Raw genomic sequence first — 72,089 nt, forward strand, 5'->3', positions numbered from 1 at the left:
ATTAACTCGAATTTATTTGGTTTGTAAAAGGTGTTTCTTTTTCCATTGGATCAGTCTGCGCATTTCTAACACAACTGGCTTAATATCTTTACACTTAAAAAGACCAATTTTGCAATAATAGAACAACCGATTAAAACTAAGCACCTAAACAATAAAGCAAATGATAGTGAAATCTAAAAGTTTACTGATAATGATATATCAGCGAAGACACAAAATATATCATATTTTAAAGCGTCCGAGTCTCGATTTTCGTAAGCAAAACCTTCCTTCGAAAATATTCATAGGATTCTTCTCACAATTTCGCAGATTTCCAAAATTACCAGCATCTAAATGTAATGGTTAAATTGTTCATAATTTGCAATTTTTGTAGAGCGTGTGGTTATATTTGAGTACTATTTAACATTGACTATCTATCTTAATTCGCTAATGGTAATACTCATTGGCCCACTCCGGGCAAACTTTATTTGGAAATCGAAAGCACAACACATTGCCTGGTTTACTTTTCTGAAAACAGCTTTGTTAACTGTTCCTGGCAAAAGGAAATAGGATCTGCGATGTCTGTTGGGAACTTCCTTTGGGCTCTGAATGAACACATTTATGCCGTGCACGTCGTTCACCATATCGTTAAAACCGTAATGGACTTCAACCTGATACATGAACTCTGAAAGAGGTTTTTCTATTATGGAATGCGTTAGGGAAAATCTTCGGGAAATTTCCTAATAAATCTTAAGAATCGTTTTGCGAAAAATGTGCCAAGTTTCCCAAAGATTTCCAATAAAAATTAATTTCTAAGATTTCCTTAGGGATTTTCCCAGTATTTTTTTTTTACTTTTTTAAGAACATTTTTATAGGGGATTTTCAAATTGAAATACACACCGCCATAGCTTCCATTGTAGTGGATTCTGTGGGCCCAGTCAACATTTATAGCTGAGCATGGTTCGTAGCCATTGAACACCCATGAACTGAAAGAAAATAAAAATTATGTTGTGGAGAACCTTGAAGTGTATAACCGTTTTTAATATCATGTATAAACTTTAAGAGCGAGTCCATTTATGAGAGCTATATATATACTTTTAATCTTTTCAAGAATTGGCAAAGTCTAGTAGATTTGAAAAAATTCGAATATCAACGACCTTTTTTTATGTGCCAGGCTGATTCGAAAATTTTAAACTCTGATAATCTCTCTAACACCCACTACTAGGGTTTTGAAGTCTGAAATCTTCCAGCAGCATATTTTCTTGCTCTTAGAAAAATAAAGGCTGATGCATTATTTCTTGAAAATAATCAAAACATTTAAGTACACACAATCCCCCCGATGTATTAACTATATTTCAAATATTAAATTTATATTTGAACAAATTTCCAATCATTTTGTACTTTAACTTTTAAACCCAAGATGAATTTTATCGAAAACGAATTTTTCGAGTTACCTGGTTTTGGAAATAAGGTAGCGAAACGTGAACACATTAATTTTAATAAATTTTTAGGCAAAATGAATTTTTCGAGATACTTGGTTTTGGAAATAAGGTAGTGAAACGTGCATCTTTGAGTCGTTATCAAATAATAAATACCGAGATTTCTGAATGATGTGGGACACATTTCCGGAAGCAAAACAAACTTACGCTTAGCTTGAACGACTTCTGTTGGTAACATGAGACGGAGTAGCAATTCAAGACTCATCCAGGCTATTATATCATAGAGATGACACTGTAGTACGGGGCTTTATTATCAGAAAATTTAATCTGAAATGCTTGAACTGCAGCCAGAATGGGCATTTGGCGAAGAATTTCACGAAACCTAAGATGTCAATGGGAAGCAACGGAACCAGTGGAAGCAGAAGCAGTACCAACACCAACACCACCGATGGTGGAGGTCTATTCGCTACAAACGGTCTGGTTGCTCGTTCATCGAGGTTAACAGTAATAGTTAGTGTAAGGAGCTGTAAGCTCGCGTGGCATGAAGGGCTTTCCACCACCCTCCCCTTACCAAAATGGGAGTCTTACTTTAGTCGCCAATTAGTCTCAATGTAGGATCAAGGATTTTTAAGTATTATGTAAGCATAAAAAACTGAGACCAGAATTGTGGGTCCTAAATAAAATCTATTTTAGTCTCAATAAAAGAGTTTTATTATAATATATTTAAATGAAACTCATTTTAGTTTCAGTTAGGAAGACTCATTTCTGGAGACTTGAAAGAAGGTTATTTGAAAGTTGATTATGGGTTACAATATTTGGTAAAAATAAGAGTCATTTAAGACTTCACTTTAGTCTCATATTAGAAGACTCATATTTGGGGACTTGAAAGAGACTCAATTGAGAGTTTACTATGGGTTAGAATTTTAGATAAAAATAAGAGTCATTTAAGACTTCACTTAAGTCTCATATGGGGAGATTCATTTCTGTGGACTTGAAAGATGCATAATTGAGAGTTGCTTAGAGGTAACAATTTGAAGTTAAACTAAAAGTAATCTTAAATTTCATGTTAAACTTTCGACTGGATACTCTTATCTAACTATTTTGGTAGTGTTATCTAAAATGAGTTTCGCTCACGTGCCGCGCAATTGATATAAATATATGTACATTAGTCCAAACAATACACCAAATATTTCATATGATCTACTGTATTATACTTTTAAAATTATATTGAAATAAAGTCCAAACAACGGCACTCATCATGAGTTCAACTATAATGACCCCTTAAGATGAATATTAAATAGGTAATGGATTTGCAACTTGAATCTTGAAGCTTGGTTACAAAATGGTCGTACGGGATTGGCTGGCTATATTTGGTTAAGCTAAACTTACTTGAAACCCTCACATACTTCAAATTAAAATTTTTATTATAAAATTACAGTTTAAAAATTTTAATCCTATTTACTTAATAATATACTTGAAATTCTTCAAATAGGATATTTCATTTCAAGTAAAATTAATTCTAAGTATGATTGTGTAAAAATACTGAACTGGGTCAAAAATATACTAGCATGTAGCACCATCCTTGAAGTCTGGAGATTTTAAAACTTGCAATCCAGCATGGCAGCTGAACAAAGTAGTCATTTTTAATTCAGTATTTGAGTAGCCAGATAGAGGGTCATTATAAAATTAGATATTTAGAATATAATTGTTTTTTAAAGGACGCCCGAGCGTAAAAACTGCCTGCTATATAGCGATCACCATGCAATAATTGGTGAAGAATTTCGCTATAGATTGCAGTGGACTGTTCACATACAGGGCACCCTGGATGTATATTAGTTTTACTGATATCGGCAGATTTCCAATTATAGCTAGAGTTCCCTTACTAAAATCGTGACTGTCTCTTTTAAACTTAAAAGGTTTTATTTAAAGCTGCTACAGTTCCAAATACAGCCTCAAATCAGATTTAACTCGTACTTATTCTGAGAAAATGAAACTTAATAACGGTGCAAAAATCTTGAAAAATCAAGTTTTAAATAAGTATGCAAGAATAAACACATTTAAGACTTGATTTAGATTCAAAACAAGTATGAAATAAGTAAAAAATAAGGATGCATTTGGAACTGTGGTAGCTTAAATTAAGTCTTAAATGTGTTTATTCTTGAATTTAATTAATCCGCAACCCTGAGTTTCATCGTCCGACGATGTATATCAGCATCAGTTCTTTATCCGAGAACTGGTCCAAGACGTTGTCTACGTGCCGAGCGAAGATCAGATGGTGGACCAATTTACGAAAGCTTTTCCAGATGTAACCTTCAAGCGCCATCGTCAGAAGCTGAGTCTCTACAACTCCAGCAATATTTTCATCAAGGTCGAGTGTTGAAGAAAAAAAGCGATGAAGATATTTCATATACACGTATTTATTATTTAAATAGATATTTCTTATCTCTTCGTTCGTTTATTTGTATTATAAAAAACCTGAAAATCGTCTTATTTATAGTAGCGTCGGTGAAGCTTTAGACTTATTAACTATGTGTTCTTTAAAATATGTAAATCTGATTCATATATTAATATTAAATTAAACCATGGGTTTGATCATCTTTTCCGGCAGCACCCTGCTAAGTGTGTTTTAAACTTCAACAGATTTCCATGAATAAAGTAAAATTAGAGGTCCTATTACCATTGTTCGGATGATTTCCATAATTTATAGGTTTCATTTTCAACTACTTACAATAATGTATTTATTAAGATTTAAAGAGAATGATATGTTGAGACAATTCTCATCATTGTCTTAATTATTCCCGCCAAGAGTCACTGGCGTCGTGAGAAACATGGTTGATTTGCTTCTTTTAGAAACAATTAGCTTACTCTACGAGCATTAGAGGGATTAGAAGTCAATCTCAATCGTCTCAGCATACTCCGTACATAAATACATTCCTGTGATTATAAATTATTTTAATGTTGTGTTCGATGACATCGGGGAATAGCCGAAACTAACATGCAATTTAGTAATTATAAACCATTTCATAACCTTATGTGTACATTAATAAATACCACGTAATAGGAGAGAGTCAAGATATGACCTTGATATTTGTGTCAATACGTCCTAAAGTATTTGAAAACCTACCTTTATCAGTTACTAACCTCTCGCAGAAGTTCTTGGGAACATGACATTTCGAGTTGTTGTAATGGATGAAACCGCATTTATTGATAATTTTGATGTGATATTCGGGAAAACTCATAATGTACGCGGCATCGGCACTCTTAGGAAAGTCCTGAACAAGCATTATGAATCAAAAACAAATTAAAATAAATTTAATGAGAGTTTTATATTTTGGTTGAGCGAGCAATAAGTGCCTTAACACTCGAAATCCTTATTGATTGTATTGTCCTGATGCCAAAGCTATCTTTATATTTACACATCAAAGAAGCAATTTATATACGTAGCTGCTAGTTTTTGGGGTAATTGCGTAACATACTTTATGGAAATCGCTATTTGTAGATTGGCACTTAGCTTACATTTATTTATTCATTTGGCTATGATCAAAGAGTTGTTTCAATTCGCTTCAGCTGCTCAACACCAATAGATTTCACTTTATTCTACTTATAATAATCGAAGGGTAAATTGATTCAATAGCAGCATCATCAGCCATCTGCATTATAGTCCCTCAAGGAGCATGCTAGTAAACATTTATCATATCTTACGTCCATTCTACAGAGATCCGGAAATTGGTCACACATATAGCGTTTAAGTAGCCTGGAAGAAAAATCAATCATACAAGCATGAATAAATTTAGCAATGAATATTCAACTGTATAAGATGGCTCTAGTACGATGTCGCTTTGAAACGGGCGGTAGCTTATGAGCCAAGTGACGCGATTTACACGTTTCTACGCTCCAATCAGGAGAGACTAGGAAATGACGTTTTTTAAGTCCTCGATAGGTCATAGCAGACGGTATTATTTGTTCGGGAATTAGCTTCGACGGGCTAAAATAATGTTTCGGCATTTATGAAGTTTAACAAAAATGTCGTATTGAAACATGTCAGAAGTCGCGGTAAGTGATATACAATTGTTAAAAGCAATTTCAACAACCACATGTGACGTTTTCGATAATCTAGAAGTAAAAACAGTAAGTCCGGTAACCTTAAGCATTGTCACTATACTTCTTCAAACTCTGAAAATCATGAGCTTCTATCGTTTGATATTTCCGGACACGTGACAAATGCCGTCACAAGATAAGCTTCAACCCTAATTCTAGGTACTACCAGCGAACCCTATTCTCGATGTATATTCATTGTTAAATATATTCATGATACAAGGTCTTAACGAAATCTTTGGAAAATAATTTTCGTTGACATACCTGTCGTCGTAGCAGATGACCATTCCCGGAAGAATGGGATCCGGGTCATAGATGACCTCAGCGTCCACCGAAGTGTTGTATTGGAAATACAAAGTGGCGAATTGGGCCAGCTGATAGGCGCACACGAGCAAGCACACGAAGCTAAGCAGGAAACGACCTTTTCTCTTAAGACTGGTGAAACATCGGTTTTCAAATCTTCCGCTCTTGGCGAGGCGTTTCCGTCGTTTCTTTCGATACAAAGTGTTTTCGGACAATCCGCAAACAAAACTTCTCATGGTAGGTGACACGTTACGCTTTCAAATAAGGAAAATATTTTCTAAAGTTATTGGACATATATTTATGCAATGTTATAGCAGGTATGGTCAATAAATTCCACACCCTTTGAAATTCAATAGATCTACACGAAAAATCTATTGAAAATTTTGTTATTTTTCTGTAGTTCATGAAAATATTTTATTTAATTAATTAGAAGTACTTTCAGTACAAATATGAATGTACATCGCACAATTTATATATTTCAATTAATTTTATAGAATTTTGTAAGGGTTTTGAAATAGTCAATTTCAGTTGTTAATCCGAACAACACAGGGTCCCAGTGACGCATTCCACGTCACATAAATTTGTTGTTATAAGTTTAGGTACTCCTTGATTTATACAATATTACTAGTGTTGTTAATTTTTCGAATTGCGGAAAATCAGAAAAATAAAAAATTTAAAGAAATTACTTTTAAATTGTTTTTACCTTTTTATCGATAAAATATATCTTATATCAGTAAACATACTACCAAACATTAATAGTGTTACATTGTTAATCTAGTTTAAACAAGTCTAGATGTTTAGTTTCATTTTTAGACTCGAAACAATTAGGCGAAAATGCCGCTGAATTTAAATTTGCAAATAATATAATAGACTACTCATGGAATGAAAACGTTTTTTATTTTTTTAGGAAAAATACGGTACATATTCCGTAAAAAGGGTCTCGGTCATTTTCCTGAAAAATTTCAGAGCGGAAAATTGGCCGATGTTTAACACTAAATATTACGTTTAAATTTTCGACAACAAATTTTTACGTATCGATAATACAATAAATTTTATTCTTTGGACAAAAATTATTAACAGAAAACCGTTAAAATTGCCCAACCAACTTCTGCGAGTAAAATAGCGATCTCGCTCTGAATCATCGTGCCATTTTCTCTTTCACCATTTTTCCTTAAAAGAAAACTTCAATTTTGATATTTAAGTTGAATTACGTAGTTTCACATTTGTGCCACAAGAAATAAATGATACTTTGGTTAATTGGCGCTTATTACCTACGAAAACAATTGCAGGCGTTTTAAACCGACCATTTTTCAAATTTAAATAAACTGCCTTTAAGTAAACGCAATAGCCACTATTTACAAAAGACGTTGGTTTCGTATTAAAATATAACATGATACGGAAAACTGCCGTAAGCCGCAAAAGCGCATTTGGTTCGATAATTTCCTTTTGTCGTGCGCGCAATGGTCTTCACGGTTCGCGTTGTTACTCTTCGTTTTGAATAAAAAATAATAAATGGAGTTCATAGGGTTAATTTTTAAAGATTCAAACTAACACGGACAAAGTTCGATCAAAAACCAGAGGAATATTTTCGAAGACGTGACGGTTTCTGTGCACGCAAAATGTTAAATATTTAAATAATTTTGTAAGAAACGAATGATCAAGTGAAGACACAAATGGGAAATGTTTCGGGTCAGCATATGGGTCACGATTATTAAATAGAAAAGGAGAGGAAAATCTAATAAAGAATCTTCACCTCTTAACCTCACAAACAATTCGAAATATTGACCCGAATTTGGTTGCACTGTCCAAATTATTAATTGTCAGAACTTGAAATGCGTTTTCAAATTCGTGAAAACTATTTACTTTTTGAACGAACATTAAATATGGGCAATCTTTGTTGAATAGGCCAATTTATCTACCTTCGCCTAAAATAAGATTTCCATTTACCTTTCCTTCCAAGGAGCTACACCTCCTGCAACCCCTGCCTTAAGAGCTTGGACCATTATTCTTATAAGCCACCTGCCTATAGGTACGATTGGCTTGGACATGATGGTAAGAGGGCCGACTGTGGTATACATTAGTCCAGCCTACGACGAATTTTCACCTGCAGACCATTTTTTTGCTACTGGGGTAGTGACAACGTATCTAATGATATTTCTTTACTGGAACCTTAAATAACCAAATCTTCCGTAAAATAAGTAAGCACAAAATTGTGCATGCGAAAATGATAAGACATTAAATGCAGACATATGAAACCGATTTAATTTTGGAGTTCTGATAAATGCATTTCGAAATAATGTTAACAAAACGTTACAAAAATCCTAATCAAACTCATCTTTAATAAACGCGCAACGATATGTATTGCCCTTAATTCTTAAATGCGAAGTTTGCAAGGTAAAGCTTCGGTTTTAAATAATTTTATTATGTTAATTTATTTTTGTTTCATTTATTTTAAATATAATTTCCTTTAGCGCACTAAGGTACATTTTAATTCATTTAAATATATAAATAAATATATATATATATATATAAATAAATATATATATATATATAAATAAATATATATATATATTATATAGTATTATATTATTATATTTTATAGTATATATAAAAAGGAACGGTTTTTCTTGCAACTCACGCGCTCAGAGTGTTGGAATCTTTAAAGACAGTTTCGTAATATCTACATTAAAACAAAAAAGATCTTTACTTGATAGATTAATCTATTGAAATACTTCAAAGGTTCAGGAGTAGATTACCATTTACAAGTTGAAAAAATTATGCAATTAACTATTAAAAAAGAAAACCTTGAGCTAAAACCTCTTAGCATGTCGCACGTTCTGACTTTAATAACCTATTGACTGTTTTCATTTCCATGTGATTGATTTATCTTATCGAATTTTTGTTAATTTATTAAAAAATAGACTGTTCTTTTGGTTTACTTTAGCTATGGATGAATTAATTTTATAACTGTCCTTTTGATGTACTTGTATTTATGCTGCGTAATGTGTATACTAATGCATACTTATAAGACATTTTGAGTCAGATCGATGCTAGGAAACGAAACATATGGTTGAAATTCTCGCTTTGTATCTGGGTCACATTATACATTATGGGAAAAAAATAGAGTTTAAAAAGTTAATACCACCAGAAGTTCATAAGAAGTGAGAAGTAGCCAATTAGGAGATATAAATGAAACATGAAAGTTTGACACTATGTCAATACAGGTTCTAATTGGTGTTAATTACATGTCAAATTGACCTGTAACCAGGAAATTTAGGCTGCTGGCTCGATTGTTTCCAAATCTTATTTCTCACACATTTGCTGAATTGGTTGTATTTCTAATAAAATTAAAAACCTGAAGTTTACTGTTGACTTTCAATTGTTCTACTACGAGCAATTTTTTTTATATATTCTTAATTATAGGCAACTATGGAAATTAGGTTCGGAAATAGAAAATATCAACAACATTTTCAGAATATTTGAGTTAGTTGTCAACGAAGATTTTTTTTATAAGTTACTTAAGGTTGCTATTATTTTCAAACAAAACCGTTTTTTAATTCATTTGTTTGATTTATTTTTGTCATAGCAATGTTGTCATCTGGCTTATTCACAATATATTTACTCGCTCAGAAACACTTGACATGTTTTTGTTAAATAAAAAAATATATTTCCAGAGTACGATGTTAAAAAATCAGGTGGTTGTTTAGTTAAATGAGATTATATTATATAATTGCACTTCGTTGAGGACAGAAGAATGAATAAAAGTCAGTTCAATTATTTTATCTTCAAAGAATCAGAACTATCTAATTGAAATAAACATTGTTACCAATCTTATTTAATATTTAAACCTAGCGTCAGTGAATTTCAAAGGCAGTACCATTATTTATCTTCATGATGTTTTAAGCATAAAGTAGTAAGTATTTAAATATTATTATATTCATTGACAAAAACCCGAATATGGTGTAAATTAAACATTTTTAAATTTCCAAACATTTTTGCCTTAGTTTTCTGTAATTGAGAATAGGTTAGTAATATAAATGGAAGTAGTAAAGTTATAGGTCCAAAGTAAGCTTCTGGTTGTTGATATATTGGTAAGGGACTTTCTTGTTTGCTATTAGCTAATGCCATCTTGGAAAAGGGAGAGAAAAAAGTATGCAACGATATCTTAATGAAAAATGAAGTTATTGGAACGAGTGTAATGTTTGGTTTGGAACATTAGATTGGGTGGTTAGATCTTTTTAAGGCAAGAATTGAAAGAAATCTCAACGATCTATCAAATTGATGGTCAATTTTAATACATTTGAAACATATTTCCGTTAAACAGTTGCGCATTAACGGTACCCTTATAATTATAAAAATGTCCTACTTTATTGCACGTTTAAACAGCTGATATTGAAAGGAACCTCTTTTGTTATAATCTTAGAATTATTGACAATTGTTAAATCCAATATAACAATGTTTTAAGCAGTATCCAAACATAATTGTTGTTTCGGGTTATTTTCTACAAATTGTGGGAAAAGTATACTATAATGGAATGATTTTTATTATTCCTTCAAAATGTTCCAAAAACTGACGTTCATCTTTAGGAATAAATATAAAGTCAGCATGCACCAAAATTACCTTCTTGAACACTGAAATAATCGTAGATAGAGTTTAAAGTAAATGAAAATAGCCATTCTCCATGCAGGGATTACCTTCACCTTAGCCTAATTTTGAAAAATAAAACGTTTAAACACGTGAAAATATAGTGTATATTTTAATTTAGTATCTTTTAAGAGAACACATACAACTGAAAAGATTTAAAAATTTTAAGCATTTGACCTTTCGACAATGATAGTGTAGGTTGACCGCTTCCGTGAAAAATTAGATTCTTCAAGTTGAATTTGGTGGTATAGGTTTCCTTTGAAGGTCGTAAAAAAACTTGTACATTGTGTTCATGGTTACATCGAAGAAGAGGGGTACTGACATGCCCAGCCAAATTCCAAAATATCCACCCACGTTACTGAACACTTCACCAAACTGTAAGTAACAAACCAAGAGAAAAAAAGCTGTTATAATGCTCTCCCAAATTAATTATAAACATTAGCATTTTCGCCAATCAGCAAAAGGAACCAGGTTTGATCCCAGCTTGTCGCACAGAGAGAAAACTCACGCTTCTTCCGCGTTGAGTTTGTTAGTGCTCTCTGCACTGATTAAAGAGAATTTCCAAGAGTTCTTTAGTTTTTCTTTCCCTTAAAAAGTTCTTAAGGTAAACGGTAAAATACATTTTTGGGCGCTAATTCCTCGAACAGCATGAAGTGCTTACCACCACCCTCCTAAGCATATAAATTAGTCCATCAGAATGAAAGGCATTTAAAAAAGGCTAGATGACTTAAGTATTAGGTAGTACCTTGGGTATAAGCTTAGCTGATTATTACTATTGAATAATAGCAACAACATTTAACCGTATTCCTTTGCTGTTCCGATCAGATTCTATTGAGTGCTTAAACACTAAGAACCACCAAATATTTTGGCCATATATTAAGCATTAGTTTAACTCTTCAACAAACTTCACCAAACATTATTTATCCAATCATGTCGATCAATTTGATGTACATAGCCGTAAAGACCAGTTACTAGTCGGCTGATAAATCAAAATTGCCACTTGCCACGTTCAATCACTGCTAGATGATAAAGAATGGCAGACATAGTGAGTTTAAATGGCGGAAATGGTGGCGTCGATGTTAAGCCGTGAAATCGGAAATAGGGTAGTTCTTTTTAGCAGATGCAACTGATGCATTATGCGGTTTGGAAATATTTACAATTGAACGATTCTTTAAAGCCATTTAGTTGGTAGCGATAGTTAAAAATATCTCCAAAAAAGAAAAGAAGTTCTACTGAATCTTAAAGTAATTAAAGGTTCAACGTTAACGTTAAATTATACCTTAAATTGTGGCCTGTGGCGATATTCCACAACCGTGTTTCCTCTCAGCTCATGAAATACCTCAATGGACCTTGAGCTCATGCGTCTAAATGCAAAACGTTCATACGGTAGAAATGACATAATAGTTAATATTATTTGCATTTCGAAAAGTCAAAAACGAATGACTTACACCTCAAATGCGAGTTTGTTAATATTATAATCGTAGAAATCTTCCCTAAAATAAAATAAATAATTAAATTTCTTATTCCTTTATTAAATGTTAGTAAGAATATTATCTCTTTGAATATCTCAAAATTAAGTGTCATGAGATTTAATTGGTAGACATTGCATTATCGAAATAGGGAGATACATGTTCATTGAATTACCAGTGTTCGTTTGTTGTATTTATTGTGGGGTAAATAAAGGTAAATAACGTTAAGGAATAAAATGCAATAAGTGGCAGTTGTGGTAAATAATGGTCACTTATAAATTAACATTAACTTTGTACAACAATGATCTTAACTTTTATTTAAATTGTTCTGCAGTGAAATCTAAATATTATAAAGATTTCCCACTGTTTTATAATGATTTAATAAAATTGTATAAAATTGTTAACATTATTTACCATTATTTAACAGTGTTATGCGCATCGTCTTATAAAAATTGAATATTTTGAACATTGAATTATCAAACTTGATTTAAAGGCTAATGTTAATATTAATTATTAAATTATTTAGCAATACATCGATAATGGTTGAAAACACTGACAACCACGGCCTTGCAAATCTTAATTCTTTCCACCTAGTATCTGCCATCTGCCACGTTGGTTAGCTCTCTGACGCCCACACATTATGCGCAGTAAAAATTTGGTTAAGCAATTATAGTCATAAGCTATCGAAATTTGTTCCACGAATTGCAACATTGCCAAATTTAGTTTGATAATGCGTCCTGAAGGGTTTTGTATAGGGTTGTAAGTCGGAATTTTTTTATTTTGATTGTTATAAAATGTCTAATAACAGTTAACATACTACAAAACGTTAATCGTGTTACATTGTTAATCAGTTTAAAGCTAGTCTAGTTGTTTAGTTTTACTTTTAGATTCGAAAAAATGATACGAAGATGCCACTTTATTTAAATTTGCAAATTATTTTAGACTAATCATGGAATGAAAACTTTTTTTTGGAAAAGAGCTCGTTCATTTTCCGGAACCTTTTTTGTATTTTTCCGAAAAAAATTAAAAAAGTTTTCATTCCATGATTCCGGGAAACTAACAACACTAGTTTTGTGAATTTAAATGAAATGCTTGACTTACCGGCATCCTTTGGGGCACTGTTTGGCACAGTAGTCCCATGATTCATTAATTTTATCTTTCACCTGATCTGTAAAATAATTTTGCTTCATGTTTGTTTCCTTAATTGAGAGTAGCCAAAAAGTGTTTTAGACCACCAAAATGTTCAAAATTGACAATATCATTTTCCTAAACAAACTAAAAACGTTTTATTTGGTGAATTGTTTGATAAATGAAACATTTTGATTCATTGGATTTCGCCGATTATTAATCAGAATATTCCATTTATAAATATAAAAAATATCTTAATACATTATTAAAGTTATGTAAAATGCCTATTTATTGAATAATATCCATTTTGTTATATCATCTATGAGACTGCCGCTTTACCTCTCATCGTTTTGTTGCAAGCCACTAGTCCCGGCACAAATGGCCTCGGAGTTGGAATACAGCCAACGAGATACAAAAATACTTCCCAAGTGCAATTGTAAAAGCAAAGCTTTAATCGAACAATTCGGTTAACTGAAGAATATAATAACAACATTAGAAATGCATGGTATCCTCAAAAAAATTTAAATCTTCGTGTAAATTTGATTTGACGTAGTTTTTATTCGTAATGACCATAATACGCAAAACACCACACCAATGAAAAATGATATCAATATTCTAAAATTTATTATTTGCAAAATTTTTATCTATTTTCTTTGAGAATAACGTGCGTTTGAAACTTTTTTGGAATTCTTGCGACTTACATGCTGGCTCATATCAGGAATATTTTTCGATTTATTGTACAAAGCGTCGTAGTTACGACACATGGTTTTATATGGAAATGGAAGTCGATGCACTTTAGTCTAAGGGAACAAAAATAAGACTTCTTTAGAAATAGATTTAAGATGTTTTACGCCTAATAGATCTAACTGTTATCTACAAGAAGGCCAGAACCTTTCAAAGATAATGATTAAGATTTCAACAAACTGCTTTCTGATGCTGGCATTTACATTACTTTCTAGCTAAAATTGAGGTTTTTACCTCTCTGAGGGGACTATGTCCCCTAGGAGCGGTTATAGAACCACCGTGTCTGTCTGTGGGCCTGTGGGTCTGTCTGTCAGGCCTGCGAACGCGTTCGCATTTTCGGTGCAAAGTGTAATCACTGCGTACGCAGTTTCTCGAGATCTCTGCGTTCGCAGTTCCTCGAAGGGTTGGCAAAACCACCGTGTGACGGTGAGCGTTAACGGATTGATTTGCGGTTGGGTTTGGTTTGGTTGGTCTTTTTTCGTCAACGCTCACCGGATATTTCGTTATTGTTATGTTGTAGGTCGTGAATGTTGAGTACGTGTTGTGAATGTTGTTGGTGTTGAGTTCGTGTTATGACGGTTGTATGTGTTGAGTTTGTTGTGCTTGTATGGGCGTTTTCTCTCCAACTTCTTCTTAATGACTTTGGGACGGACCCAGTGCTGAGTGTAATGCTTCCTCTCAACGTCCAATGGCAGGGTTTCCACCAGTTGTACACGGTATTCGTCTTAGTATCAATTTGCGATCGCATCGGGCGGGATTTTAACCCGAGACCTCCTGCTTGACAGGCGGACGTTCTACCACAGAACCACCGACACTTGTTACGCTTCATTGAAAATTAGACCTTCAGCTTTATCGGAAGCGTATTTAATAGAGTACGAAATTTTGGTTTAATTGAAATAGAATTGAAATTGAAATTATTGCATCGAAGAAATTCTAATTTAGCGTTTCTCTATTGATTAAAAACAAATGCGCCACCCAGGTTTCGATCCCAGGCCATTCGGATAGGCATTCGAGCGCTCTAAAACAGAACCACCGATAGCTGCTTAGGTTCACTGAAATTAAGACACTCATCGTAAGCATAATAGGTAATAAAGTCTTTTTTTATGAATGAATTTATGAAGGCCTAATCTGTTTTTTTTTACGAATGAAATTTTAAAGGTTAAATCTTGTTTTAGCGCAGTTAAGAGGGTTGAAGGGTAGACCCGGTGGGTGGTCCACTTTGTTAGTTTTTTGTTATTTATTTACGGGTATTATTAACGACCTATATATAGTTGTGTTAATTCAAAGGCGATAATTTAACGTTTATTGCTTTAAGAGCTGGCGGTTAGTCAAGTGGCTCTATGTGCTTTGCTGATGGTAAGGTTTTTGCTTCTTGTAAATATATTTGGAGTGGATATTTGGATATCTACGATTTCTAACGCAGTCAATGATTTCCTGGGTGTGCGAGTCATTATATGATATTGGAAATTGGACGGCATTGGTCTTTTTCATGCGGTATGTGTCACAACGTCAACTGGAAGTCTACGAGTGTTGAAATAAAATGAGCGGGAAAGATGCGGCAAGTATTTCGTAAGCGAGAAAAATACAAATACCATCTGTAGATGTTTATTTCATTAAAATTTGCTTAGTATTATATTCAACTGATAAACATGTACTGTAAAAAGGGTTAAATTCAATTGTGCATTGTTTTAGTAAGTCTAACTTGCTGTTGTAACTACTTAATTTATAATATTCTGAATAAATTAAACTCGATTGTTTCGTCTCAATTATTAAAATTAAAATTAAAGTTTTATACCGGGCAGGGTTTGAACCGAGAATACGTTTTTCGTAAATAACTCTGAATTGCGGAGATATCTTTGGGGGTCGTGTCTAGAAATTAATACCACTAGGGACCATTCTTCCGAGGAGAGGTATATTTTGGCTTGCCAACTTGTTATTAAACACATGGTCTTCTTCAAAACACCGTCTAGATGTGCATCTTGTCAAAGGTGACTTCTATAGAAATCAAACCAAGTAACTAAAGTGATATGGCAGTTAAAATACCGAAAGTGACTAAATTCGATGAATCGCTACATTCTATTCACAACCGAAACCATTCTAAATGGCAGAGGGGCTCCACTTTCTTCTAAGGTAACGCCTATCTGGTAAATTCTCAAACTACAGAAAACTGCCTAAATCGGGGGTTTACAACTGCTCTGTGTTACAATCGAAGGAAAAAAATAGTAAACTTATACAGGGTGTTTCAATTGTTTAAGCAAAAATTTTAAGGCGTTGTAGGGGGTGAGTTGGGAAGTGCGCCTGTTTTTTCTCATCTTCCTTCGATGAGTTAAATGACTGCCAGAGAGCATCCAAGTGTGGAATACTAGCCCCTGGAAGTAGGCTGCAACAAGCACGAAACCCAGAAGCAGGGAAAAACGAACATTAAAGTTTGGGTTCATGTGATAGGTAAATAAGGACTTGGTAAAGAAATTGAGGTAACCAGCGTAAAAAAGTAAACTCAAACAGTATTTAAAGACCCTGCTGCTTGGGTTTGAGCTTGTTGCAGCCTACTTCCAGGGGCTAGTATTCCACACTTAGCAGATGATTTTTCAATTTAGTTCATATTGAATTTAATATATATTATAGTATTTTATGTTTTTATGCGTCAATAACGAGTCGTTGTATATAAAATTTCCCTTGATAATCTTATTTATTTTCAACCAACCTTCTTTATCCCTTATTGCTAAACGAATCTCGCCCAAACCCGTGATTCCCGATAGGAAATATATACGATGATTTCCCGGAATTTTAAAGAAAACGGAAGTAGACTGTTTCTTGTGGAAGGAACGACCAGGGATCCAAAGTGAAAGTTCTGACTTAAAACAATTTATATCTCAACAGTTGAATACATATTAACATTTTCAGACAGCATATGAGGCTGCCTTACGAAAATGCAACCATAATATTAGCCGTTGAAATAAATTGATTGTGATAGTAAATATACAGCATGTTTGAAATTGATCGATACTAGCGATTTTGTAGGAAAAAATTATATTTTTCACCGGTAGGTGGCAGACCAAAAGAGTCAATGAGAAAGTGCAAGAACAGACTCTAAAAGGTTAGAATGAACTTGGTTTGGTTAAAATATGCCTATTTTTCACTGAAATATCAGCTCACGAAAAATAGCAAGTTGGTCGTAAGAGGAAAAAGCTTGTATTCTTTTTATTTTTATCGAAAATTGCCAAAAATGTTTATGTTGGAATTAACCCCTTGGAATTTCCAAAAAGAAAATTAGTTTAAAATGTGTTTCAACTATAACACGGTCAGCTGCTTTACACATCTGGGCACGGTAAAAAAGACTTCAAAAATAGTCTTGGATAATTTCCGGCAAGCACGTAGATATAGAAAGTCTAAAGCCCCATTTTCATGCTCGCTGGTAGCGGATAAAAATATTCAAAATTCGCTTCCGCCTCTCGCAAGCGTGAAAATAAAGCTAAAATATCTGTTTGAAACCGATCGACGCGGAAAGTGAAAAAGTGTGTAGCTGAAGCGGATTTTGATGATTGTTACCCGCTACCAGCGAGCATGAAAATGAAGCTTTAGGGGGAGGACCGGTTATAACACCACCAGATTAAATCGCGAGCGTAGCGAGCGCGAAATTTTTCGTTAGCAATAACGCATATTTAAAGTACTGGCTAGACTCGGGACTCGGGACAATGACATTTCCGCACGTGTATCAATCGAAGTTTTTAAATACATTTGCGAGAAAATGATAATATTAATGATCATATTAATATATTTAATATATTAATATATTTTACTGTGCTGCGTTGCGGATATTTCAATTCATTTTTACGTCTTACTGTTTATTTCTTAATGTTGCGCTCCTTTCGTAAGAAAGGAATCGAGTCCTAAGGGGGGGGGGGTTTGAACCCCCTAAACCCCCCCTTATATACGTCCTTGATTTCCGGAATGACAAGATGACATGCTTCTACAATTCTCTCGCGTAACTATTGAACAGTGGCCACAGGCGTACGGTATACGTGGTCTTTTAGGAAGCGATACAAAAAATCAAGACGGGTTAAGCCAACAAAAGGGTTCATTCCTACGATCCATCGATTTGGGAATTCGATGTTGAGGTACTCCGCGATATCACGGTGCTGGTGAGCTGGAGCTCCGTTATGCTGAATCCAAAGATGCCTGAAATTGTGCAAGGGAAAATCACCCAATGCGTCCACTACCTCGTTTTGAAGAAAGGCCAAGTAATTCAGTCCATTTATACGAGCCGGTAGAAAAAATGGACCAATAACTCTATCTCCTACCAGACCAGCCCACTCATTGTCGTGAAACTGCTGCTGATGGTGATGAGGGTATCCCCAGTAAGGATTCTCGTTTGCACCACATTTGATTGTTCTGGTGGTTGAATGCACCATCCCTTGAGAAAGTGCACTCATCGAACATTAGCAAAAGACGCTGAAAATCCCGGTTTTTGTCAGCCATGATGTTAAGCCAGTTATAGAATTCGTATCGGCGCTGCATGTCTCCATTGTGTAGTGCTTGATGGAGTAGCGCTAGGTATGGATGATAATGGTGACTGATTAGAACGCTCCAGTCGCAGCTATTTGCAACGAACTGGTCATTGCTCGCAACTATGACGCTCGATTGAGGATATGCAACGAAGTACGCAAGGACAACGCCTTCCAAGTCAAAGTGGTTTCAGCCTTGTCCACGAAACCTCGAATTGATGTTGCCGAAATTGTTTAAGTAACTTACGACTGTGAGAGCAGTTGTGTGACTAGGGCTACAGTTGGGAAAACGTTTTCTTAATAACTGGCTTACTCTACGGGCGTTCCGATTACCTACACTGAGAAATAAGCTGAAGCTTATGCATGGGAGCGCTGCTTCAAATTATATCGAGGCATACTTTACTTGAATTGATAATTTCAAGTAATGATTAAATTATGTAGTGGTATAGCCTTTTTATTATTAATGGCAAGTTTTTTTAAGTATAAACCTAAGCAAAAAAACCGAAGACTTTTAGTCTACGCTTATTCTTAAATTCATTTAAAAATGTCAAATGTTATTTTGTTTTGGAATTTTTAAGTGGTTTATTACATTATAAAAACAGTTTTGTAAAATTTTTATTAAAATAAATGGAATAAAAAGCTATTACCTTCTTCAACCACCTTGTTTTTTTATATAATGTTTTAGTTAAAAATAGCCGGATTTTAACCAAACCAAGTTCATGCTAACCTTTCAGAGCCTGCTCTTGCACTTTCTCTTTGTATCTTTTGGTCTGCAGCCTACCGATGAAATTTTTATTTTTCTAAAACCATGACAAATGCCCCGATTTCGTTAAAATTAAATTTTAAAACCATTTTTAGTCAGCGATAACCCACTGAAAATTTCTTTCTTCTACAATACATAGTTTTTGAGAAAAACGCTTGTAACGATCAATTTCTCAAACACCCTGTATAGTTCCAACAGTTACAATAACTATATTTACTCAATTCCTTCGAACAACTTGGCAAACGGTTTCAATTAAAAAAAACTGTGTATGGAATTGCGAAATTGTTACTTTTCTGAAGACTGCTTTGTTGGTGGTTCCTGGCAGAAGAAAGAACGTTTTGCGATGACGATTCGGGATTTCCCTCGCCCACTGCAGATTCACATTCACTCCAATCACTGGTTTCCCATCTTGCTCCGATAAACTGTACTTTGTATCAACTTTATACATGAACTCTAAAAACAAATTAACAATCCATAATTTCGTGGGAAAAGGACCTTAATGACTATTATCGGAATGGACAGATATACCGGCGTAACTTCCGTTGTAGTACAGTCGTTGGGCCCATTCCACATTTATAATTGAACAGGGCTCATATCCATTGAACACCCAAGAGCTAAAGACAAACACAGGTTTTAAACACTAGCTTTAAACTTTTTATAGGAGTTTAAAATGAAATAATAGAAGTAGATTTAAAATCTTTGTTTTTAAGTTCGTAAAGTTTAAATATAATGGCCTGTTGACATAAGCCGTGAAAAACGATTACATTTTAGGGTTCTTTCGACCATGAAAAGCCGAGGGGCTGATCACTCCCAGTATTAAAGTGATTACGTAACTGATAACAGAATTAACATAACCAAAGGCTGTTATCAGTTTCAAAGCCCTGTAATCAATCTACAGAATTTAAGTAGGTAGTTAAAGGAAAAGTCCAGGTTGGGTATAACTTGGGTCTATTTGAAAGATCATGTTTAAATATACTCAAAAATATCAGTCGTAAAATTGTATCTTTTTTTAATGACGAGAAATTAATTCTTAAAGGAGCCAAATTTACCCGCCAAGCGATCTGTCATTTTGTTTCGCGGTGACGTTTTAGGACTTTAATCACGCGCTGTTCGCGCTATAAGAGCGCTCTGTTCTCCGCGCGCGCTTGCTCCACGTGCGGTCTGCGGAGGGAAGGCCAAAGAAAATGGCAGCTCGCTTGGCGTGTAAATTTGGCTCGTATAAAAATTAATTTCTCGTCATTAAAAAAAGATACAATTTTACGACTGATATTTTTCAGTATATTTAAACATGATCTTTCAAATAGACCCAAGTTATACCCAACCTGGACTTTTCCTTTAAATTATCGTGGAAACCTTATAGCCGATATTCAGAAAGAGCCATTTACCTCTTGTATAAGTACAGTATAAGTGCTTTTAAGAACTTTGACTTTCAACATCAGCTTCTCCCCAAATGTATTTCTTACAGGAACTAACACGCGTCTCATATAATTTTGTAGAACAAGAAGGTAAATTAACATAATCTTGCCAAAAATTACTATGTGGCTGGTTCTATCTTTTAGTAATTACGAATGAATATCGATCAAACATAATAGACTTTAATACTTAATCAATCCACTACGCACCGGGATTATCAACATTTCTAGTTCACTCTCTAGACTGGATATTTTCCGCCAGGATATTTCCTTGACCATTAATATACCAAACACTGAGATGGTAACGCCATCTGTCCAAGTCTACAACATGACTTATATCCCAACTGAAAGAATATTTTCAAATTGGACAAAAAACTCGGTACTGGTTTAAAAAGAAACTAAACATTTCATCCTCAAGATAATTTGCATTTTTCATGGGCCAGGGTTGGTAAAAACCCGGCAAAAACAGGTTTTTCCCGGGATATGTGGGAAAAACTTTTAAAAACCGGAAAAAAGTGGAAAAACTCTTTTCATGCTAAATTAATCATTGATATATCTATTAAGTGACTAATTTGGTCATTGGATATAGGTAAAATTTCTTGAAATCACCTATACTGTAACTTAACCACGGCTTCTTCGTTGTTTTTTAAGTTTTTCAACTCTCAACTTAAAAAGGACTATCGACAGATTCTTCTCGTTATCTAGAATATGTTGTAAAATCGTTTAAGAGATATGGGGTAGCTGAAATAAGGATCCAGGTTAAATTTCGGTAAAATATATTTACCGTATACCCCAACGGATCTATGGATTTTACCAAAAATAAAAAAGATTTTTGAGGTCGAAAGCACTACAAAACGAAGTTTTGTCAAATTCTTCTTGATACAAATATTGAATGATATTGAAACATATAGTTGTCTTTCATTTAATATTATGTTTGTCGATATTAATTGATGGGATAAAGGTTGTTTACGAAATAGGGTGGATACAAATTCGCAGTTGAGTGCCTGTTTCTTCAGTACAAATTCAAAAACTGATAACCTATTGCTGAAAACCATTTGGCTGTCGTAGAGTATCTGTAGCCTACTAGCAGTCGAAGCAAATGCAAAGTAGACCACCATTAAAAGTGTATTTTTCGGATGGAATTTATCTTCACTAACCTTTCGCATTTCCCGACTGGAACAATCGTCTTGGTATTGTCATAGTTCACAAAAGTGCAATTTTTAATGATTTTGAAATGATATTCTTCTCTTGAACAAATTGCAACTGCGTCGTCACTCCAGGGAGCACCCTAAATTACCATTTTATCATTTCCAAAGGGTCAATTTCTTTAAATAATATTACCAGAAATACATGAACCGAAATTATCAGCGTCCTATTCCTCTAACACGGGAGGCAAGTTCCCCCCCCCCCCCTTAGTGGCCGGATGTCATCTTCCCCTTCTCGAAAAGAGAACCTCCTCACTCCCGCGGCGAAGGTTTGAATACGCTACCTGGAGACGGCCGAGCGAAACTTTCTCGAAAAACAAATAAATAAAATATGATGCTGGGGAAAACTTAGAAGTGCATCATGTGGCAGTGAAAGAAAAGCTGTGACTATTAGAAGAAACGTTCAAGGAGATAATAACTCAAACAAATATCATCGTGATCAGTTGCTATTAATTAATGAAGCCCAGTTAACGACTTATAAAAGCTAGACTAACTCGACTTTGTTAATAATTGTACAGAATAAATATTTGTATTATTTTGTTAAAATAATTGTACTTGATTTATTTAAAATATAACACTAAATAGCAACGTAAAGGTAGCCTTACTCGTTAACGAAATCATCATTTTTATTTCTTATTTCTACTAGTTATTTTTCCTGGTTTATTTCAGTTTCTTATTCTTCCGTAGCCTTCTGTTTCATTGGTCTTCCCATATTCTTTGCTACTGCAGGCCTAAATATTATTATCTGGGTTTCATATGTCTTAAGTAGCTCCATTAAGTAATTTATATATTTTCCTATTCTAATAAAACTAAGTATGTCTCTGTTCTGTCATACACAAATGGTATGGTAAGATTAGCTAAAAAGGTTTTTAATTCATCTACTTTTTCCATTTTTGACAGCTGCTCCAGCTACCGCCTTCCACAGTTCCACAACTTCCACTGTCTATCAAAAACAAAACACGGCTAAGCCTAGGTTTGCAGACCACGTTTCTCACGATTTTCTTCGATGACATAATTTCGCTTAGCCTCACTAGATGGCGGTCTAGTTTTCCTGTAGTCGCGGGAGGCGGAAAATTAACAAGGCCTCACTATTTAACCCTCCCCTGTCGCACGGGGAAATTGCCCCCCAATAAAAAGGAGGTCGTTGATAATTTCGGTTCATGTATTTCTGATATTACACTGTGTGTACTTTCACGATATCGCGAAGCGTTAGACGTTTTATTCCTTGAAAATTTAACGAAAGATATTTAGAAGTTAGTTAACGTATCCATTTTAGCATACAGGGTGACACAGTGCCTTAGGTAAAGATGTTATTATGTAGGTGGTACTAACTAAATGCAAATGGTACTGTCCCCTTGGTTTGCCCAAACGCAGCCACACTGCATTACTTAATAATTGTAAATTTTCCTTTAACTGATGTTGTTTTTCTATACATTTTTGTAGCTTTACATTAATGGGCATAGATATCCAGTATAAAAAGTTAAATTAATTTATTATTTGTATCACTTATAAAATTACCTCTTTAATTTATTACTTAATTACCTCTTAGGAAACCATGCCCCATTGTACATTTAAAAACTATTTCTAACTAATGTATTAGTGATATTGCTGTTCAAACAAATTTCGGCCACGGCAACGTAACGGTATTAACTAAACCGTTTTGACATATATCAATGTTTAATATTATTTTGGGGTGTTGTATGTGCAAGGAGTCGCACATCACAAAAAATGTGTACGGGATTTTGAAATCCGGGATTTCACGTTGGATTTCAAGATTTCTCGTGGAATTTCAGTATTAATCGTTGGATTTCTTGTCCGATTACTTTGATTGTCTGACCCCTCAGGTATGCGAGGCACAAGATGGCTTAATATGGTATTGAAATCTTTCATTAAGCGCACATGACGCATTAGCTGCCTAGTTTTGAAATGGCTCAAAAATAAATGACTTCAAATTTAGATTTTTGTAAAAAATTACGGTAACGGTAATCTAGGAACGGAATGGTCGACCCATCACGATATCGCTCATTGAAATCGCATTTAATGACTCATATAACTCTTGACCTCACCTTGGTTTTACAGAATTCTTCTGATCTGTTACACATTACTAGTTTTAAAAGACTGTAAAAAAAATATAAAACAACAATTTTAGTTTTTTGACAGAACAATGCTCAATTATTTTGCGCTAATATAAATAAAATGGTGAATATATAGAGTAATGGAAATATTTAAGGATATAAGGAAAATGAAAATTATTCTAATGCTTATGATATAATTGATAATTCTGTTTCACACAATAGCATTAGTTTCAAATCTTTGTTGTGAAATTTTAAAGGAGAGTCATTTCTAAAATGATCAACCATTTTGGTGACATTCAGATTAAATATGTAAAATTCGAACTTTGAGTCATTGACATAGTGAGTACGTGTAGGTAGGCGTTTCTATTTTTTAATATGATGTCAAATCTCCTTCACTCCCCATGTAGCGATCAGTAAAAACATACTTATGGATATTAATTATATCTATAATTAATTATAATTATAATTAATTAGGTTTCTCAGAGTCCTCAAGTAAAATTATCTTAATTTTAAATATGGAAATTAACAGACGCTATCTGAGCGCATCAGACTTGACTGTTACTTAAGTTAAGCCACTATATAAAGAACGCACTTGTCGTTGTAGCAAATGACCATGGCTGGCAGATCCGGATTGGGGTCGTTGAACACGTCAGCGTCCACCGATGTCTCAAATTTCAAGTACATTGAGATGAATTTAATCAATTGATATCCGCAGATAATGAAACAGAACAAACTCATCATGAGCCGAGCTTTACGTTTCACACCGTAACGTTTCAGTTTGGGAAGAATTACTTTGGACTTCACGGTCAAATGTCGCCTTCTGTTCGACACCGCGCTCGATTTCATTTTAAACGTCGAATTCTTCGACCTATATAACCGCCAAAATAAGACACTCTTGTTAAAGTGACAATATTAGTAAGCTGCGGTAGAACTTATCTTGTAAAAAAAACTACTTTTTTTTATCATCTGTATGAATTATCGACTTTCGTATTTCTTCATCTCATGAATATTTGATGTTAAGGAGAAAATTCAGAGAACACGAAGGGCCTTCGAGATATCACTTGAATGCAAAATAACTTTGAAAGATTTATTGTTTGTTTCGGTGAAATATTTCGTGAGGGCGCCTCGCATTAATAAGTCACCAAACGGATACAAGCCACTTCGAATAAAAAAAAATGAGAAATTGTCTTAATTTTTTTTATAGAATTTTATATATGTTTCTAAGCCTTAGTCCAAGGGAATTTCAAAAACAAAGCAATCAATTTAAAAAGTAAAGCCAAACCAGTAGCGTCCATTCAGCTGCCGTTTTGAGGGAGCATAGGTGCGCGAACAAATACAAGATTACGAGAAGCAGAAGTTCATTAAACTAGGATTATTTTAATTTCAACGGTATTAAGCGCGATACTTTATCGATAAATATAAGAATATGATAATTTTAAATTTTAATTATATAACTTATGAACAATATTTTTTCTGAAAAAAGGTTTTCTCAAGAGTGTTTTTATTTCTAATAATAAAAAGATTATGTTGTGACGATTTTGAGTGTTGCTTCCAATGTCTCATTATTGAAAAGTTATCCCTTATTATAATTATACAAAAACCAGTTCTTTGAACTGAAAAAACGGCGTGTATTCTTTAAAATATAAGAAGGGACAGATATTAACAATTTATATTATATTAATATTAATATAATACGATTTTTTCAATTCTTTTTATGAGTATTTATGTGAAAATTTATTTATCAGGCTAGTTGATAAGTAAATATTTTATATAAATACCGTTTTTCATTTTTATAATTTTTTATATTAATGTCGAGTAATGTCGACTATTTGTTTAAGTAATAAAATAATCATAATTCAATTTGTTTTTTATTAATCTAAAATTTTGATTAATATGTAATAATTCTACCAAACTTAACATTCCAAAATTGATTTTGGAAAATAAATCTCATAATAAATACCTTGAACGTTTCACTACCAATTTGAAAACTAAAGAATCACTTCTTCGTTTATTTGGCCTGCCTACCTTTTCATACTATATCATTTCTAAATACCTGAAACGTTTCACAACCAGATTTCAAACTGAAATAATCCTTTCTTTGTATATGTTTTAGGCAGTTGGTTTTAATCCGTTTTGCTGTGTTAGGAAGTTTGGTATCTTACCTTTAATTACACACATTTCATTGGATTTGGGATAATGGTATGTACAATATAGGTTTTTATCAATTTATAATTTTATAAAATATATATTATAAAAATAAAATTTAATATAATATTAATAATAATACACCTAATGTCAACAATAGCTGAATATTACATACCATTCTTTCATAAAAAATATTTTACTGATATGCCCTTTTTTCACATTTTTTGGGATATAAGAATAACTCAGATACATATAATAATTAGCATTACACAAAAAAAAGTATAATATATCTTTTAATTTTATTGTTTATAACTTATTATATTTCTTTTTCATTTTATTATTCAAAACTTATTATATTTCTTTTTAATTTTGTTGTTTATAACTTATTATATTTCTTTTTAATTTTGTTGTTCATAACTTATTATATTTCTTTTTAATTTTATTGTTTATAACTTATTATATTTCTTTTTAATTTTATTGTTTATTACTTATTATATTTCTTTTTAATTCTATTGTTTATAACTTAATTACATTTCTTTTTAATTTTATTGTTTATAACTTATTATATTTCTTTTTAGTTTTATTGTTTATAACTTTTATAAATTAATTAAATTTATTAATCTTAATAATTTATTATTTAATAAACAGTTCTTAATATTTAAAATAAGTTACCAATTTGGATTAATAATAACAATTATTATTATTCAAAAAATATTATTAATTTTAAAAATTTTAAATTTAAAACTGCAAAACGACTATTGAGATTAGCGGATAGCGCAGTGGTTCTAGTCTCATTTATATTTCTATGGTATATCTGAGTTTGTTGGTTGTCAGTTGCTCCGATACGTTTTAGGGTGAAACTAAAATGGTAACGGTTGTAAAAATGCCAATTTATTGTTTTTTAAAAGGATATAAGTAAAACCTCTCGTTTTAGGGGAATAAGACATTATCTTGTTTACTTTCCTTACCTAGGCATAAAATAATTCTTGATAACAATTGCACATAGCTAGGTTTAGTAATCTATTCACAAAAATGCATAGAATTAGTTTTATCAATAAGTCCAATAAATATTTTCAAAATTTTAGAAGCCCAATACGGATAAAATTAACTTATTTTTTAGGGTTTTACTTTAATTGCCTAGAAAACGCGAAGTATAGTTACGTGTTTGTAGCTTCGGTTCTAAACACTGGCCTTCTCCGGGGAACTGAAACGTGGACCTTAGCTTGTCCAAAGAGTTTTCCAGCAAACCTTTGACGACTCAAAATTATACGTAGAGATATTTTCTTATTTTAAACCTATGAAATATTTTTCCCTGCACTGTTTTTGTTTAAAATCGTATTTTATTAAGATTACAGTCCGAGACGAAATATGTTCATGTTTCAAAAGGGGGAGATGGATAGTATCTGTACCTCTGATGTAGCATAAAGAACTTGGCCCGACTTTTACCGTTTTCGGTCGGGAAACTAGTATGAAACCAGGTCGGGGAGCTATTAGTTTCTAGCCAGCTGAAATACCTCTTTTTTGTTAGGAAAATGCGAGGGGTCCGTCACTTCGAGGAGTCTCGTACGGGTCTTGATTCCGTTATTCCGAATCTCAAGAATCTAATCAGGGATCTTGAGAATGTCGAGAATCTAACAAAATATACGAATCTTCGAAATCTTGGAAGTGACGGACCCCTCGGGAAAATGTCCAATCTCTTATAACAGTCGGAGAATAACCGTGGTATTATAATTATAGGTATTTTATGTAGCCTACACCAAAAACATGGGGTGGCTTCCCAGCAAGAGGAGACGGGTTCGATTGCATCTTGTGGCACTGGGTTAAAATTTGGAACAAATCTTTTTGCGTTGAGTTTGTATGTTCTCTTCTCACTAGATAAAGGGTCTTTTCCGAAGATCACCTGTTTCCCGTTTGTATAATTACTTGCTGTTGTTAACCGTAATAAATTGTGTAGGGAACTGTTGGCTCGCGTGGCTTGAAGGGCTTGCCAACATTATCCTACGCAATTTGACCCGGCTATACCAGTCATTGACTTCAGAAAACCTAATTGACTAAGGCCTGTATGGTTCCTTGGGTATTAGCTTAGCTAGTTAGCAATAGTAATTTAAACCAGGCTTTGGGTACTATGACAATGAGTATATAAACAGAATCAAAAATATAAATTAATAAATAAATATAAATAATAAAAAATTAAAAGTAATGCGACTTCTATGGGTACTCGTAGGGAGTGGTATACAGTTGGGAAAAGGAAAATTATTTGACTTTAATAGGTAATCGCAATAAAACGGTCGTAGAGAATGGGCGAATGCAAGTTAATTTAATAATTACTATGGAAATGCCCGCCAATATAATAAGTATCTTAATTGCAATATGTTCAAAATACATACTGCTCTGCGTAAGAAAATTGAACTAAGCATATGGGAAATATTAAGATCGGGCAAGATTCGACTGTAGTCGGGAAACCCAACCTGACCCGTACCGGATTGGCAGAGGCTTAACAAACTACTTCGCGACTTCTCTGTGCTACTGGGGATTCTCTTGCTAATGTGAAGTTGTTACTTAACTCGTCATTGTAGCATATTACCATTGACGGAATGTCGGGGTGTGGGTCATTCAAGACGTCTACGTCCACCGCTGTGTAAAATTTCAAATACATCGTCAGAAACTGAACTAGCTGACATCCGCAGACGATGAGAGAAGTTAATCTCATCAAGAAACGAGCCATGCGTTCAAAATCGTGTCGTTTTAAACTAGATAAAGTACCTCTACACTTCGCATAAAATTGTCTTCTTCTATTTGATTCCAAAAAAGCAGTGTTCATATTCATTTTAATCATAGCGGTGTCTTTCTTTAAAAAAATAGAACGGTTTTATTTTTCAAACCGTATTTGTGGTTAACATTTTAATAAAATGGTTTTATTTTAGGGTTCCTGGGATTCATGTGCGGGAATTGATTTGCTAACGATGCATTTTTTGAGAAATGTCGGAAGGAATGTAATATGTTTACACCCGTTAGTCGCTTCTTTCAAAACATTTCGTGATGAAAAGTATGAAGGCCCAGCTTTTCACAGAAATAACAACGCTTAGCTATTGAACACATTTTTAACATCTAAACAGGTGTTTTTCCTCAACGTTTAAGACAAACGTCTAAATCCTAAACGTCTAAGTGTTGAAAACAGAAACACCAAAATTTTATTATTATATTATTATTCTAGAGAGTAATCGTTTCCTAAACGTACTTATTATATTTTAAACAAGCCGTTTATGGCGACATCTTCGTTTTTAGACGCCACTGCGTACAGCGTTTAGAAAACGCGCTCTGCACTATTAACCGAGCTGAATCGTGTAAAGAGGTGAAGATTTACAAGATCCCTTTTATCGTAACTATTTAATTTATTATTAATAATGTTTCATAATATTATAAGATATGAGGTGATTATATGCTATTTTCCACAAGTAAGTTGCATATCTCGTAATTGAGATATGTAATGGAACTCTCTTCCTTGCTAATAAGACTCAGTTTTTAATCCTTGTCCTTCTTTAGTTAATTTTTAAAAATGTTCTTAGTTTATTTCAAAATAACTAATCAAATAAAATAAGTTTATTAATTTTACTTGTTTGATTCGAAAAATTTCTAAATATTCTAATTCTTTTGAAACACTGATAAAAAATATTAGTTTATATCAAATTGTGATATTTTGTTTCACATTGTTCCACATTAAAATGTTTTATTCAAAGTTAGTTTCTTTATTAATAGTGTATAATATTAATAAAAAGTTATACTCCCACATAATTAGGTTAAGACGATAAAAACCTAAACACATTTAAATAATAATAATCAACACCTGTGAAAAAGTAAGCATGATTAAAATCTATGCACTATACATGTGTAGATCATAAACGTAATGGGTCTTAAACATTTTTAAGAGAGTACCATTTTTACCCTAAGCACGACATCAACCTAAACACTTGAGTTGTTAAAAAATGTTTATTCAATAAACATATAAAACCAATAATAGTGAAATTTTGGATACAGATGTTCAAAAAAGCCTTGCATTTTAGCGTGAAGGAAAACGTTTAGATTCTAAACGTTGTTTTTTCTGGGTTATGGGCCCAGCATGCTTCCACTGCACCTTTCTGCTTAAAGTGTGAACATAACTTATAATAATAAAATCTTTATATAAAAAACTGCCATTATTAAGTAGAAGCATAAGTAAATGAACCGAAGCTATTGAAATAGCGTTCAGAATCGGAGGGCGTTTTCCTTATGAAAATTATTATAAAATCGAGTCAATTAAAAGCTGATTTCCATCCCCGTCTATTGACGTGATAAATTGCACTTGGGAATTGTTGGTATAGTTATTTCTTTGTATAAAAAATGGTTTCATGAAAACAAAAACATTTTTTTTTTCGGCCTAGGAGCGCACACAATTTCCAATTCGAGGTAAAAAAGTAAATCCATAAGGAAAACGCCTCCAACATGGGGAGTATAGAAGTCTTATAACTTCGTTTCATTTATTTCTGGTTTTGATTCACGGACCACGGGGTTATGGGCCCAGCACGCTTCCACTGATACAATCTGTTCTACGGATTACATTTCGGTTTAGTTTTTTCAATTCTTCGTTAATTTCTTACTTCATCATTGGTTTTTTTGTTTGGTATAATAACGAGATCGATTAAAATAAGAAGTCTAACCTTATAAATATTTTTGCACTGCAACATGGCTGGACAAAAATAATGAAATTAGAACAACGTTCGATAAATCTACACTTCATATACGCTTAAGTAACGTAATCGAAATAAGTTATCATTTTAAAATTATGATAGAGGCAACCATTTGAATCATAACGAAAGACAAGCAACTCTCCGCGAGTGGAATACGTTTTGGGAACTACCAGGTATAATAAGGGTGAACCGAAAGTCTGTTAATCGTAACAGTGAAAATCATAAAAAACACATAAAGTTGACTTTTATAAACACGCTTCGGTTAAGAATCTGATTATTTTGGAATGCGAGACTGGCACACGTATTCACTCGTATTTATCACTAGAAACCTAATCTAGCTGTATTAAGATACTACGCATTTTCTGTGAGACAGCCTGACTATCATTTACAGAAATCGTTCGGTTTCATACTTATGTATTTTGGTTACTTACGATAGAAAAATTAGACTAACAAAAATGAGCTTTTATTTTGGTTTTCTTCGTGCGTGCCACACTTTCTTCAAAGTGGAACTTTATTTTATTAACCGTATTTGTTGATGAATATTCTTGATCCGTGACTCCGATTTTCGCGCTTCGTAAAGCGTGAAACTATTTCCATTGGTGGTTTTCACTTAATTATTTTATTCGTGCACTTAATCCCGCATTCGGAGCTCTGTCTGCATCGATGGAGGGTTTCTATTTGAAATATCGAAAAGATCAATTACTGAACGCGTTGAATAAAGATATAATTCATCAAAGAAAATCCCTTCGCCGGAAACGAAAGAACTTGACAATCGACTCTCTTTGCCTGTTCAAGGTCGTCAGGGTCATATTTTGTTGCGGTTGCGTTTCTGGTTTCGTTTGGCATGTCTTTTCCTTTCTGCAAGTGTTCTATCAATATCCGACCCAAATGGAATACTCCATAGAGTTCACGGAGGAACAGACCGGACCCTACCTTTCTCTGGCCAACAACAACCAGTGAGTTTCATTAACAGCGATTAACAGAATCGATGTTATCAGAGGCAATGGTGTTTTCTTTAAGTCGCGGGAGGAAGGTGGTGAGAGCGACTAGTAAATTTCAGGCCTCCCCTCCGTTGGTAGGTGAATGATCTGGAGCATCACGGGTAGGCTCGTACCCAGGTGGCGTACTCCGACGAAAAGGATTCCCAGAGACCGTCGACTTCCACAAATAAGAGGCTGTAAAACGGAGAAATTACCCCGAATGAGGGAGGAATTGGCTGCTGATAATTACGGTTCATAAATTTCTTATATTAATAGAGTGCCAGCAGCTTGAAACCCTGCGACGTCACCAATGTTAAACGTCTATTGAGAAAAAACGCGAGTTTTCATGACAACCACTACGGAAGCTACGGCTGTGACGTCACTAACTTTTAAAAACGCATCAACTGCTAGCACTCTATAGGGAATAAATCAGGGAAAATTATTCGCTTACTCCGAGGGATTATTAACATTCTTCCTTACTTTACCTCACATAAAGGCCGAGAAAGTAGATTCTATTTTCTCATGCGCGAATTTTGACACCCGCAAAAGTGAAGACAGCTTGACCGACGGTTCAGACTTTTCTTGAATAGAATATCGATAATGAGCATCACTCAATCTGTCAGAGCTGTCAAGTAAGTTGTCAGAGATGTCACTCACAAGGAGACGACCCGAGGTGTTACTCACCGATTTACTTCAAACTCGGGGGCTTGATAGACCTTCATGTAACTTGAAAAATCCTAAAGGGAATTTATTCAATGGGCTACGGTTTTGCCATGGCAACGAAAAATGTTTTTGACAACATAAAATGGAAATTTTGCCATTGAAAATAACATGGGATTTTGACCGATTTTGTTAATTTTGGGCTATTATTTTGGAAATTGGGAAAATAATTTAAAAAAAGCAATTTATCTATATAAATAAATTTCCTTCAATTCCTATCAAGTTTGATCGTTTTGGATCGAAACTATTTATTTTGATTTTTTTTCAGTGTTATTAACAATTTTCAATTTTGAAAAAAAAATTTTGAACCATTTTGAGATAGTTGGTCGAATTTAGTTTATTTTTATATAATTTTTACAAAACTTTAAAATTGGGCTAATTTAGATCTATTATTTTCCAATTAAAACATATAAACAGGCTCGAAATTTTGCAAAAACGAGCTGAGATAACTATAAATGATAGTGGTTATAGAGATCATACCGAGCCAATTTTTGAAAAGCTAAAAATTATGAAACTCTCCAGTATTGAAATATTTGCGACTTTAGTCTTCGTTTATAAATCCTTAAATTGTAATTTACACAACGAATTTTGTCTTAAAACCGCTACGCAGCATAACACGAGATCGACTAGTTTGCTTTTTATACCTTTTGCTAAGACCTCTAAAAAATTAAACTCGATTTTTGTACGCGGAGCAAATATGTTCAATCAGCTAAGCTTTAATCAAGTTGATTCACTATCTGAGTTTAAGAAAAGGGCCAAGGAATATGTTTTGTAATTTTATTTTTTCCCCGTTAAAACTTACTAATATTATTGTTCTATTTACAAAATGTTTATTTAAATAAAAGAATTACTATTTATTGTAAACTTATGTATAAATATTCGTCTGCAGAGGTCTATAAGTCAGCCCTGACTTGGCCTCAAATAATTGTATAAAATATATCTGTTACTCAAAAGAAATAAATGAATTGAATTGAAATTTTCTCAAGTTTGATCAAATTGACCAAAATGAATACTTTGTTTTTCAAAAAATCGCTATTTATCTATACATTAATCCAATTTTACACAACTTATAAATTTCCGTCAATTCCAATGAATTTTGATCGAAACTACTGTTTTTGATCAATATTTTTTCAATTTTTTTTTTTCAATTTTGAAAAAAAAAATATTTTAATCAATTTTGAAATATTTTTGTCTGTATTTTTTTCTCAAATTTTTTCCAATTTTAGCCATATCGGTTCATTTTCACCCATTTGGTTCAAATTGATCAAAATGTGATCAATTTTGATTTTTTTCGTCAATATTTATCAATGTTTTATAATTTTGGTATTTTAAATTTGTTTCAATTTTTTAAAATGTTTCACAGGGGGGAATCGGTCAAAATCCCATGTTATTTTCAATGGCCAAATTTCCATTTAATGTTGTCAAAAACATTTTTCGTTGCCATGGCAAAACCGTTGCCCATTGAGTAAATTCCCTTTAGGGTTTTTCAAGTTACATGAAGGTCAACCAATCCCCCGAGTTTGAACAAAATCGGTTTGTAACACCTCGGGTCATCTCCTTCACAGTTGTCACTCGTTCAAAAAATAGTACAGGATGAGAGGGGTGGAAAGTAAAGTTACGAGAATTCCGTAAATATTTGAATATCAGTCCTTTCTTTACCGTATAAATTCAAAGAATGAAATCGTTTTTTGAAATTCAGAGAACTGGTTTTTGTAAAATATTTGCCCCTGTTGTAAAATGGTGTTAACGTTTAATGCATGTAGAAACTTAAATAAATAAAAAAACAATAAAAAATTATATTAAATTTTTAAAAGCATTAACATTTATTTATATAACCCTCTGAAAAACATGCTAGGGCCACTACAAAATTCAAGGCAAAAAAGAACAGTAAGCGAAAGATTCAGAATTAGAAGTCATTGTCTTAAATTAAATGCTAACTCTTATCATTTTTCAATTTATTTTCTGGAAACTATCATTTCAGTTATTTTAAAGAGTCGTTTAAGCGGAAATATTAATTGACACATTGGTCATCGATGACCAGATTAATTTCCGATAAATTTTCATCATTAATTAAGATCTTTCAGAATTAAGTATTTGTTTAATTGCATTCCTTAAGCCTTCATTTTTTCAGATTCCGAAAAAATTGTCCTTTACTAAAATTGTGGAAAACTGAATTCAAGAAATCAAAGGTAATTTTGATCTTGAAGAATGCAAATTATTTGCCTTTATTCTTAAAGATGCAACGTATTCATATATAAATATACATTTTTACTAATATTGATAAGGGTGCAGTATAAACATGGAGTCTGGAATAGTTTGTAAGACTATTCAAACTGCTCAATAGCTAGATAATCAAAGACCTATCGAAGGCCGCTACCAATAACTCCAGTCACGTGCTGTTGAGTTATTATTATTATTAGTATTATTAGTATTATTTTTAGACAAGTTGCATGCTACATAAGCTTAAATTAGCAGATAAGGAAAGACTACAATTAATCGTGGGAAATTCTGCAAATAATTTATTAACTACCCAAATATACGTCAATTTGGAAAGCGGTTTAATTTATGGCAACGTATGAAACCAGTATGTGTAAATAATATTTTCCAATGCTAATATTTTATTAAGTTCTGAAAGGGGGTGCAAGTTCTGAATTACTGCCAAACATGTTACAAGTATTTGTTTATTTTAAAAATGGAAACCTGGAAGTTCACACTCTGAAGCCAGAATACCAAGTAAATTACAATTTTAGTCTGATTTCAATTTTCACACTTAAAGCAAATTTGTATTAAGTTGGACACTGCAAAATGATATTTTATGTGCAAGTGCACCCACCTACGCATTGTAACCCAGCCACCTGTTTAAGACACTAAAAAGTCCCTAGATGACTTGGGCCTAACGTGGTGTCTTGGGTATTAACCTAGCTGATTATTATTATAATTTTATTATTATTAAGAAATACTATTTTTAAATTAAGCGAATATTCTAGCTTCGTAATAGTTTGTTGTAGTTACACGTAGTACAGGACCAAGTCTTAAACGGTATTCAATTTCCATAAGTTACAATGATTCGTTAATCCACAAATATAGAAGAACATATTTTTTTAAGAGAATTGACTATGGTATTAAAAATTAATATAACGGATTTTAAACTGGATTTTGATTAAGCACAAATTATTTAAAAATTAGTTTTATGAGTTTTTCTCAAAATTAACCATTTTTAAATATTAATATATAATTTACAACAGACTGGCTAAACGTTTCCTTTTTAACTTTTCCTTACCCACTTTTCATACCTAGAAGGAAACTTTTACTATTTGGACCATTTTCAATTAAATTTGGATCATTAACGTTTCCCGTAGTCCTAGGCAAGCCTAAGCGAAGGGAAGGGAAAGGTCTTGGTTACAATTTTTTTAATGTTGTTGTCTAATCTTATTTCAAAAACAAATTGAAATATTACTTAAAATACAAATGAAGAAAGTTTATGGCACAGGTTTATATGTATAACAAAATCCCGTCCATTTTGACACACACCTTGATACAATTGTTAACTAAAAGAACCGTCTGCTTGCATGAGTTAAATAGAGAAATGGCACCACTTACCATCATAACTTCCACTAACAAGGAGAGTACCCGAGGTGTTTATTGCCGATTTTGTTCAAAGTCGGGCTTAATGTAGACCTATATATGAGGTTTGAAATTGCCCAAAAGGAGTCGTTGCACTACCTATTCGATTTGCCATGGCAACCGAAAATGTTTTTGAGCACTTAAAACAAAAATAAGATTATTTCCTTATTTTACCCAAAAATGTTCCAATTTACCCAAACTTGATGACATTTACCTAAATGTGGTCCAAATTACCCATTTCATGATTTAATTTTTTTTTAATTTTTCGTGAAACCGAGATAATCCCATGCTTTTTTAAATGGATATTTTTTGTTTTAAGTGATCAAAAACATTTTCGGTTGGCACGGCAAATTGAATAGGTCTCATATAGGTCTACATTACGCCCGACTTTGAACAAAATCGGAAATAAACACTTCGGGTACTCTCCTTAAAAGCAGAACCCATATTGGCGACGCGAATACCACTATCGGGGGAATTGAAGGGTTAATGTTTGAATTTCGGTCTTAGATCCAGCTGCAGATACTTTTTCAGAATCTCCTTTTAGTGATTCCTCGCAAAGGGCTAGGAAATTTAACGGTCCCATTCAATTGATAAATAGCCTTCCCATTCGACCTTATATTTTTAGATTGGGGCTGTTCTATAGATCTGCCTCCAAGATAAATCAGGACACATGAAATCATACTTTCATTTTGGTCTATACTAATCAAAAACCAAAAAGATAAAATGTTGGTCGGGAAAAGTTTTAATTAAATATTAAACCTCACTATTATATGTAACTCAATTATTTTCGTTTTACGAGTTTTAAGCACTTGAGGCACGTAATGCACGTGCCGTTTTTATTTTAGGCCAAAGTAGAGGACTTTCGGGAGATATCGTAGGTTTTGGCCTAAAATTAGCTTTTGATTATAGTACCTTATATCGTTCCATGGCTTGATGTATATTAGAAATTTTTCCACGAAGTTTTGCATCATCTCTTGACTTTTAACTAAAAGTAATTGGCGTATCTGTTCGCTGTGGATTAATTTCTGCTAATTTGCAGGACACCTTCCTGGCCTATTACACTCTTTAAAGCCTAATTTAACTTACATTCGGGTAGGTTAAAGATCCCTTTCAGATTTTTCTCTAAAATCAAGCTAAGGAACGATAAGGTACTATATAATGAAAAGCTATAAATTGGGTTAGGTTGGATTATTATCGGGCTGGACAATTCTAGGTGCGTTAGGCTAGGTACGGTCCTGTAGGTCGCGTTATTGACGGCCCACTTGGGTAAAAAGATCGAGGAGGGGGGTGCGCTGTTTGGAGCCAATACTTAGAATACATTGCATGTTCTATAAGTCAACCTAACACTAAAGAAATAATATAAGGTAAAGTATAGGGTTACTCGTTTTCCCTTAAAATAGATTTCATTATTTTCCCGCCAAAAACTCCTATTTTCCACGCTTGATCCCGTTAGATGGTGGATTGAAAATATACTGGTATAATATAGATCCACAATACTTATAAGAATAAGATATGTTTACACTAGTATAGTCTACACACGTATTTATCCGTCATATAATATACTACAACTAAAAAGTTTTTTTTTAGTATTACTCCTTAGTACACACCAAAAACAAATTTTGATTTCACGTGTCCTGCTCTATCTCAGAAGTAACGACCTTATTAGATTGGGCTAGGTCGAATGGAAATTTGGTCGAATGAGATTAAAAATATATTTAATTAAAAATCGCACATTTGGGCTACTTTCGGTCGAATGGGACACCAATAAAACCTGAATACGGTCGAATGGGAATTTGGTCGAATGGGACCAAAGCGTCGAAAAGTATTCGGCCATTGGCCAAAGAGATCATCCTTCTTGGTCTTATTCAATTTTTCGTATGGAGCTACGTCCAGATCCTGGTCTAAGGCACCGACTCCCGATTTAGCATCTCTTACAAATTTAAAAAATCGTTTATGGTATACTTGTGATACAGTTTCACCCGAAATCCTGCTGCGAGCACGCAGGCATTGCGTGCTAGTTTTCCGTAAATTTTTAAAATTAATAAATCTTCTGTAAACACGTCGCGATTTGCCAATTTGAATTCTCTAACTTACACGGAAGACCGACACGTGTTACAGAAAACGGATACGCTATTTCTACCGATATTTCTAGCTTAACTCGGATCGTAACTCCTAAGCCCTTTCCTTCATAGGATAATCCCCAAACTACATACACCCGGGATCACGCCCTGATCTAAGGGGCAATTGTTGCGCCTGTGTCTAAAGCTGTAGCAATAACGGCGTTAGTTTTGAAAATTGTTAAATCTGGGAAATCTTACAAGTAGAGAGAAAAAGAGCGAAAAATACATCTCTTTAAAGGGGATAAGATCGACTTCTTTATCTTTTAAGTGTTTGTCTTAAGCCATGATTTTTCACACTGCCCAGGAATGGAAGCTATACCTCTTTCTGATGTAAACTGATGGTCTCTAGTCTCCCAATGCAGGGTCACGTTGAAGTGCTTATTTCTGGTTCTTTTGATTTTCTTTTACGTTTGTTTCCATGTCAACCCGACAGCCTAGACAAATTCTGCCCCACCCTCCATTACTGGACGGTGGGTATTTTCTGACTTAAAGCAAGTATAAGAGCTGCATCAAAATCGCTTTAAAAGCCTAAGAAACAAGTTACTAAAGCTATAAAGGCTATATATCTTTTATGAGAAAAATGTTATACCGATTAAAGTCATTACAACACCTTATTATTTTGAATGTTCTGCGTTTTTGTATGTATTGCTCTTTGCTTTCAATTACTGAATAGTACTATATTAATTTCTTGATTGCTTTAACTGAGAATTGCTTAAAGTTAATAAAAACGTGATATGATTGACTTAATTGCATTCCTAATCTATTTGCTTTGTCAAGTCTTAAAGAAAACTAAATAAAACTGTTCTATTTATTTGCAGAGTCCAGAGCTCTTTGGTTATCTTGGTGGATACATGGGGATATGGCTTGGACTGTCTTTCCTGCAATTGCCAACCTACGTCGCTAAACTACTGTGGTGGCTGAGGCGAAGAAATGCTGACAGTGCGGATCAGAGCCCTGTTACAGTACATACGCAATATTGGTCGTTTAGGGACCAAGAGAGACGTTGGATTGAGCGCCAAAATCATAAAAACGCTACTCAAAAACTAATGCACAGACAAAACCAATCATAAGCAAAAATAGCTTAAGCTTCATTAAAACATGTCATAATTATCTTATTTTGTTCTTTAAATATGTTTTTGGGACGTCCTTAGAGAAAGAAAACATATATAGATACATTGAGATGTCACCTTGAAATGATTCTTTTAAACAATGTTCTTTTTTGCTTGCATCGAACTCTGAATATTTGCCATATTTGTCTAAAGACCTCGTAGATAATTGTGAAATAGTTAATTGTCTAGTTTTTTATATTGATATTAAAAAAATCCTTGGATAATCGATCGGCAAATGGTTAAATAACAATAATTATTTCTTATGTTCGAGAGCGTGTGTTTTTTATTTCATTTAAAACAATATTGAACAAATAGGGAAAACAGTAATGGTACGAAACGTGTGTAGAAACTGGTTAAGGTGAAAAAAAAAGATTTCCGTCAAATTGTATGGCAGAATTTTCAGTTTGGACTCCGATGCAAGTGTCTGGCTTTCTGTAACACGATCCACACGTGCAATACCAAAAGAAGAATGGTTTGAAAGAGAAAATGTATTATTTACTAATTTTTAGTGTTTGGTAAAATTTTGGGAATCTGTACTTGATACAATCTTAAAGTTTGTATGACGTTCTAAATTTATGGATGATCAACGATTCTTACATTTCCACTATCTGGTTCAACAGAAGCTAGATCTGATAAATACATATAAATTATATTAAAATAAAATCTTATTACAGTCGTTTCTTCGATGTAGTTTCTAATCAATGAGATAATTTTAAATAAAAAAAACCTTACAAAGTAAAAATTTAAAAACAATTTATTAAATATTTCATTTGTTATTTTATTAAACACTTTTTAAAATTTTTACTTTGCAACCATGGTTTTTATTTATAATTTTTTCAAGTTCTTATTGTATATAAGTAAAAAGTTTCTGCTACCTTTAAGTTAGGCAATAATAAATATTTCTAGCTAGAGAAGATTAGCGGTCTCTTTTGAACCGAAAAGCTCTGACCGTCAATTCTTTCTTAAATTGTTACTTCGCAGCTCCCTCCAAGATACAGCTTGGGTGAGCTCTATTAAGTGGGTGAGCATTTAAAGGATATCTGTATTTTGAGAAGATAGGGAAAATGCTTTGTTGGGCTCCGTGCCAATACAATTTAGCTTAATATTAAATTCACTCAAAATTAATTGGAAACTTAGTGGGCTAACTTAACGCTAGCCTACCGAAAATAATAATATTCAAATTTGACAACGTCAAATTATTGCTCTTATTTTGCTCCGTGCACGTAAAATTTTGCTCCATATTTAAACACCTCAAAAACCAATTTGAAACTTAGCAGACTAACCTAACCCTAGCCTCCCAAAATTAATACATTTTATTTTTGACTCCGTCAAAATATTACTCCAGTTTTGCTCAGAATTATTAAAATTTAAGTTGGTAAAATTCAATCAATTCTAAGCCCTTTGGAGTTTCAAAACTACACACCAAAATTATAAACTTATTAAAGGAATTATGGAGCACTAAGAACCGTAAAATTTTTAAACATCTTGAAAAATAAACGTCAATCTACACATGTTGTTTAGATTTTCAACGAAAGGAGACATTTTATGATTAGACTATAACATTTAGACTCATGAAACAAATAACGCAATTTTCCTTTTTCTATTTAGCCGAGCTGGTTGATGTTTTGACGTTTTTAAGATTATTTTTAAGTTAAGTATTCTAATATTATTTTTATTGATATACAATTTTAATTTTATAAAATTGATAGTACCAACTTTCCATAAACACGATCGTAAAGGTGTATTATTTAAAAGAAATATAAAGTTTTCCTTGATTATAAGTGTAAATATATAATTAAGCGTTGTCCTTTTTATCATGCCTGCTTTCTTAAGCTCAAAAATAATTTATAGGAAAAATATTTATGGTCAATAGCAAATCTTGTTATCATCGTAAATTCCGACGCACTAGTAAACCAGAGGACCGAGCCAAATACGAATTATTGCGGAAACATATTAAGCACTTAATAGCTCGTGATCACAAATGCTTACTCACTCTCACAGCCCAAACACCTGTGGAACTTCGTTAACGCAAGACTCAAACCAAAATCTTATTCCATTTCACTGGATATCAATTCCTCTTTAACTTCTACTCCTCACGTAATAGCCAAAAATTTCGCTGTCAACTTTAGCAACGTAGCCACCGATGACCAAATCGCTACCAGTAATTTCCCTCTCTCAGAGATACCTCCCACTGCTGACACCTTCTCGGACATCACGATTGACGAGACGGTTATCAGAATCACTATAAAGGTCTAAAATTAACCCACTCTACCGGCATTGATGATGTTCGAATTTTTATCATAAGAGGAAGCTTTACGATCTTATCTCCCTTATTACAACATATATTTAACTTTTCACTATCCACTGGTATCTTCCCTGACCTGTGGAAGTGCACTGTAGTCTCCCCAATTTACAAGTCGGGTTACGCTGGTGATGTCAAAAATTATCGCCCGATTTCGCTACTGTGTTTTTTCGACAAGGTTTTTGACGCCGTTACGTACAAAGTTCTCTATCATTGGTTTAAAAATAGCTTTACTGAACGCCAGCATGGATTCATACAATCAAGATCCGTGGAGACAAATCACGTGTCTTTTTTAAACGATATAATGCCTCAGGTTTTGAGCCAAGGCCAGGTTGATGTCGTATCAATTGACCTTTCAAAAGCTTTCGACCAGGTATCCCAACCCCTTCCTTGTGCGCAAGGTAAAGCATTATGGTCTAACAGGTCCTGCCTCACTGTGGTTGGCGGACTACTTAACCGGAAGATCCAATGTCATCAAATGTAACGGCTGCTTAACAACTGTGCCTTATGCAACAACTTGCGGAGTACCTCAAGGCAGTTCCTTGGGTCCTCTCCTATACAATATATACGCCAAAGATTTGCCTACTGTGATAAAACATTCCCAAGTAATCCAATTTGCGGATGAAAATAAATTATACAAAACAATTACGTGCGTCGACGACTGTAAAGCGCTGCAATCTGACCTTCACAGTATTTCTAGCTGGTGTTTACAAAGCAACTTACTTATAAACGGTTAAAAAAATTTAGCAATTTCATTACAAGAAAGTCAAACTGCAATATGTCTGCCTACCATGTCAATTCCGTTCCTGTCCCGCGAACTTACACTTTAAAGGACCTCGGAACATTATTAGACAGTGGTCTCTTTTTCCGTGAACAAATCACTTTTGTCGTTGGTCGATCGAGGCGCCTTCTATTTGATATCCTTCGCCTAGCGCGGGTACTTAATTCAATCAACTGTTTTCGGACTCTTTACCTTACTCTGGTGCGCTCCAAACTATCCTCTGGCGCTCTGTCTTGGGGCGGTTGTGCCAACTATCTGTTCGATAGAATTGAGGGGGTACAGCGAAAATTTATTGAACTTGCCCATACCTACTTTTGAAAGAAACGACCCTATTACTACATATACCTTCTGGACTGTTTGAGCCTTGATACTATCACACTTTATAAAGATAAACGTAAGATTACTTTTGTTTGGAAACTTCTACATCGCTCATTGCTAACTGATTTAACCCCTTATTTAAGTTTTCACGTGCCGAACCATGCCACGCGTCAAAAATTACGTTTCATAAAGCTAAAATACTTTCACCTATCTTGCGTATGCAAGTTACTTGCAATAAATACGATAACCAAATAGATATATTCTCATGTCAATTCCCTACTATCATGGAATTAACGTAATTATTGAAATTTATCTCCTGCTTACATTTCTTTGTAACTATATCTAGCTTATATGTAATTCATTGCAATTATATCTTCCACCACCGAATACAAGTGCCTTGCTCTATTGTAAAGACTTCACTTTTGTAATATTTGTATTGTAACTGTACCTCTCATCTACCTACATTTAAGACAAATAACTTCGATACTACTATATATGGTAGCGAACGCAACTACTTGGAATGGAACGCAGCTACATATTATAGAACGCCACTACATTGTAGGAAATTCAACTACATGGTAGGGAACGAAACTACATGGTAGGGATCGCAACTTCATATTATGGAACGCAACTACATGGTAGGGAATGCAAATATAGAACGAGATTTTTCGCGAATATACGGAGTAAGAAGTTTCGTTAATATACGGAATAAGAATTTTCGTTAACTTACGGAATAAGAAGTTTCGTTAATATACGGAAAAAGAAGTTTCGTAAATATACAGAATAAGAAGTTTCGTTAATATACGGAGTAAGAAGTTTCGTTAATATACGGAATAAGAATTTTCGTTAACTTACGGAATAAGAAGTTTCGTTAATATACGGAAAAAGAAGTTTCGTTAATATACAGAATAAGAAGTTTCGTAAATATACGGAATAAGAAGTTTCTATTATACAGTACTAGCTTAAAAACCCGGCTTCGCCAGGGATCGTTTTGATTTGTACGTAATAAAAGTAAGTCACCATAACAAAACTTTCTTAAGAAAACTTCGTATTTTTATTTCCTTCTGACGATTCTTCCTAATAACTTTGGGATAGCTACCTTTGAGTTTGTTCTTTAATTAGCCGACTGAAGAGCTAAGTAACCAGCAAAGTCCGCTAACTTTCAATACGCGAAAGAATACCGAAAAGTAATACGGTACGTGAAAAGCAAAACTCGAAAGACTACCGAAAAATAATACGGTAAAGAATATGGGCGATAAGCAAAACTCGCTGACTTGTCAAAGTCCAAAGAATACCGAAAAATAATACGGTAAAAATACGGGCGAATAGCAAAACTGGTTAACTTTAGATACGCGAAAGACTACCGAAAAATAATACGGTAAAGAATATGGGCGATAAGCAAAACTCGCTGACTTGTCAAAGTCCAAAGAATACCGAAAAATAATACGGTAAAAATACGGGCGAATAGCAAAACTGGTTAACTTTAGATACGCGAAAGACTACCGAAAAATAATACGGTAAAGAATATGGGCGATAAGCAAAACTCGCTGACTTGTCAAAGTCCAAAGAATACCGAAAAATAATACGATAAAAATACGGGCGAATAGCAAAACTCGTTAACTTTAGATACGCGAAAGACTACCGAAAAATAATACGGTAAAGAATATGGGCGATAAGCAAAACTCGCTGACTTGTCAAAGTCCAAAGAATACCGAAAAATAATACGGTAAAAATACGGGCGAATAGCAAAACTCGCTAACTTTAGATACGCGAAAGAATACCGAAAAATAATACGGTAAAGAATATGGGCGATAAGCAAAACTCGCTGACTTGTCAAAGTCCAAAGAATACCGAAAAATAATACGGCAAAAATACGGGCGAATAGCAAAACTCTTAACTTTAGATACGCGAAAGACTACCGAAAAATAATACGGTAAAGAATATGGGCGATAAGCAAAACTCGCTGACTTGTCAAAGTCCAAAGAATACCGAAAAATAATACGATAAAAATACGGGCGAATAGCAAAACTCGTTAACTTTAGATACGCGAAAGACTACCGAAAAATAATACGGTAAAGAATATGGGCGATAAGCAAAACTCGCTGACTTGTCAAAGTCCAAAGAATACCGAAAAATAATACGATAAAAATACGGGCGAATAGCAAAACTCGTTAACTTTAGATACGCGAAAGACTACCGAAAAATAATACGGTAAAGAATATGGGCGATAAGCAAAACTCGCTGACTTGTCAAAGTCCAAAGAATACCGAAAAATAATACGATAAAAATACGGGCGAATAGCAAAACTCGTTAACTTTAGATACGCGAAAGACTACCGAAAAATAATACGGTAAAGAATATGGGCGATAAGCAAAACTCGCTGACTTGTCAAAGTCCAAAGAATACCGAAAAATAATACGGTAAAAATACGGGCGAATAGCAAAACTCGCTAACTTTAGATACGCGAAAGAATACCGAAAAATAATACGGTAAAGAATATGGGCGATAAGCAAAACTCGCTGACTTGTCAAAGTCCAAAGAATACCGAAAAATAATACGGCAAAAATACGGGCGAATAGCAAAACTCTTAACTTTAGATACGCGAAAGACTACCGAAAAATAATACGGTAAAGAATATGGGCGATAAGCAAAACTCGCTGACTTGTCAAAGTCCAAAGAATACCGAAAAATAATACGATAAAAATACGGGCGAATAGCAAAACTCGTTAACTTTAGATACGCGAAAGACTACCGAAAAATAACACGGTAAAGAATATGGGCGATAAGCAAAACTCGCTGACTTGTCAAAGTCCAAAGAATACCGAAAAATAATACGATAAAAATACGGGCGAATAGCAAAACTCGTTAACTTTAGATACGCGAAAGACTACCGAAAAATAATACGGTAAAGAATATGGGCGATAAGCAAAACTCGCTGACTTGTCAAAGTCCAAAGAATACCGAAAAATAATACGGTAAAAATACGGGCGAATAGCAAAACTCGCTAACTTTAGATACGCGAAAGAATACCGAAAAATAATACGGTAAAGAATACCGGCGAAAAGCAAAACCCGCTAACTTTCAATACGCGAAAGAAATCGGAAAAATAATACGGTAAAGAATACCGGCGAAAAGCAAAACTCGGTAACTTTCAATACGCGAAAGAAATCGGAAAAATAATACGGTAAAGAATACCGGCGAAAAGCAAAACTCGCTAACTTTCAATACGCGAAAGAAATCGGAAAAATAATACGGTAAAGAATACCGGCGAAAAGCAAAACTCGCTAACTTTCAATACGCGAAAGAAATCGGAAAAATAATACGGTAAAGAATACCGGCGAAAAGCAAAACTCGCTAACTTTCAATACGCGAAAGAAATCGGAAAAATAATACGGTAAAGAATACCGGCGAAAAGCAAAACTCGCTAACTTTCAATACGCGAAAGAAATCGGAAAAATAATACGGTAAAGAATACCGGCGAAAAGCAAAACTCGCTAACTTTCAATACGCGAAAGAAATCGGAAAAATAATACGGTAAAGAATACCGGCGAAAAGCAAAACTCGCTAACTTTCATTACGCGAAAGAAATCGGAAAAATATTACGGTAAAGAATACCGGCGAAAAGCAAAACTCGCTAACTTTCAATACGCGAAAGAAATCGGAAAAATAATACGGTAAAGAATACCGGCGAAAAGCAAAACTCGCTAACTTTCAATACGCGAAAGAAATCGGAAAAATAATACGGTAAAGAATACCGGCGAAAAGCAAAACTCGCTAACTTTCAATACGCGAAAGAAATCGGAAAAATAATACGGTAAAGAATACCGGCGAAAAGCAAAACTCGCTAACTTTCAATACGCGAAAGAAATCGGAAAAATAATACGGTAAAGAATACCGGCGAAAAGCAAAACTCGCTAACTTTCAATACGCGAAAGAAATCGGAAAAATATTACGGTAAAGAATACCGGCGAAAAGCAAAACTCGCTAACTTTCAATACGCGAAAGAAATCGGAAAAATAATACGGTAAAGAATACCGGCGAAAAGCAAAACTCGCTAACTTTCAATACGCGAAAGAAATCGGAAAAATAATACGGTAAAGAATATCGGCGAAAAGCAAAACTCGCTAACTTTCAATACGCGAAAGAAATCGGAAAAATAATACGGTAAAGAATACCGGCGAAAAGCAAAACTCGCTAACTTTCAATACGCGAAAGAAATCGGAAAAATAATACGGTAAAGAATACCGGCGAAAAGCAAAACTCGCTAACTTTCAATACGCGAAAGAAATCGGAAAAATAATACGGTAAAGAATACCGGCGAAAAGCAAAACTCGCTAACTTTCAATACGCGAAAGAAATCGGAAAAATAATACGGTAAAGAATACCGGCGAAAAGCAAAACTCGCTTACTTTCAATACGCGAAAGAAATCGGAAAAATAATACGGTAAAGAATACCGGCGAAAAGCAAAACTCGCTAACTTTCAATACGCGAAAGAAATCGGAAAAATAATACGGTAAAGAATACCGGCGAAAAGCAAAACTCGCTAACTTTCAATACGCGAAAGAAATCGGAAAAATAATACGGTAAAGAATACCGGCGAAAAGCAAAACTCGCTAACTTTAGATACGCGAAAGAATACCGAAAAATAATATGGTAAAAAATATTTGTTGACTGGGGTCTAATTAGTGGCTGCGGGAGGGTGAAAACGAAGCGGGACAACCGGAACGGGTTCTAGAGAGAGGGAGAGAACGAGATCGAGGGGGGAGTATACTAAGGGGACGTCGATCGGTCCACGGAATCCAAAAACACACAAACATTGAGGTATATATATAAGATTATATATAAGATACGGAATGAAAAATTTTGTGATATACAGTTTATCAAGTTTCGTTAATATACGGAATAAGAAGTTTGGATAATATACGGAATAAGAAGTTTCGTTAACATACGGAATAAGAAGTTTCGTTAACATACGGAATAAGAAGTTTCGTTAACATACGGAATAAGAAGTTTCGTTAACATACGGAATAAGAAGTTTCGTTAACATACGGAATAAGAAGTTTCGTTAACATACGGAATAAGAAGTTTCGTTAACATACGGAATAAGAAGTTTCGTTAATATACGGAATAAGAAGTTTCGTTAATATAAGGAGAGATAAGGGAGTGTGTCTACCGATAAGGGGGCACCTGCGGGCGGGGGAAACGGGGGTGAAACGGGCCCCTATAGGGGCCCCCTTTTTGCGTACATTTTCGACAGGTCAAAAGGTCAATAGCTGGGGGCACCCCATTTTAGGGTCAATAGATGATTTACGATGTTACCCTCATAAAACCTGGGTCAATAGGTCATCTGCCCCTATGGTGGTGACACGATGTTATGCAAACAGCTATAAACCGTTAAATAGGGTGAAACGGGCCCCTGTAGGGGTCCCATTTTGAGGCAATATTCGGCAGGTCAATAGGTTAGGTCAATAGGTTAGATGATTTACGATGTTACCCCTGGGTCAATAGGTTAACTGCCCCTATGGCGGTGACACGATGTTATGCAAACAGCCGATCCGTCATAGTTAATATCTGGAGGCACCCCATTTTAGGTCAAAAGGTTAGCTGATTTACGATGTTATAACCCATAAAACACAGGTGTTAACCCATTTTAGGTCAATAGGTTATCTGCCCCTATACGGCAGGCGGTGTGGACTGACACGATGTTATGCAAACAACCTACCCGTCATAGTGAATGTCGGGCCTAGGGCACCTGTCTTTTCGAGTTGGTAATAAATAGTTCAATGGGTTTTCGCCGACAAACACTTTCAAACACTTTCGGGCCCCTAAGGGTTGTAAAAGGGTACCGTAAAATAGCGGGTGGTCATCGGTAAAAGTGTTTTGGAAAAAAAGAGCAGAGTGTATACAAATTATAAGGTTTTATTATTGCTCCCAATCGCTAGAAATTGGCTTTTTTTCCCATTCACTATAAATCGCAGCAGTTTGCCCCGAATTAGTTTTATCTCTCCGAAATAATTTATGTACCCAAAATTGGACCGCCAGTTTATTATTCTTTTTAGGGGGATCTCTATGGGCGTTTAACATTACAATAAAGCTAAAGGGTCCAGTTTGGGGTACATTTGGTCCGAAATGGGGGTACATAGGGGCGAAAATGGTGACTTTGGTTGTTTTTAGGGCACATTGGGTCCATTTTTGGGTACATCCGAATTTCAATTGGAAAAACGAAGAGCCGTAATTTGTTCCACCCATCCCTAAACTCCTTAAATTTATTGCTATAATTTATTTATCGCTGGCGAACCCTAGAATATAATTAATAAGGACAAGTTATTTAAATTTAATTTAGAACTTTTGTTTACATGATTACGACTAATCCGATATATAATCCGTTTAAATCGTAATTTATCTATATAATTGTAATTAATTCGACATTTTAAAGGGTTGAAACGAACTACCTTCTGCAACTTGTATAAATAATTTAATTAAAAGTTCTAACTCACGTATTTGTAGTGTCTAGCCGCAGTATCGTCTGACATACGAGGGACAGCGACAGTGGACCCAGGAACGTTATCTACACAGCTTCGGTTAGACATGATGCTCGAGAAACGGTTTGTAGTGTACTGCCGATGGATGACGGGGGTGAATGTCTTATATATATATAGCGATAATAATTTGATGACTAACGGGAGAGGCGGGGGTAGAACCTTCCATACCGGAAGTTATCTTTAAACTAAATTTATCAATAAACCAAAAAACGGATTTAAACTTTATATATTTTATAAAAAAGCAAATGGCATACAAATTATTAAAATACGCAAATAACTAAAATAAACAAATGACTAAAATATACAAAAAGAAATATTGACAAATAACTAATATATAGAAAGGAATTATTTACAAATGAAAAATACAAACGAGAAATGAAAAAAATATATACAATAATTAGAGGCTGTCGATGAGTAGTTGTTGGAGCATGTCGTGGAACAGCCCCTCTGTGTCGTATACAGCTTGGGACTGCTCCTCGCTGTCGGTGTACGCGAGACACGCTCCTACCTTCCATCGACACAACTCGCTTAATTCGAGCGAAAGTCTAAAAAAAGGTGTGGAGGTTTGTATGACGTAAATTAAATCGTCTGAAATAACTTAAAATTACCTTTGAGCGAAGGCCACGACTTCGAGACTGGGTTGGTGGTCTGCTCCCATGAGGTTCCTTTTTAGAAAAAAAGACTATGCAACACGGCTTTTTTTGTAAAAAAAATATATGCGTACGTTATAAGCGAGTCGCTAGGTGGGAATAACCGGAGCCTAGGGTCAATTTGGTCTAAGTCGACTGGCTCTACGGGGATTACATCCGGATATGGGGTGTCTAATAATAGAATTAAATAAAAAAAGAGACAAGGTATAAGATAAAGAATTTATTTATTTTTTATAAGAAAACACGGTTATGGAAAATGAGATCTAATAAAACCCGCAGGGTTTGCAGGTCGCTGTCGAGCTGAACCGCCGACATCGCCAATGACGGGGAGGTCGTCACCGTCAGGAACGCCCGGGCCTCAAAGAGGGCCGAAACGTCTCTGATGAGACTAAAATATATATTTTAAAATACGGAATATATTATTATCAATATTTAGGTATAAATTCAAGCTTACCCATCCCCGTCAATGACGAAACCAGGTCCGGCGGTAGGGATTACGTCGGCGGGTCGCTGGAATTGCGGGTCCGGATAACATCCTTCACCCTCCGAAGAAGAGCGACTCCAGCTACCCGCTTCAGCAGCGGCCTCCAAACCCTGCGGGTTGAACAGGTGTTCACCCTCTTGCACTAAGGCGAAGCTGAAAGTATATATATTATTATTGAAAACCCCAGCCAAAATCGAAAAAGGGTTTATTTGGGGGGAAATATCAAAATAACATTTAGAGATCACCGAACTAAAAAACTCACATGTCGACGTCCTCATCCGAGAACAGAGGCGATGGACTTCTGGATGCCATGATAGCAGAGTTGTGATGTCTTAAGGATCCAGTTCCAGGGTTTTTATACCAAAAGGACCCCCATACCCACTTTGAGGGGGACCCACCATACGTAGGGGCCATTTGGGATGTAAAAACAAAAATCTATGAGAATCCCTCGTAGTTTAAACTGAAATAGTTAAAAGGATTTATTCCACATAGTTTATGGGGCTCCAAAAAAGTCTACGCGCAACAACATTCATTTATAACCATTTTTCGACAAAACGTTTGTCACCAAAAAATATCTAACACTTTGAGACGTCTTTTTTAAAAAGTTTTTGAGTATATAACTCTTTTACCATGACCATCCTTCGACGCTTAAAAACAGCTGTGAAAACAATCGCTTTTTATAAATATTTCGGTGCGTAAAAAAGCACACTATTTTAACAATACCCGATTTGACGCGTCATGTTAAATTCAGGAGTCGCGCGTGGATCAAACTTAATTTGCATCGTAAAAAAGGTTAGGGTTGACACAAAAAAAGAGCCCCTAAACCATTTTCCCTTCAAAGAAAAAGACCGTAGGGGCCCAAAGGATTCCACACTAAGGGTTTGGTGTCTAATAAAACAGCGGCTCGTAAAAAAATTTGGGGGCCGCTCGGAGAACAAGAAGGGCACCGTCAAAAAGTTTTTTCCGTATATTCACCCCAGTTTTGTCAAAATAGTCAAAAGAGTTTTCTGCGTTTCTTTTGAAAAACAACATGTGTCAGCGATAAAAGGATGAACCGCCAGAGGCCTCCCTTTTAAATTTTTTTATGGTTAGCCACTGCCTCTCGCTATCAAACAACTCTCTATTTTTTGATATGAGAGTTTCGTCTGATTTGAGAAGCGTACTATATTTAGCCAAATTAATTGATAACTTGGGCCAAGTAACCTGAGAATTTGGTCAAGTTAAGTCCTATATCAGTTATATAAAACCTGAAATTATTTATTTTTTTTGCATTCTAATTTAAACATCACTTTAAAAACCTTATGCAAGTCAGAATAGTTGTGTAGAGTACTAATAACGTAGATAAATATTTAGTGGTTCAGTTATGTGTAGGGAAGCTTGTTTGAAGATAAGTTTAAAATTAATTTGGAAAAAAAACTTGAGCTTTTTAAATATATGATACAGGGTGGATACCAAAATTTCAAAATAAAATTTAATAAAAAGCTTGCTAAATGAAATTTTTTCACTTCCTAACAAAATCAATAGGTGAACACAGACTTAAAAAGATAATTTTCAACTATAGTTAACGGTAACTTCCCTTAAATTTCAAACTGAAAACACTAAAGTTTCATGCAATCCAATAACTTGGACTTTTGAAAAATTTTCACTAAGAATCATCACATTAAATGGGAGCTACTCTGCATCGTAAAATTAAAAACTCAAGCAATTTTTTTGCCCAAATTCATTTTTAACTTATCTTAAAACACGCTTCCCTAAGTCTGACTAGCTCTGTAGGTTAATAATAAAATAGCTAAATATTTTTTGGGAGTCAATAATTTTGATTCTGAGTGAAATATTTGCATATATTACAGTATTAGTTTGGCTAATTATTTTTTTTTCATCTGCTACCATACTCAATGGGTGAACATAGAATAACAAAGGTAATTTTCCACTATATTTAAAGCCAACTTCCCTTACATTTCACTATGAAAACACTGAAGCTTCTTTCAATGCGATAACTTTATTACATGCATTTTTTTGCCCAAGATTACAATTATTGAATCGAAAAAAAAATGTGACCACCTTAGAATTACCCAACACAGGTATTCAGAAGAGATGGTGTTCAATTTAAAAAAAAATACTTTTTTTGGATCCACCCTATATCAGTTATATAAAACCTGAAATTATGTATTTTTTTTTAATTCTAATTTAACCATCACGTTAAAAACGGTAACTTCCCTTAAATTTCAAACTGAAAACACTAAAGTTTCATGCAATCCAATAACTTTGACTTTTGAAAATTTTTCACTCAGAATCATCACATTAAATGGGAGCTACTCTGCATCGTAAAAATAAAAACTCAAGCAATTTTTTCCCCCCAAATTCATTTTTAACTTAGCTTAAAACAAGCTTCCCTAAGTCTGACTAGCTCTGTAGGTTAATAATAAAATAGCTAAATATTATTTGGATTCAATAATTTTGATTCTGAGTGAAATATTTGCATATATTACAGTATTAGTTTGGCTAATTATTTTTTTTTCATCTGCTACCATACTCAATGGGTGAACATAGAATAACAAAGGTAATTTTCCACTATATTTAAAGCCAACTTCCCTTACATTTCACTATGAAAACACTGAAGCTTCGTTCAATGCGATAGCTTAATTACAGGCAATTTTTTTGCCCAGAATTACAATAATTGAATCGAAAAATTATCCAACTCAGCTTATCAGACTTCGGCAAAAGTGGTTTTTAAGTGAGGATGTTAAATAATAAAATATACTTCAGCTTTTGAATTAAATTTACTGTTAATATAACGGTTAATCGACGAACAGGACTTTTAACTGTTGCGTACAGCAACTATCTAGTAATTCTAACGGTAAAAGTTGGTACTGGAATTTACCTGTTAAAATTTAACAGGAATTTAACAGGAAGCTACAGTAATTTTTCACAGTGTAGCATATGAAAGTATTAATTTTCAAAAAGTGCATTTAAATTGAAGTGAGTCGTATTTTTGGATTCTCCTTGTTCCTCCTTCTTTCATCCCAGCATGTATCCCCTTTTATCATGGTTTCTCTCCAAAAATCTTAAATCAGTACGTCTCGATCCTATTTATATTCCACCATCCCAAATTGTCAGCTTTATTATGTAACAACAAAGAACCAACAAGGCCATCATTTATAAAATCTCCTGTGATTGTGGTGATTATTACATGGGGGGGGGCAATGCCGTAGCCCATTTCATCAAAGGCGTAAAGAGCCCCAAAATTATAAACAACCCGTACAATAATTCTCCCCCTTAGCGAACACCTTCGTGTTTTTGGTGCCATAATGCTAGATGGGACTCAATAGACATACTAGCTCAACCCAAAATTACATAAAACTCATTTCAATGTACGCGAATCCATCGAAATTTAAAAAAATAAATCTGCGCAATGTTTAAACCGTGACGATGGTTCCTTTTAACGTAGCCCCGTTTTCTCCACTTTTTAAAACGTGTTTATGGTCCTCACCCTCTCACAAACACACACAACAAACCAATTCATCCTCTCGCAGAATCCACCATTCCGACAATAAAAGCATCGAGCGCGAACGAAGATATCGAGCCCGGTGCTCATAGAACACGTCGACGGGGTCGACTCGCCTTTGAGAAAAAACGCTCGCGGCTAAAGAACAGTAGCCCCCCCCCCAACTATATGTATGCATAAATATTTTTTCGTCCCAAAGTTTTACCATCGTACTGTCAGACTTGTAAAAATCCCTGAAGAAGGAGGAACAGTTCCTCCGAAACGTTCGATTTTTTAAATAAATATATTGTTAATTTTAAAAACGGTTAAAGTCTCTTTTCACTAAGTATTTTTAAATATTTGAATATCGGAATTGTATTTTGCCCGCGTTAAAAGTAGAGTTTAGATGTATAGTCGTTTTAAGAAATACTCGTGATATAGGTTCAAGTGCCAAGCATATTTAAGTACTACAATGATATTAAAATAAAGTTTAAAAATATTTCCATTCTACGTTACTTTAACAACGAATATTCTATGACGTCAAAACACTCAAATCCATGTTTCAAAGTCAAATTAACCGCGCAAAACACTTAAATCTATGTTTTCATTTGATTTTTAAATTAACCGCGACGCGCCCCCAGACCGCGCCCCCCGAGAAATCCGCGCCTCAGACCGCGTCCCCCCAGGGGAAATCAGCGCACGCGCGCAAGACGGCGAGGTGGGGAGGGTAGCATTTCTTATGGGAAACCAAATTCATTTTTAAATATATATAATTAAACAAAATAAAATAAAGAAAGAAAAAATATAATAAACATAGTTTGAAAATATGGTCGTTGTCGGAATTCGCGAACATATCGGGTCTTCTATCTAAGCGCTATTCCACCTTTGAGGTCGGGAATAAAGCTCTCAAAATTATTCGTAAAACGTTTTGATCAAGTAATTTATATTTCTGTATTATCCGATTACGCGCGCCGCTCAGGTTATGACTTTTTACGCGTTCTATCTGTTTGTATTTGGATTTTTTAGCCATTTCTATCTGGGTTGAAAAGGAACGAGTGGGCTCGAAAAAGCTTCCCCAATATTATTTTTAATAAAAGTTTATTTTAAACCATGAAGTATCTGTCTCTATAGTATATTACTTACTATTTACTAGTTTAAATTAACCATGGTTAAATATTGCGTTTAGTCATTACTTACTATTATCATTAAACTACGTTAGTCAAAACTTACTATTAGCGTTTAGCTACTTTAGTCATTACCTATTATTATCTTAAACTTCCACGAGTTATTATCGAAAGGGGAAAACCGATGAGCTCGGGGAAGTATTTGCGTCGACGTCTCCGGTATGTCCTTTTTGCCCTAGCGGAAACCAACCTTTAAGAGCTTTAACAATTTAACTGTATACGTTTTCGACAATACGACAAGTTCACATTACCTTTTTTTGGTATGAACGAATCTTTTCTCTGTCACACAGGAAAAATAAATTCCGTTTTAATACTTTATTGAAACAGGTCTGCTCGTAACTTCAAACAAAACTAACTCGGTTTGGAATTATTCACAAAAACGGGATACTAAAATATTCAGTGGATTAATTAGCGATACAATCTAACTAATCTGAAGTTTCAAGTAATGAAAGTACAATATGTGTTATTACAAATGTTAATATGACGGTTAGATTTATTTATTTATTTATTTAAGAGACATACCTACGAAGCCGGAACGACTTACATGTAGTCATTGATGTAGCTGATTGATTGAATGATTAGCGCGATATTTTGGAGAGATGTTAATGTACCTGCAACGCGTTAACCGACGCCTTGTGAAATACCTTGTTTATATACATTATACAGAGATGCTAATATATTAATGGTAAGTTGCGAAAATCACAGTGCGCGTAAAACTCAGATATTATATAGTGACTAGTAAAACAATATAGCATAGTGAACAAGTTGGCCTGAACACAATATGTTGATATACGAAGCCCTCCCCACCTCGCCGTCTTGCGCGCGTGCGCTGATTTCCCCTGGGGGGACGCGGTCTGGGGGCGCGTCGCGGTTAATTTAAAAATCAAATGAAAACATAGATTTAAGTGTTTTGCGCGGTTAATTTGACTTTGAAACATGGATTTGAGTGTTTTGACGTCATAGAATATTCGTTGTTAAAGTAACGTAGAATGGAAATATTTTTAAACTTTATTTTAATATCATTGTAGTACTTAAATATGCTTGGCACTTGAACCTATATCACGAGTATTTCTTAAAACGACTATAGATCTAAACTCTACTTTTAACGCGGGCAAAATACAATTCCGATATTCAAATATTTAAAAATACTTAGTGAAAAGAGACTTTAACAGTTTTTAAAATTAACAATATATTTATTTAAAAAATCGATCGTTTCGGAGGAACTGTTCCTTCTTCTTCAGGGATTTTTACAAGTCTGACAGTACGATGGTAAAACTTTGGGACGAAAAAATATTTATGCATACATATAGTTGGGGGGGCTACTGTTCTTTAGCCGCGAGCGTTTTTTCTCAAAGGCGAGTCGACCCCGTCGACGTGTTCTATGAGCACCGGGCTCGATATCTTCGTTCGCGCTCGATGCTTTTATTGTCGGAATGGTGGATTCTGCGAGAGGATGAATTGGTTTGTTGTGTGTGTTTGTGAGAGGGTGAGGACCATAAACACGTTTTAAAAAGTGGAGAAAACGGGGCTACGTTAAAAGGAACCATCGTCACGGTTTAAACATTGCGCAGATTTATTTTTTTAAATTTCGATGGATTCGCGTACATTGAAATGAGTTTTATGTAATTTTGGGTTGAGCTAGTATGTCTATTGAGTCCCATCTAGCATTATGGCACCAAAAACACGAAGGTGTTCGCTAAGGGGGAGAATTATTGTACGGGTTGTTTATAATTTTGGGGCTCTTTACGCCTTTGATGAAATGGGCTACGGCATTGCCCCCCCCCCCCCCCATGTAATAATCACCACAATCACAGAAGATTTTATAAATGATGGCCTTGTTGGTTCTTTGTTATTACATTATAAAGCTGACAATTTGGGATGGTGGAAGATAAATAGGATCGAGACCTACTGATTTAAGATTTTTGGAGAGAAACCATGATAAAAGGGGATACATGCTGGGATGAAAGAAGGAGGAACAAGGATAATCCAAAAATAGGACTCACTTCAATTTAAATGCACTTTTTGAAAATTAATACTTTCATATGCTACACTGTGAAAAATTACTGTAGCTTCCTGTTAAATTCCTGTTAAATTTTAACAGGTAAATTCCAGTACCAACTTTTAACGTTAGAATTACTAGATAGTTGCTGTACGCAACAGTTAAAAGTCCTGTTCGTCGATTAACCGTTATATTAACAGTAAATTTAATTCAAAAGCTGAAGTATATTTTATTATTTAACACCCTCACTTAAAAACCACTTTTGCCGAAGTCTGATAAGCTGAGTTGGATAATTTTTCGATTCAATTATTGTAATTCTGGGCAAAAAAATTGCCTGTAATTAAGCTATCGCATTGAACGAAGCTTCAGTGTTTTCATAGTGAAATGTAAGGGAAGTTGGCTTTAAATATAGTGGAAAATTACCTTTGTTATTCTATGTTCACCCATTGAGTATGGTAGCAGATGAAAAAAAATAATTAGCCAAACTAATACTGTAATATATGCAAATATTTCACTCAGAATCAAAATTATTGACCCCCAAAAAATATTTAGCTATTTTATTATTAACCTACAGAGCTAGTCAGACTTAGGGAAGCTTGTTTTAAGCTAAGTTAAAAATGAATTTGGGGGGAAAAAATTGCTTGAGTTTTTAATTTTACGATGCAGAGTAGCTCCCATTTAATGTGATGATTCTGAGTGAAAAATTTTCAAAAGTCAAAGTTATTGGATTGCATGAAACTTTAGTGTTTTCAGTTTGAAATTTAAGGGAAGTTACCGTTTTTAACGTGATGGTTAAATTAGAATTAAAAAAAATACATAATTTCAGGTTTTATATAACTGATATAGGGTGGATCCAAAAAAAGTATTTTTTTTTAAATTGAACCCCATCTCTTCTGAATACCTGTGTTGGGTAATTCTAAGGTGGTCACATATTTTTTTTTCGATTCAATAATTGTAATCCTGGGCAAAAAAATGCATGTAATAAAGTTATCGCATTGAAAGAAGCTTCAGTGTTTTCATAGTGAAATGTAAGGGAAGTTGGCTTTAAATATAGTGGAAAATTACCTTTGTTATTCTATGTTCACCCATTGAGTAAGGTAGCAGATGAAAAAAATTAATTAGCCAAACTAATACTGTAATATATGCAAATATTTCACTCAGAATCAAAATTATTGACTCCCAAAAAATATTTAGCTATTTTATTATTAACCTACAGAGCTAGTCAGACTTAGGGAAGCGTGTTTTAAGATAAGTTAAAAATGAATTTGGGGAAAAAAAATTGCTTGAGTTTTTAATTTTACGATACAGAGTAGCTCCCATTTAATGTGATGATTCTGAGTGAAAAATTTTCAAAAGTCAAAGTTCAGTCCAGTAACTTTACCATATGAAAAGTTTTCATCAGGTCAAATGAACCCAAAACATTTTCTACGTTATTATGCACCAATGAACTATTAATTACGTAATCTAAAAACAAAAATGACGCGAGCAAGGAGAAATAACGAGTCTGATTTATAAGATAATAAAAATATTTATTTTTTTACAAAACATTTTATAAGATGATATATTACAAAAATTATTTTTCTTTTACGCGGCAAAAAATATTATAATGCGATACAACAAAAAATTTAAAATGGACATAAATGAAATTTTTTCAACTAATACTGTAATATATGCAAATATTTCACTCAGAATCAAAATTATTGACCCCCAAAAAATATTTAGCTATTTTATTATTAACCTACAGAGCTAGTCAGACTTAGGGAAGCTTGTTTTAAGCTAAGTTAAAAATGAATTTGGGGGGAAAAATTGCTTGAGTTTTTAATTTTACGATGCAGAGTAGCTCCCATTTAATGTGATGATTCTGAGTGAAAAATTTTCAAAAGTCAAAGTTATTGGATTGCATGAAACTTTAGTGTTTTCAGTTTGAAATTTAAGGGAAGTTACCGTTTTTAACGTGATGGTTAAAATAGAATTAAAAAAAAATACATAATTTCAGGTTTTATATAACTGATATAGGGTGGATCCAAAAAAAGTATTTTTTTTTAAATTGAACACCATCTCTTCTGAATACCTGTGTTGGGTAATTCTAAGGTGGTCACATTTTTTTTTCGATTCAATAATTGTAATCTTGGGCAAAAAAATGCATGTAATAAAGTTATCGCATTGAAAGAAGCTTCAGTGTTTTCATAGTGAAATGTAAGGGAAGTTGGCTTTAAATATAGTGGAAAATTACCTTTGTTATTCTATGTTCACCCATTGAGTATGGTAGCAGATGAAAAAAAAATAATTAGCCAAACTAATACTGTAATATATGCAAATATTTCACTCAGAATCAAAATTATTGACTCCCAAAAAATATTTAGCTATTTTATTATTAACCTACAGAGCTAGTCAGACTTAGGGAAGCGTGTTTTAAGATAAGTTAAAAATGAATTTGGGGAAAAAAAATTGCTTGAGTTTTTAATTTTACGATACAGAGTAGCTCCCATTTAATGTGATGATTCTGAGTGAAAAATTTTCAAAAGTCAAAGTTCAGTCCAGTAACTTTACCATATGAAAAGTTTTCATCAGGTCAAATGAACCCAAAACATTTTCTACGTTATTATGCACCAATGAACTATTAATTACGTAATCTAAAAACAAAAATGACGCGAGCAAGGAGAAATAACGAGTCTGATTTATAAGATAATAAAAATATTTATTTTTTTACAAAACATTTTATAAGATGATATATTACAAAAATTATTTTTCTTTTACGCGGCAAAAAATATTATAATGCGATACAACAAAAAATTTAAAATGGACATAAATGAAATTTTTTCAACTAATACTGTAATATATGGAAATATTTCACTCAGAATCAAAATTATTGACCCCCAAAAAATATTTAGCTATTTTATTATTAACCTACAGAGCTAGTCAGACTTAGGGAAGCTTGTTTTAAGCTAAGTTAAAAATGAATTTGGGGGGAAAAAATTGCTTGAGTTTTTAATTTTACGATGCAGAGTAGCTCCCATTTAATGTGATGATTCTGAGTGAAAAATTTTCAAAAGTCAAAGTTATTGGATTGCATGAAACTTTAGTGTTTTCAGTTTGAAATTTAAGGGAAGTTACCGTTTTTAACGTGATGGTTAAATTAGAATTAAAAAAAAATACATAATTTCAGGTTTTATATAACTGATATAGGGTGGATCCAAAAAAAGTATTTTTTTTTAAATTGAACACCATCTCTTCTGAATACCTGTGTTGGGTAATTCTAAGGTGGTCACATTTTTTTTCGATTCAATAATTGTAATCTTGGGCAAAAAAATGCATGTAATAAAGTTATCGCATTGAAAGAAGCTTCAGTGTTTTCATAGTGAAATGTAAGGGAAGTTGGCTTCAAATATAGTGGAAAATTACCTTTGTTATTCTATGTTCACCCATTGAGTATGGTAGCAGATGAAAAAAAAATAATTAGCCAAACTAATACTGTAATATATGCAAATATTTCACTCAGAATCAAAATTATTGACTCCCAAAAAATATTTAGCTATTTTATTATTAACCTACAGAGCTAGTCAGACTTAGGGAAGCGTGTTTTAAGATAAGTTAAAAATGAATTTGGGGAAAAAAAATTGCTTGAGTTTTTAATTTTACGATACAGAGTAGCTCCCATTTAATGTGATGATTCTGAGTGAAAAAATTTCAAAAGTCAAAGTTCAGTCCAGTAACTTTACCATATGAAAAGTTTTCATCAGGTCAAATGAACCCAAAACATTTTCTACGTTATTATGCACCAATGAACTATTAATTACGTAATCTAAAAACAAAAATGACGCGAGCAAGGAGAAATAACTAGTCTGATTTATAAGATAATAAAAATATTTATTTTTTTACAAAACATTTTATAAGATGATATATTACAAAAATTTTTTTTCTTTTACGCGGCAAAAAATATTATAATGCGATACAACAAAAAATTTAAAATGGACATAAATGAAATTTTTTCAACTAATACTGTAATATATGCAAATATTTCACTCAGAATCAAAATTATTGACCCCCAAAAAATATTTAGCTATTTTATTATTAACCTACAGAGCTAGTCAGACTTAGGGAAGCGTGTTTTAAGATAAGTTAAAAATGAATTTGGGCAAAAAAATTGCTTGAGTTTTTAATTTTACGATGCAGCGTAGCTCCCATTTAATGTGATGATTCTTAGTGAAATTTTTTCAAAAGTCCAAGTTATTGGATTGCATGAAACTTTAGTGTTTTCAGTTTGAAATTTAAGGGAAGTTACCGTTAACTATAGTTGAAAATTATCTTTTTAAGTCTGTGTTCACCTATTGATTTTGTTAGGAAGTGAAAAAATTTCATTTAGCAAGCTTTTTATTAAATTTTATTTTGAAATTTTGGTATCCACCCTGTAAAAAGCTCAAGTTTTTTTTCCAAATTAATTTTAAACTTATCTTCAAACAAGCTTCCCTACACATAACTGAACCACTAAATATTTATCTACGTTATTAGTACTCTACACAACTATTCTGACTTGCATAAGGTTTTTAAAGTGATGTTTAAATTAGAATGCAAAAAAATAAATAATTTCAGGTTTTATATAACTGATATAGGACTTAACTTGACCAAATTCTCAGGTTACTTGGCCCAAGTTCTCAATTAATTTGGCTAAATATAGTACGCTTCTCAAATCAGACGAAACTCTCATATCAAAAAATAGAGAGTTGTTTGATAGCGAGAGGCAGTGGCTAACCATAAAAAAATTAAAAAGGGAGGCCTCTGGCGGTTCATCCTTTTATCGCTGACACATGTTGTTTTTCAAAAGAAACGCAGAAAACTCTTTTGACAATTTTGACAAAACTGGGGTGAATATACGAAAAAAACTTTTTGACGGTGCCCTTCTTGTTCTCCGAGCGGCCCCCAAATTTTTTTACGAGCCGCTGTTTTATTAGACACCAAACCCTTAGTGTGGAATCCTTTGGGCCCACGCCGCTCGAGTCTTAATTGAACGATGTGGGCCCCTACGGTCTTTTTCTTTGAAGGGAAAATGGTTTAGGGGCTCTTTTTTTGTGTCAACCCTAACCTTTTTTACGATGCAAATTAAGTTTGATCCACGCGCGACTCCTGAATTTAACATGACGCGTCAAATCGGGTATTGTTAAAATAGTGTGCTTTTTTTACGCACCGAAATGTTTATAAAAAGCGATTGTTTTCACAGCTGTTTTTAAGCGTCGAAGGATGGTCATGGTAAAAGAGTTATATACTCAAAAACTTTTTAAAAAAGACGTCTCAAAGTGTTAGATATTTTTTGGTGACAAACGTTTTGTCGAAAAATGGTTATAAATGAATGTTGTTGCGCGTAGACTTTTTTGGAGCCCCATAAACTATGTGGAATAAATCCTTTTAACTATTTCAGTTTAAACTACGAGGGATTCTCATAGATTTTTGTTTTTACATCCCAAATGGCCCCTACGTATGGTGGGTCCCCCTCAAAGTGGGTATGGGGGTCCTTTTGGTATAAAAACCCTGGAACTGGATCCTTAAGACATCACAACTCTGCTATCATGGCATCCAGAAGTCCATCGCCTCTGTTCTCGGATGAGGACGTCGACATGTGAGTTTTTTAGTTCGGTGATCTCTAAATGTTATTTTGATATTTCCCCCCAAATAAACCCTTTTTCGATTTTGGCTGGGGTTTTCAATAATAATATATATACTTTCAGCTTCGCCTTAGTGCAAGAGGGTGAACACCTGTTCAACCCGCAGGGTTTGGAGGCCGCTGCTGAAGCGGGTAGCTGGAGTCGCTCTTCTTCGGAGGGTGAAGGATGTTATCCGGACCCGCAATTCCAGCGACCCGCCGACGTAATCCCTACCGCCGGACCTGGTTTCGTCATTGACGGGGATGGGTAAGCTTGAATTTATACCTAAATATTGATAATAATATATTCCGTATTTTAAAATATATATTTTAGTCTCATCAGAGACGTTTCGGCCCTCTTTGAGGCCCGGGCGTTCCTGACGGTGACGACCTCCCCGTCATTGGCGATGTCGGCGGTTCAGCTCGACAGCGACCTGCAAACCCTGCGGGTTTTATTAGATCTCATTTTCCATAACCGTGTGTTCTTATAAAAAATAAATAAATTCTTTATCTTATACCTTGTCTCTTTTTTTATTTAATTCTATTATTAGACACCCCATATCCGGATGTAATCCCCGTAGAGCCGGTCGACTTAGACCAAATTGACCCTAGGCTCCGGTTATTCCCACCTAGCGACTCGCTTATAACGTACGCATATATTTTTTTTACAAAAAACGCCGTGTTGCATAGTCTTTTTTTCTAAAAAGGAACCTCATGGGAGCAGACCACCAACCCAGTCTCGAAGTCGTGGCCTTCGCTCAAAGGTAATTTTAAGTTATTTCAGACGATTTAATTTACGTCATACAAACCTCCACACCTTTTTTTAGACTTTCGCTCGAAATAAGCGAGTTGTGTCGATGGAAGGTAGGAGCGTGTCTCGCGTACACCGACAGCGAGGAGCAGTCCCAAGCTGTATACGACACAGAGGGGCTGTTCCACGACATGCTCCAACAACTACTCATCGACAGCCTCTAATTATTGTATATATTTTTTTCATTTCTCGTTTGTATTTTTCATTTGTAAATAATTCCTTTCTATATATTAGTTATTTGTCAATATTTCTTTTTGTATATTTTAGTCATTTGTTTATTTTAGTTATTTGCGTATTTTAATAATTTGTATGCCATTTGCTTTTTTATAAAATATATAAAGTTTAAATCCGTTTTTTGGTTTATTGATAAATTTAGTTTAAAGATAACTTCCGGTATGGAAGGTTCTACCCCCGCCTCTCCCGTTAGTCATCAAATTATTATCGCTATATATATATAAGACATTCACCCCCGTCATCCATCGGCAGTACACTACAAACCGTTTCTCGAGCATCATGTCTAACCGAAGCTGTGTAGATAACGTTCCTGGGTCCACTGTCGCTGTCCCTCGTATGTCAGACGATACTGCGGCTAGACACTACAAATACGTGAGTTAGAACTTTTAATTAAATTATTTATACAAGTTGCAGAAGGTAGTTCGTTTCAACCCTTTAAAATGTCGAATTAATTACAATTATATAGATAAATTACGATTTAAACGGATTATATATCGGATTAGTCGTAATCATGTAAACAAAAGTTCTAAATTAAAATTAAATAACTTGTCCTTATTAATTATATTCTAGGGTTCGCCAGCGATGAATAAATTATAGCAATAAATTTAAGGAGTTTAGGGATGGGTGGAACAAATTACGGCTCTTCGTTTTTCCAATTGAAATTCGGATGTACCCAAAAATGGACCCAATGTGCCCTAAAAACAACCAAAGTCACCATTTTCGCCCCTATGTACCCCATTTCGGACCAAATGTACCCCAAACTGGACCCTTTAGCTTTATTGTAATGTTAAACGCCCATAGAGATCCCCCTAAAAAGAATAATAAACTGGCGGTCCAATTTTGGGTACATAAATTATTTCGGAGAGATAAAACTAATTCGGGGGCAAACTGCTGCGATTTATAGTGAATGGGAAAAAAAGCCAATTTCTAGCGATTGGGAGCAATAATAAAACCTTATAATTTGTATACACTCTGCTCTTTTTTTCCAAAACACTTTTACCGATGACCACCCGCTATTTTACGGTACCCTTTTACAACCCTTAGGGGCCCGAAAGTGTTTGAAAGTGTTTGTCGGCGAAAACCCATTGAACTATTTATTACCAACTCGAAAAGACAGGTGCCCTAGGCCCGACATTCACTATGACGGGTAGGCTGTTTGCATAACATCGTGTCAGTCCACACCGCCTGCCGAATAGGGGCAGATAACCTATTGACCTAAAATGGGTTAACACCTGTGTTTTATGGGTTATAACATCGTAAATCAGCTAACCTTTTGACCTAAAATGGGGTGCCTCCAGATATTAACTATGACGGATCGGCTGTTTGCATAACATCGTGTCACCGCCATAGGGGCAGTTAACCTATTGACCCAGGGGTAACATCGTAAATCATCTAACCTATTGACCTAACCTATTGACCTGCCGAATATTGCCTCAAAATGGGACCCCTACAGGGGCCCGTTTCACCCTATTTAACGGTTTATAGCTGTTTGCATAACATCGTGTCACCACCATAGGGGCAGATGACCTATTGACCCAGGTTTTATGAGGGTAACATCGTAAATCATCTATTGACCCTAAAATGGGGTGCCCCCAGCTATTGACCTTTTGACCTGTCGAAAATGTACGCAAAAAGGGGGCCCCTATAGGGGCCCGTTTCACCACGTTTCCCCCGCCCGCAGGTGCCCCCTTATCGGTAGACACACTCCCTTATCTCTATAAGGAATAAGAAGTTTCGTTATATACGGAATGAAAAATTTTGTGATATGCAGATTAAGAAAGGAAGAACGGACGACAGCAAGCGAAGGTTAAGTAAATAAAAGCAATTTTCGTCGCACATGTTTTAACACCCCTTAGAAACATCGAATTTAGAACTCTCAATCTCACTCTCCTTAGATAGAAAACTACAGTACAGTAGAAATGTCAGTCGTGGTGGATGTATATTCTTCTCAAGAAGATAACTTTTTGCAAAAACAATAATTGGTATTTAATATCTAGATTGATAAGAGGCATAAATTAAAGGAGGTTTCATTAACAGTCGCTTATTATATCCCTAAACAATAACCATTTAATTAAAGCGGCTCCTTGTGAAGTCTCACGAGTTCAAAAGTCCATTATATAATTGTTTTAGGTATGTTAAAAAAACTTAGTAAAAACGCCAAGCTTCATTGATACTGTGTCTTTTTTGGCACTGCTGTAAATGATTACACTTCCTTTTGTTTTGAAAAACCATCCAATTAATTATATAGTTAAAGCCGATATAGTGCAGTGTGGTTAATGAAACTCTCTTATTATATTCAATTTGTATCCCTTTTATGTAATATAAACTTATGAAAGTAGTGGTGTAAGTAAATAGATACAATTCCACAAAATAATTCATATTTATTTGTGGAGTTTTCGTATCACGGTTTGAAGTATCTGTATACCAATTTACCGTCTCGTGTTCACTTAATAATGGGAAAGAAAGTCAACTGCGAGACGGTTTCTTTATTAGAGTTTTAGTTTTTAATGTTGCAGTTAATTAACAAATATTGAGGTTGTTGGAAAATCAAAATTAAACTAACCATTTTTCACGAAAATTTATTTTTTTCCTAACAACCGATTAATACGTTGGACTATGCGCAGTAAACAATATTTTTATCAAAAACGAATAAGCGCAAGAGCGTGGATTTGCATGTAAAAAAACACCTTTTTGGATTTTTAATCTCCATTTCACGTTTCTTTGCCCAATGTCTACGATGTCCCATTTCGCGGAGGTATCGAAAGATTTGTTCCACCTCGTCCATGTGAATAAGACGGCCCAAGTAGTTAAGTTTGCCTCTTTTTCCTCAAACGTCAACCATGCCATTTCTCCTTTGATGGCATTAGCGGTGAGGAAGTTACATCCTAACGCGCATGTTCCTACTGCTGTTTGGGCCCTGTCCATGGCTCGAGTGGTGGAAGGAGTAAGACATATGACGTCATTCGTGTAGGTCTGGCTGGGCACAACAACAGAGTTCCAAAGTGTTCTAGAGACACCGTACAGGTCGTAAGAGTGAACCACTTTGTGTTTGACGGCTCCTTGGAGTTGTCTAGCTTTTCTTAGTAGCGATATCTCGTGTTCCACCAAATAGTCCGTAGATGCCGTAATTGTTATTCCAAGGCAAATTGTGAAGAAACTCTGATAAATCGATTAACCCATATTGTAACCACTTCCGAATCTTTCGCTCTATGTGGGTTCCAAATTAGAAAGAAACATTCGTTATAGATTGAACGGTAATCCATACTCGTTTGCAAAAAAAACATATATCTAGGATGTCCTGTAGATCTTTTCCCGTTTCTGCGGCAGTAAACCTGAATTTGATGGGTGCTTGAATTTAAACCCTTTCTTTGCTTTGATAAGTCTCCTCCCAAGATGTTCGAAGTACAAGGCAAATAACCGCGGAGATAGCGGACATCGTTGTTTCAGGCCCACCGAGCTTGGAAAACAGGTCGTTAACGTGTCTTCCAACCAGTATCTTTATAGGGTGTTGGCCTTTAAAGCCTGTAGATGGAGCGTAAAAGCCACTGTAATGCCCAAAGAAACAAGGGTTTGCCACATTTTTCAGAGGCAGACTGAATCCTAGTACTTCGACAGATCTAACTTTGCCATCTCGATGAGCTGAGTAAGGATGAATATATTGTCAGACCCTCTCCAGTCATGTCGGAAGCCGTTTTGTAGTTCGCATAGTATGTTCTTTTCTTCGACAAATTTATCTAATCTATCTCTAAGGCATAAAGTTTGGACAGACACTGGGATAATGATATTGGTCGATATGAGTCGAAGAGTTCTTTATCCTTATTGTTTCCCTTAAAAAGTATTTTTATTTCCGTCCTCCCCCATGGTTTTGGTATGTCATCGTTGTGTAATACGCTGTTAAACAATCCCCAGAGTGTTCCTCAGTTATTGTTTCGAGAGCCTTGAGCAGTTCATTTGGAATCAAATCCTCACCAGTGCAGTGTCTTTACCAGATAGAAGATTTGATAAGGCAAAGTATAATTTCACCATAGAAATATCTTCCAAAAGAGAGCCTGTATCCGCGTCTGGGCGCTGCATTACGTAGTTCAACTCAACCGAAGAGTGCAAACCACGATGATTCAATTAGAAAGACAAGTTTAAATCATGAAAATGCTTTTTACCTCTCCGAGGGGACTTTGTACCCTGGAGGGGTATTACAATAACCGTGTCTGTCTGTGGGTCTGTCTGTCAGGCTTGCGTACGCGTTCGCATTTTCGGTGCAAAGGATTAATCACTGCGTACCCAGTTTCTTAGAATCAGGGAAAAGGTTTTTCCAAAAGCGCCCTCTTTTGGCCTTTGGGTGTAGTATAATTTTTTAATCGGCCGGGATTCGAACCCGAGCCCTCTAGCACGACAGGTGAGCGTTCTACCGCAGAACCACGGATTCAGTTACGCTTCACTGAAAATTAAAAACTCTTCCGAGGAGAGGTATATTTTGGCTTGCCAGCTTGTTAATTATTTATATCGTAGTAAACGGGAAAAATCATTAAGTACATTAACTTCAAAAACAAAAGATGAATTTGATTAAAAATGAATTTTTCAAAGTTACCTGGTTTTGAAAATAAGGAGGTGAAACGTTAATGAGTTTGAAGAAGCCACTATCAATTGACTCGAATTTCAAATATCACAATAAGACGTACCCCAGTTGTGGACTCTCGCGAATTGGGCAGAAATATGACTTAAAACTAAAATTTATTAATGCAACCGAAAACGTTGTTCAGAAATTATCAATACTTAATAAAAATTAAATATTCAAAATTCCGTCTTAATGTAAAAAAAGATGTGCATTTTTAAATTCGAAAATCACCAAAAATCACTAAAATAGGCCAATGCCCCACTTCCGGGACCCGGATCTCATAATTATTAACAACGCCGGTGAGGGCATAATATTTCCAATCGATTGATGTGTAATGTGTCTTTGTACATCTAACTTACCGCGAAAAATCATGCGAACACCGGTGGCGAGGTAGGCGGTCAGATTCCTTGAAACTTTTGTGTGTAAAAAGCATCCCAAACAAGGTGAGAAATAACGACTTCTTTTTAAATTAACAAATTTACGAATTAATTATCAAGGAAATCTTTGATAATGTACATGTACCGTTTATAATTTCCTTTTCTTAAAGCTGTCCTTACCAGATTAATGAAACGAAACGGCCAATAGCTTGGTTATTTGATGTATCCCACAAAGAAAAACATGTCGAATCATCAACTTTTTTAATCTTGGAGATTTGAACACGGGTGACAGCCGAGCTTGACGGAGCAGAGTCTTCAGAAAATCAATTTTAAATCACAGTTTATTCATCTTTCTTTAAATTGGATTATACATTAGCTTTTGCTTTTGCCCATAATGGAATCAACTTTTTCGGAAGGAGAAAGGAAAGATCATAATTTCGATACACGCTGTATTGAAGTCGACCCGGAAGTACAGCTATCAAACTTTCATGTCGTTTATCGTAACTGATCATCGCATTACGAATCGATGCGAGTACTTTTTGACCTTTGGAGAAGGTCACGTAACGAGCATACACTTAAATGAATGAAGAATTAATAAAGATTGTTGAAGATGCGTGGCCTTCTAAAAACCAAATAATACATTCAGGTTAACAGGGAATATGAGCCTGTTTTTATAATACCGCCCAAATATTCACCGCCTATACCAAGAAAGAGCCTGCGACCTTTTTCCTTACACCCAATTAAAAGGGAAACAATTATGCTAGGATTGACGAAGAAACGTTGTTTTCCATTTGTTAATTACCTGGCTAATCTGGCTCATCTGAACACATTCTTGAGGAAATCCTTTTACATTTATTCTTACAATGGCAGTACCCGAGGTGTTTATTGCCGATTTTGTTCAAAGTCGAGCGTAATGTAGACCTATATGCGATATTAAATTTCCCAAATGGAGACTCTGCACTACCCATTCGGTTTGGCATGGCAACCGAAAATGTTTTTCACCACTGAAAACCAAAAAATCTCAATTTCAAATTTTAATTTTTAATCACGAAATGGGTAATCCCATGCTTTTTTAAATGGATATTTTTGTTAGTACACGAAATCTTATAGTTGATGTAATTCATGTGTATATTAAAAAAACGAAATATTTGTTACTTGCGCGGCCACTACCAAATTAAAAATAAACAACCATGATCAGACAGGTTAATACCCAATACAGCATCGCAATCTCATGTCAAATAACAGGGTTTTCTCTTAATTCTGCCCAAAATATAGATTTTTAAATTAAGTCTAACCTCTGAGATAACAAGAGTTATCTTTAATATTTTGTTTCGCATTAAACGAACTACCAACTTTAAATGGCCTGAAAAAGTTTTACCAATAAAAATATTTTTAAATATTTCAAATATTTGTGTTTAAATTAGTGATTTTTCTACCATAGTCTTTCATACAAAGATGCATCCGCTTTTACATTTTAAAGAACCAGGCTTATATGTTTCTAAATGAAAATTTATTAAGACCAACGACTGGATAGAAAACCCATAATATTTAAAAAAAAACTAGCATGTGCGTTTTCTCTGCGAGTTTGAGTGCAGAGTTCTCTTAATATTAACATATGTAACATAATCACTCGTAAGTCTGCCATAAAGGCATTTTCGTTAATGAAACCTTGTTCACGGGATATGACGTAAAACACGTCACTTACAACTCCGTGACGAAATACGCGTCATCAACTTTACTGATGGGAAACGGAAGTTAGTGAGAATTCCTCGCGCGTTTCTGGCTTTGCCCATGTCAAGCTTAGCTCGTGCCTCGCGATCACATGCTTACATTTCCATGGTAACATTTTCAATAGTGCAAGGATTATAAACATTTTTGCATTTTTGGGTCCGCTCAATGTATGTTCCGCGTGAAACAAGGTCTAATTGAATTTTTTTCAATGGAAATATTTTACAGATGCATACTTAGGAGTAATTATGTTACATATGATATTAATAGTGCCACTGAAACATAGGCAGAAAACGAATGCTAGCAACAGACCAGATAAAGAAATTTCATGAATATTTTTTAATGTGAAACGCCGAGACCACGTCAAAAGTGTTAAGTAATCGAAATACAGATTTTTTTCAAACAACGCCAATTTAATTTTTAACATTTGTAAAGATCTAAGATTATTTTTCGAAATTGAGAAAAAGGCAATTGTATGATTAGCACGCCCTATTGATTTTATTTCACTGCTCAGGTTCGGCATCTCTTCGTGCACCCGGCTCAGCACTTCTACCAAATGGATCTCTAACATCATAGTCACCATAAGATGGAAGGAGATCAGGATCTGGTGTGGCAGACAAACAAAAAAATATTTAATTCTCCGAACACCTCTGTAATACATGATATCTAACACAGATGCGATAGCTTGGAAATCTCTTAAGCCAAAAGTATAGAATGTATAAATTATCAAAAAAGATTAAATTTTGGATGATAAAATTGAAACATGTAACTTTGCAGGCTAAAGGCAATTTTTAAAAGACGCGATTTTCGTTAAAATTGCGAAAACATAAATTATTTTATGCACCAGGTTCGGCATCTCTTCGTGCACCTGGTTCAGCACTTCTACCAAATGGATCGTTCACATCATAGTCACCGTAAGATGGAAGGAGATCAGCATCTGGTGTGAGAGACAAAGAAAACAAATAGCAGTTAATTATCCGAACACTTCTGCAATATATGATATCTAACACAGATGCGATAGCTTGCAAATGTCTTAAGCCAAAAGTAAAGAATGTATAAATTAACAAAAAAGAATAAATTTTGATGATTAAATTAAAATATGTAACTTTGCCGGTTAAAGGAAATTTTTAAAAGACGCAATTTTCGACAAAATTGCAAAAACTTAAATTATTTTATAGCTTAAAATGTTTGCCTGTAATACTTAGTCTAAAAATATGGTACATTAATGTAATTAGTGGAGCACGTAGATTACCACCATTGACTTAAACAACAGGGACGGTCCAGATCTATAACATTTCCCTATAAAGACCCAAAAAAGAGTGTAAGGGCGTTTAGCAGCTTTGCCAGGCAAATATTTTTTATTCTGGTGATTCAAACGTCATAAACTGGAAACTGATTTTTGAAATTTCGCCATCTGTCGGGAAACATTTTAAACGGTTTAGCGGTTGCTATTTGAATTTTAAGATTGTTGTTTACAAAGGAAGCCCCAAACGTGTCGCATAACCGTCTATGTAATCACGTTAAAAAGTATAATTAGTATAGTTAAATAATACATTTTCCCCTTCTTATTCTAAGATATCTTCTAATTCTAAATTATTCATCATAAATAAGGTAAGCAACTATTAAGCCATGGTACGATCTTTTATATTTTTAAATAATATTATACAATGATAATAATAACAACCGTTACAAATTTGGAAATTGCTTTCAGACGGTAAGCAGAATATTTTACTATAAGTATGATCTAAAAAGCATTCCAAGGAAGCT

At 34.3% G+C, this 72,089-nt stretch overlaps 1 protein-coding gene and 1 long non-coding RNA gene across 4 annotated transcripts in view; both read right to left on the bottom strand.

Annotated features, from left to right (window-relative positions):
- Window positions 1-10,666: 10,666 nt before the first annotated feature.
- LOC149957322 (uncharacterized) lies at window positions 10,667-24,604 on the bottom strand. The gene is made up of 12 exons (XM_090166968.1): window positions 24,351-24,604; window positions 23,750-23,801; window positions 21,636-21,766; window positions 20,766-20,822; window positions 19,595-19,680; window positions 19,356-19,519; window positions 13,756-13,854; window positions 13,394-13,502; window positions 13,028-13,094; window positions 11,906-11,950; window positions 11,737-11,821; window positions 10,667-10,832 (listed from the first exon to the last, which is right to left on the bottom strand). The coding sequence occupies exons 1-12, from the start codon at window positions 24,602-24,604 to the stop codon at window positions 10,686-10,688; spliced, it is 1,296 nt and encodes a 431-aa protein (XP_090023094.1). The 3' UTR covers window positions 10,667-10,685.
- A 46,038-nt stretch (window positions 24,605-70,642) lies between these two features.
- LOC149957323 (uncharacterized) overlaps window positions 70,643-72,089 on the bottom strand; it is a 6,569-nt gene continuing 5,122 nt past the window's right edge. For all 3 annotated transcript variants that reach the window (XR_016478478.1, XR_016478477.1, XR_016478476.1), the window contains exons 5-6: window positions 71,167-71,259; window positions 70,643-70,926 (exon numbers count right to left, since the gene is read on the bottom strand). This is a non-coding gene — a long non-coding RNA (uncharacterized LOC149957323). The remainder of the gene's footprint in view (window positions 70,927-71,166; window positions 71,260-72,089) is intronic.

This window comes from Leiobunum rupestre, chromosome 2 (assembly GCF_980474605.1).
Source record: "Leiobunum rupestre chromosome 2, qqLeiRupe1.1.hap1, whole genome shotgun sequence".
NCBI lineage: Eukaryota > Metazoa > Arthropoda > Arachnida > Opiliones > Sclerosomatidae > Leiobunum > Leiobunum rupestre.

Bases quoted from the DNA above. Each gene is read 5' to 3' on its own strand.
- LOC149957322 (XM_090166968.1), bottom strand. From the start codon at position 24,604: ATGAAATCGAGCGCGGTGTCGAACAGAAGGCGACATTTGACCGTGAAG. The intron at 19,681-20,765 runs GTATATTAATGG...GTTTGTCTTTAG, and splicing joins CGTTACCATCTCAGTGTTTG to CTCTTGGGTGTTCAATGGAT. The intron at 13,855-19,355 runs GTAACAATTTCG...TTGTTCCCTTAG, and splicing joins ACAAAGCAGTCTTCAGAAAA to ACTAAAGTGCATCGACTTCC.